Source organism: Netta rufina, assembly GCF_964035555.1.
Source record: "Netta rufina genome assembly, chromosome: 1".
In the NCBI taxonomy this organism is placed as follows: Eukaryota; Metazoa; Chordata; class Aves; order Anseriformes; family Anatidae; genus Netta; species Netta rufina.
This window is the reverse complement of record NC_140123.1, coordinates 124,311,439-124,383,527: the sequence shown is the minus strand read 5'-3', so window position 1 is coordinate 124,383,527 and position 72,089 is coordinate 124,311,439. Positions and strand designations below refer to the sequence as shown.

The 72,089-nt window shown below is 42.1% G+C and overlaps 3 protein-coding genes across 3 annotated transcripts; 1 reads left to right on the top strand and 2 right to left on the bottom strand.

The window, feature by feature from the left end:
• Positions 1 to 5,850: 5,850 nt before the first annotated feature.
• Positions 5,851 to 9,079, top strand: LOC311215073 (cystatin-B-like; the record flags this gene model as incomplete). The annotated part of the gene is made up of 3 exons (XM_084296066.1): positions 5,851 to 5,916; positions 6,491 to 6,592; positions 8,945 to 9,079. 3 exons carry the CDS (start codon positions 5,851 to 5,853, stop codon positions 9,077 to 9,079), a joined length of 303 nt encoding a protein of 100 aa, XP_084152192.1.
• Positions 9,080 to 22,543: 13,464 nt separating this feature from the next.
• Positions 22,544 to 26,567, bottom strand: LOC311221972 (cystatin-B-like). The gene is made up of 3 exons (XM_084306014.1): positions 26,418 to 26,567; positions 23,883 to 23,984; positions 22,544 to 23,247 (listed from the first exon to the last, which is right to left on the bottom strand). The coding sequence occupies exons 1-3, from the start codon at positions 26,481 to 26,483 to the stop codon at positions 23,119 to 23,121; spliced, it is 297 nt and encodes a 98-aa protein (XP_084162140.1). The 5' UTR covers positions 26,484 to 26,567; the 3' UTR covers positions 22,544 to 23,118.
• Positions 26,568 to 29,899: 3,332 nt separating this feature from the next.
• On the bottom strand, positions 29,900 to 66,431 carry CASR (calcium sensing receptor; the record flags this gene model as incomplete). Its single annotated transcript, XM_084297197.1, has 6 exons — positions 29,900 to 31,350; positions 34,353 to 34,476; positions 38,455 to 38,685; positions 52,985 to 53,866; positions 57,305 to 57,611; positions 66,247 to 66,431. 6 exons carry the CDS (start codon positions 66,429 to 66,431, stop codon positions 29,900 to 29,902), a joined length of 3,180 nt encoding a protein of 1,059 aa, XP_084153323.1.
• Between the last annotated feature and the right edge of the window lie 5,658 nt (positions 66,432 to 72,089).

Below are 72,089 nucleotides of genomic sequence, written 5' to 3'. Positions count from 1 at the left end.
TATTACACTTCTTCTTTGTACATGAATACATTTGCTATCCTGCCTGCATCCCAACTTGGGGAAAGTGAGCACGACTGCCACCACTCAGATGCTGGACCAAACTCTGGTGCTTTTCTGTACACAAGAGTGGATTCTGAATGTTAGGAAGCATGGTGGAGGGCAGATGTAAGCATTCCACTGCCTCTATCCTGTCCTGTGCTCCCAAACTCACCCTAGATGCTGTGCAGGTTTGTTTTCACAGGTCTCAAAATTGCCCCAGATCAGCACATTTTGTATTTCCTCCACAAAGCTCAGCACTAGGCTCGGTTGCTACCAACAGCTCAGAGTCACATGCAGCTGTAGCTTGTTGGGGGATCATGGCAATGACTCCCCACAGCGTATGACAAATGGACATCCTGACACAGTATGGAGAGCTGAGAGAGAAGTAATCCCTGAAAGACCTGATTTCAACCCACTCTGCTAATTCTTGATCAAGGTCCAGATCTGGGGGTCCCAGTGGGCAGTACACTAAGCATGAACCAGCAGCGTGCCCTGGTAGTAATGACGGCTAACAGCACACTGGGCTGCATCAGCAGGAGTCGAGGCAGAAGAGAGAGTAAAGTGATTATTGCCCTTTACTTGGCACTCGTCAGAGCACATTGAGAACTCTTTAAGATCTCCCCGGAGCCTTCTCTTCTCCAGGCTGAACAATCCCAATTCCTTCTGTCTGTCTTCATAGGAGAGGTGCTCCAGCCCCTTGATCATCTTTGTGGCCTAGAACATGGTTGGCTTTCTGGGCTGCAGGTGCACATGTGCTGTCTGTGCGGTGGGATGTTTTGTGATGGGATGTAAGTGGCACTGGTGTAGCTGTGGGCCATGCTAAACGAGTGCAGATAAAATGGTCTCTGTGTCTAGTGACCCCTTTCCATTCTGGGATCTTGCTTAGTCTGTGACTGAATGCTCTTTCAACTTTGCCATCAAGGTAGTCACAACATTACTGGGCCTCTTGATGTCACGTGTATCAAATACTGGAGCCAACAAATACCTGGATTTTATCCCTTTTCTGGTTGAAACTTTGTTTCTGCAAGTAAAAGCACTTTAACGAGAAGCTTAGCTGATATCCTTGCTGAGTCTTGATCTCGTGCAGGTAGTCATGTCTTATGACTCACTATGCAACCATCAGACCGACCCACTTCTTTAGATGTCCCAGTCACTTCTAGGGAGATGGTTTCATTTTTTGTTTGAAAATTACTCATAAATACCTTATCCTAGGGTTTGGATTCTTTTGTTGTTGTTGTTGTTACTGTACCGGTATTTTTATTGACTACAATTTCTGTTTACTACTTAAAATTGTTTACATCGGACCAGAGTAGAGACACAGTCAAGGTCGTCAATGTTCTGCAGGAGATTGTGGAGTAATTGCCTAAAGTGACTAGGAAGATTAAACTAATATTCACATTTCAAAGACAATGTCCAGCATTGAAGAAGCTTTCAGGGTGGAGTGTAGCTGCATTACCAAAGTGTTCCTTAGGCCTCTAACCTTAGATGTTGTTGCACTAGGGGAAGCTGGTGTGCTGCCTCTAAGAGGAACTGTACGGAGGGTGGAGTAGAGTGGAGTGGAGACATCACGGCCAGGCTCCGTGTTAAGATGGGAACTCAAAGGTACAAGGGAACTGATAAGCTGCATATTTGCTACCCTGGGCCAATGGCCTGCCATGTTTTTGACAAAATGCTGTCCTTTTGGTGAACTTTGCTCATTATAATATCATTATAACACCAAAACACACCTCCATCCCCAAAGCTACCCACCTCCAAGGTGCGACCACCCCTCACTGAGCATGTGCTCTGAATTTCTCGGAGCCTATAAATTAAACAAAAGCGAGAAAATTTAGCACCAATCATAAGGAAGGTGTGTATGACTAGAGTCACTCAATCTCCACCTAGAAGACAGAAAGTAATATAAATTGGATGAAGAGAGAGGGGATGTTAGGGAAGATAGCATCCTGACTTCTGGGACCAGTTGACGGGCTGAGCCCCTCTTCCCCCCTCCCACAGTTGGGACACCTTTGGGTGAGATTTGAACACTTGGTTATAGTGGGTGTCTCTGCAGAAACATAGAAATCTCTGTAGGGTCTTTGTACCTTTTTAACGCATGAATTGCCAGGCTGTGTATTTCATGCATGTTAGCTTGCTTTTGCAGACAGTAAATCATCGCTGGCAATCCAAAGAACCTGTGTACCTCTTGCTGTGATAAATTGCACTGAATTGCATTGTTCCTAGCTGTGACAGTTCTCACTGAATGTGACTGTTAAGGATGTGTTACATTGTTGGTGAATCCATGACCGTGATAATTCAGTGCTAAATCTGAGACTGTGATGGTTTGGTACCCTGAATCTGTCCGGGCCCATAATGGGTAATTGTCTACACGTGTTAACGCGACAGAGCTGTAATGAGGATGGCTGTTCTTTTCAAGGCAACATTCTAAATGCTGTTTAATTCCATCCAGAGCTTAATGGAGAGAGGTTTAGGCTGCCTTAGATAGCTCGTTGCCACTGATGAACAAATCTGTGAGTTGTCAGCATTTCAAAGCGACTTCATGAGCTGTGTGTGCAAGAGAGCACTGCACCCTGGTGTTAGATGTATCACTGCATTTTGAGACAGCTGTTAATACATCTGTTGAAAGACAATGGGCTAATATTCATGTGTAAACTTCAGTGTCAGCTGAACAGTTAAGGTTGGCTTCCCTTCCCTTCTGCACAACTCTGCGTTCTGGGGGAAGAAAAAGGTTCTTGTGCTTTGAAGACAAAACCCAACAAACCCAGAAGTGTGGAATGACTTCCACACATTATTAAAGTCTTTAGTTTCACTCCTACTGTCTACCTGAGATTATAACCTAACTTGCCTTTGTACTTAGTGCATTTCTCAGTAATCAGAAGCAAGCGTTCTCCAGAGGGGTTGTGTTGCTTTGGGAACCGAATCAGAATACCTTCCAAGGGCATTAGTGAGATCTGCATCCTGGTGAGTGGAGAAATTTCTAAACTGGCTTGGTTTAGCCCAGGTGCTGTGCTGTTATTGGATGTACTCTGTGACTTGTGGCCTTAGTTTGGTGAGCTGGCTCTCCCAGTTTGCTAGCTCATCTGTCTTGCTGTGTGAATGAGACACGTGGTAGGAATGTGGCAGAAGACGATCAGTGCTTGAGTGAATCAGCAATGTCTTGTACAGATGAAAGAGGTTGAACTCATTGGCTTGAATTGTCATTCCCTCCATGAACGGGGCTGTGAGGATCTCCTCATCTGGTGTGGTGAACTGAGAGAAAATGGAAAACTTCCAACACCTGCCACTCCCTTTATTCCCAAGAACTGTGAATGTTTTTCACTTTGTTCAGGAAGTGGTATTAGGACAGCAGTTTTTCCTCATCCGGCTTTCATCCAGTTACATAACACTGCTGCTCAAGCTTGGGGCATTCTGCAACATCCTGGTTTGTAACATGCTCTTATCTTGATCTGTATACCATTGAATTTAGACCCCAGTCAGCTCTAGTTCCTCAATCTCAAGTTCTATGTACCAAGAACAGTCTTGAAGTTAGATATGAAGCACGTTTTCAGTCTGTTGCATCACTCGTTATCTGTGAGGAAGTCAATAAGCAGGAAATTGGCCCTGGAGTTTCAAGAAAAACATGAATGTTCCTGCATATAAAATCTGTCTAGATTGTCTGAGTGCTTGGAAATGCTGAGTGAGGCTTTGCTGCACTTCCTGAATGTATGGACTGGTCACCTGCATGTGGGTGAAGAGGCAAGAGGCTTGTAGTTTGAGCCCTAACCAACTGTCTTAGGGTATGGATGGCTGGAGATGGTCATTTACCTTTCTTGCTGGCATGGAGCCATTATACACATAAGATTTTAAGGTGCTCCTTACATTTTCTATTAATATTACTAGTGCTTTATACGGCTTTTTGCTCCTGTTTTCACCATTTCTCTCCTCATCTCGTTCTGATTAAGATTACACCCCTCTTTTTACAGAGCTTGAAACCAAGGTAACCCTAATGCATTTCTTGCTGATGTTGCTTGTAACTCTACCTTGTTCGCTTTGTGCTTTGAATGACTCTTTGTGCATGGATCCCACTGTAAAGAGGGCTTTGTCTTCTGTACGTGATTTACCTGATGACTTCTTTCCTGCTGTAAAAGTATTACTGCAGCAATCAAAAACTGTTCTCGAGCCTTATTGGTCTAATGCAAGTTTGAATGCTCAATGTTATTACAGCCACCAACTTTGCAGATTTGATGCAAGATTTTTACCAAACCACCATCCCCTTACAAAAGGCTTCTGCCAGGTCACAGGACTTAGCACCTGCTGGCACAGACATTGCCCCAGAAGAAGCATTGGCTTGTTAACAGGATTATACAAAATACCTGGGTGCAACTTTAATCTAACTGGAAAATGTCTGTCTTTACAAACACTAGTATTGCTCATGAGGCACAACAGGAATTTCCTTTGAGGAACTGGAAATATTTATCCCCAGTTAAATTTGGCCCAAAGGTATTTCCTATTTTCCAGTGCAAACTGGGGTAAAGGTAAATAAGTATCCAGGTTTTGATATCTCCCATGAATCTCTGTGTGCGTAAACTTGAATGAAACTTGATGTGCGTAAAATGGTTCCGGCTGGGATCTTGTACAAACAGGAGTCAAAGCACCAAGTCTCTTTTTGCGGTACGGCTTACTCGTGGGAGCAGCAAGACCTTGTTTCCAAACAGATCCAAAGAGGACATGGACCACACAAGCCGACGTCAGGATGTCAGGCAAAAGGAGCGGAATCATTAATCAGAAGAACTTGGAACTGTTTAAGGGGGTTAAAACACTGGTTAAAATTGGTTAAAACATGGTATCAAGTTGTCACTGCTAAATGTAACTTCTCTTTTTCTCATCCTTACAAAGTAGCTGTGTAGAAAGGCACTACAGCGACCTGCAGGCTGACACTCTGTCCTTGTAGTAAGATACCAATTCCAAGATTAGCCATGGATGCTACATCCCAAAAGGGGGCCATTTCCTGTATCAGCGGTGGGTGGTCAACATCCCAATTTAGCAAGGAAAGGGCAATTCACAGAATCACAGAATCACAGAATATCCCGAGCTGGGTGGAACCCACAAGAATCATGGAGTCCAACTCCTGGCACCACACAGCTCTACCCCAAAATTCAGACCGTATGACTAAGAGCACAATCCAAGTGCTTCTTAAGCTCTGACTGGCTTGCTGCCATGACTGTGTCCCTGGGGAGCCTGTTCCTGTATGCGACCACCCTGTCCATGAAGAACCTCTTCCTGATGTCGAGCCTAAACCTCCCCTGTTGCAGCTGGACACCATTCCCTCGGGTCCGATTGCTGGTCACTAAAGAGAAGAGATCGGCACCTGCCCCTCTGCTCCCCCTCATGAGGAAGCTGTAGGCCGTGATGAAGTCTTCCCTCATTTGTTAAGGGTTAAACTGAAGGGCATACCTTGTGATTCCAGCTTTGCTTACCATAGACATTTTTCTACTCAGAAGTGGCATGTTAGTGTGTATGCAAAGAACATTCTTATGAATACAAGGATGTACTATGTTTCGTCACAATGTAATCCTACCCATGACAGGCTTATTCTCAGGAACCCCCTTGATTAGTCCTCTGTGCATTAAACACTTTTCCTGAAGCCTTTAAAGTTGCCAGCCAGGAGATATTCTGATTAAGATGAGAGTAGTGATTGGTTCTATATGTTAATAGTCATAGGATTCCATGGTACATAGAGATATATATATACAAGGTGCCTGTTGACTCTTCTCAGACTGCTCTGGACTTCCCTCCTCAGAACCACCCATCATTTCGGAGACATTACCTGCCACTATGGAGCCTGGGGGCTTATCTAAAACTCAGCCTGCTACTCCAGAAATCCAGCATATTGTTGACCAGGTGAGTTGCAACCTATCTAAAGATGAAGTCTGTGTGAAGGGTGAATGTTGTGCGAAGGCTGGGAGACCAGGTGGTGATACTGAGTGTTGAAAGTGAAGAAAATGCCCTTGCCAGGAAGTATTTTTCTCAGCGTTCTGCATGGGCACTGTGCAAGTAAGACAAACCCAAATCACTTCTGTGTTTCATCCTTGTCCATAGGCAGGCATAGTACTGGCTACCTTCACTTAATCTTTGAATACAATCAAAAGACCAACTCTACTGTTCTTGCACTGTGGTTGCTATATTTGAAAGGAGAAGATTGTACCTGATAAGTACCAATATGCAGCTTTTAGGAAAATATTGTTTAGGAAGCCTAACTCTAACGTGATGTTAAAGTATGCTGGAGGCAACACTTGAAATAGGAAAGAATGCTGGAGATGTGGTTGTAAATGGAATTATTTTGATGGTTCTGGGTTTATTTTCTTACAGGTACGTGTTTAGAAATATGTAAATTGGAGTGGTAGAAGGGAAGGAACAGCCTAAATAAGAACCTGCCAACTGTTTTTTTTTTTTTTTTTTCTTTTTCTTTTTACAGGTGAAGGCAGAATTTGAAAGAAGGGAAAACAGAACATTTGATATCTTTCAAGCCATAGTATATAGGGATCAGTTGGTTGCTGGAACAAACTACTTCATTAAGGTTTGTATGTTTTATAAGAGGGATTATTTTGTAGTCAAACAATATAGGTGACTTGCATAGTGGCTTATAGCAAGAAAGGGAAGCAAATGTAGACAACCTGATGGGACCAACAAGAATCAACACTATCTCTAGCTGCTTATAAAATTCCTCTGTCACTACTCTAGAATAGAAGTATAAAAACGTAAACAACTTTCACTGTGCTTGTTGAGATGTGAATGATAAGTTTTGTAAGATCATCTCACTTGAAGAGAGTGGATAGCCTTCTCAGCTCAAATTATCTAAACTAGCCGGAACTGTGCTGTCCTGTTGCCTTTGAAGGCAAAGCAGCAGATTTCATATTCCCTCTTGTGTCCTCCAGTAGTGTTTATGATGATTACTTTGAAGCCAGCCTGAGCATTTGATGGAGAGTTAGTCCATTTTTTAATTTAATGCGAGCATCCCAGATTCTTCTGACCGGTTTTGTATGCAAGCACGTGTGCTGATCCTTTGGTTCTGTGTCATCTGCTGCAGAGGTACAGCCTGCCTGTTCTTTCTTTAGTTAAAACAAACAAAGAAACAAACAGACTAACCACTTTGCAGACAAATGTAGTGCAATTCATCCTCTATTGGAAAGCCTTACGCATGGATTTCAGCAGTTTTCTGAGAAGTAACATATCAGAAATTGCAAGTCATATCTTGCAAGCAGAACTGAAGGCTTGAGAACATTGCTTAGAGGCAGGCTGGCTTTCTGTACATAGCACAAACCCTGCATGTGACTGCTCTAACATAACCTCACGTATGAGTGGATATAAGCCTGGGTAGGATGCGCTCTCTTGACAAGAGTCAGAGTTTGTTTTTTATGGAAGAGAACTGGCAGATAGGGTTTGGGGAACAGTGATTCTGCAGAGACGTAAAGAGCATTTGCTCTCAGATGCCCGTATTTAGTTGATCCCAGGAAGGACAGATAGTGCCAAACCTCCTTTCCTGAGCCCTTCCTTAACATAACTGTTACCAGTTATTTCTACATTCTGTGGGTACAAGGGAATAGTACTGACAGGCCACCTACTTGTATGGCCAGTTTGAGTCTTACTTAAACAAATGATGTTTATCCTTCCCCTGCTCCTGTGAGATGTGCCTTCATTTTGTGGTCGAGTTGGTGAGCAATGAAGAGTAACGACTCATAGGAAGGCTGCGGTAGAGCCAGAAGTCACGCCCAGTTAGATTTCTTCCCTTAGTGCTGATGGCTGACCTAGGCAATCACATGTGTAAAGTACTTGCGTGCTGTCCATGGTAAGCCTACCAAGTACTGAGTAGCCTACCTACTACTGAGGAGCCTGACCAAGCTACTCAGAAGTTAAGACTGATATGTAATCAAACTTAAAAAACGAATTTATAGCACTGGTGACTGGTGCTGTCTTGCCCAGTTTTGCAAGTGACCGGAAACACTTCTTCAATTTAGCGTTAACTGGAGTGAGCTCTTTTATACTTGGATATTTTCCACATCACTAATATTTTACCAACAAATTTACAGCTGAGATGTAATGCAGACAACGACAAACATAGTGCAACACTGCAGTCACCAGAAGGCATGTAAAGACCTCTTAAGAGCCTAAGGCATTAAACCTTCCTTTTATACCGTAGACCTCACACACTAAGAGTTGAGCACCTGTTGTATTTGGCTCTGTATGCAGGAGATTCTGTGCAACTGTGTAGGAAATCTTTGTGAGGGCTTTGTGGAGGGAAAGGCAAGTTTATTTTCAAAATGCTTTCAGCCGCTCATGCTCATCCCTGCAAGCACAAAGACATGTCATGTTGTGTGTCCAGACAGGAGCCTGTTTGCAGTAAGAAAGACAAGGGATCTTGGCTTTCAAGTTGTCATGGCATCTCTGGGGTTGTTCTTAAGACCATGTGAAGGTTTTGGATAGATCTCTTTGTATCGTCTAGGAGCTGATATGGTGTCTGCATCTTGTCCCTCCTCTGAGCCATTAGGACTTAGGCTTTTGTCTCCTGCTCTAAGTGTCCTGAGAAGTTTGAAGCTGATGGACAAGGATCTCGAAGAGCTAAATGGAAAGCCATCAAAAACTTTCTCCTTTTGTTTCTTCTGGTGCTTCTACCCCCAAGAAGTCCTGATTTTCCATTAACATCTGTCTGATGTTCTTTATGTGTTTTATTACAATCTGTGATACGTAGAGACAGAGCTCTCCATGTATTTCCTGCCACCTGTTACCATCCAGAGTTGGGCTAAGAGTCACTGAAGTAGAAGTGAAGATATGCCTAAACTTAAGCTTCTGAGAGAAGATCTCCTTCCAAGTATGTAAGAGCACCTTTTATTTTCACACATGATCCTCATTCTCCCACTGTTCTGGTTTCTAGGTCCAAATTTCTGACTCTTATACTGGCTACGCCCACTTAATGGTGTTCCAAGCCCTTCCTCAAGAGAAACAAGGTCCCAGACTTGAGAGTTATCAAACTGGCAAAACCAGAGATGATCCTCTTGACTACTTCTGAGCGATGGTGGGGAATGTTTCCCGACTTCTGCAAGTTGCACGGGGATTCTGCCTGTGTCAGTAAATGCGTGAGAATAAAATAAGTTTTGAAAGCTGTGTTCATCTCCTGCTTGTTGTGTCTGAGTCTGCCGCCTGTCTAAAGCTCGAGAGGGCTCTGAAATACTAGTCAGAGCTGTTTCTGCCACCTAAGGTGCTGTAGCTCTAAGACAGAGTACACTCCTTTTATCTCTTCTTTCCTAGTACTGTCAGTGTTCTTAGGTGTAACAGGCTACCTATTTCTTGGGTGTGCTCTTAGTGCATTAAATACATGCTACTGGCTGCTCTTCAGAAAGTGTGAGAGAAATTTCTAGGGGAGGAATTGAGGAGCAAAATGGTGTGCTCCTCTGTAACCTCTGTAAGGGCAGCTTGACTGGTTAGGGCTGGGTGAGGAAAGGCACGACCTACTCCAAGTAGCATGAAGAGGGACCTCCTGCTGCAGCAGGAAGAGCTCAGTCCCAGTACCCAGGCCCTGGAGCAAAGGGTGACCATCATGATTACAGAGCATGGTTTACTGGAGATGCATGCAGCTCATTCATTTTTTGTAGAATCAGAAACCTGCAATGAGATCAATTTTCAGTTAAGCTCTGAGGGAACAAAGGAAGAAAGCAACCCCAAACCATGACAACCATATTTTTGTGTTAGCAGCTGCTTCGGTAGGTACTCTTGAATTACACCCAGTGCAATCCAAGCCAATGAGTTTGGGCTCAGATGTGAGACATTAAATGTTTCAATGGGTCTCATGCCATGCCTTGCTTGTGTTCATATTTGGTGCTGTATTGAATAGGCATGCATTAAGTCGAGCATTATCAGTGCTAGCTGACCTCTCTCACAATACCATTTGGCAATATGTTTAGCTTTTCTGAACCATATAAAATACTTCAGGATGGAGAGTTTACCAGCAACAAAAAATACCATCTCCAGAAGCACCTTATTTTAGCAAAACAAGCAGTGCATAACAGCCCTGACGTATTCCACCAATGTTCTACATTGGGAGTGTGGGAGGACTCTTTGGGCTGATGTGAGCAAAAGAATATATGCAAAAAAGTAGTCTGAGCTCCCTGAAGCTCCCCTTAATAGTCAGGAAGCAGATCATGCTCTAAACCATTCTGGTTACATGCTCACAGAGCATTCCTGCCACAAGAGGCATAAGAATGTGCATGTGTAGTTTCTTCAGTGTGGAAGCAAGAATCTGCCCTGGTTCTTGCCTGGTGGGCTGTTTCTTCTCAGTTCAGGATGCAGCACCACCTCTCCCAAAGTAAAATATCAAAATTTCCAACACACACACACACACACCTGACCTCCAACCCCCATCCTCCCTCCCCAAAGCCTTTGTTGTTGCCTCACCCAATTAAAACAAAGTATTTCTAAGTAAAAGAAATATTAATAATGTAAACAAAGATGTGGTGCTTAGTGGCACGGTTTAACAATGGAATTGGCAGTGTTAGGTTAAGGGTTGGACTAGATGAACTTAGAGGTCTTTTTCAACTGAAGTGATTCTATTATTTAGTCATCTGGAATGTGAAAAAGGCTCATGGAAAAAAAACTGAACAAGATGGTAACTATTATTGAAAAAGTGGCAAAGAAAACATAGACATGCCAGTGAAATATACCATCTAAATTTGAGGGAAGTACTTACTCTTATTAGTGCAGAAATGCTTGTAAAGTTCGAATTCCTTTCTAGGACTTCTCCTTAGGATCCAGAAAAACATCAAATTTAAAAAAAAAAAAACAACAAACAAACTCATACACCCTCTACTGGACATTATATCCTACTGCTGCAAGAGAAAAAACATGATTACCAAGGGAATGTTTCTTTCCAAAGGCTACAGTACTCCTCTTTTTCCTTGCTCTCTGAATCTTTCTGTTCAAGTCCACCTTCCGGTATTTGCCAATAAAATACACTTGAATTTAAGTATACCTTAAATCTACAGATGTATTCACCGTTGCAAAACTGTACATAAAAAGATGCATGTTTTTCTCTTGCTGCTTGCTGCAAATCCACACGTGCTAGTGTCTCTCCCCTGCAACTTCCAGACCTGGGAAGTCCACAAACACGCCTCAGGCACAGTATTCTGGTTGAGGTGCACTGTAGCCAGTGCAGCTCCTTGAGTTTGCAGTAGCAAAAGATGAAAGGAGAGCTATGTGATTCCTTCAGATACTGTGCAGTAAGAGAATGGCATGAGAGAACTAGATTGTTTTTTCCAGATTTGTTAAAAAAAAAAAAAAAAAAGGTATTTTCTTGCTCTTTGTTGGAACAGGAATCAACCTTTTGCAGCCTAGGAGGAATTCCACTGCCCTGTGTCCTTTACCTTGATAAAATAGTTTGTTCCAGCAACCACCTGAGCCTTAAACTCCACTGCACTGAAGACATCAAAGGTTTTCCCTTCTTTTTCTTCTAGCTGAGGCTTCACCTTAAGGAAACATCAAGTGATTAAGACTGATGCAATACTCATGTATTTAGGACTGAAGGCTCACCTTATCAGTGTGCCTGATTACCCTGAAGGTCTTTTTTGTGTGTTGAAGCAAGGCCAGGAGTCTAGAGAGGCAGCACAACCAAGACAGTGATGTGGTTCCATCATCACAGACAGAGACCAAGTCTGGAGACAGCCTCTACCAAAGCACTGTGTTGTTATTCTAGAAGATTTATGTTGATGTTATTTCCACTGTTAACGTCTCAGCTTCTCTTCTGCCCTGTATATTTAACAACAAATGTAAAGTGGTTTCCTATGTACATCCACAAGACTTTAGGTCTTTTAAAAAGAGAAGATTTAAAACATATGTGATCTGTTCAAAAAGAAGAGGGCTGTCTTCAGTGTTAGCTCCCTCTTCAAATCACGTAACAGACAGGCCTGCAAAAAGCAAGCTTGGAAAGCAACACACCTCAGCTTGAGTCTTTACAACACTGGCTAGTTCTACCATCATTTAATAACTGCAATATGAAGTGTTTCAAACTGTAAATTCCCACCCCCCCCCAATAAATAAAATAAAATAAAATAAAATAAAATAAAATAAAATAAAATAAAATAAAATAAAATAAACAAGTTTTCTGAGTCATCATTCCCAATTTCTACAGTGTAAAGCCTGTGCTCAGGAAGTCAGAATAACTTGCCCAGTACATCTGATAGGGAATTGAGCTCTCGTATGTTGCTTGCACCTTTTCTGTCCCACACTTGTCTGCCGAGAATCTTATGGCTATACAGTAAGATTCTTGGGTAGGAAAGCAGATTATATTCTTTGTTCAAAAGGGCAATATGAAAGAGTCATGGAATCCCTGCTGCAAGCTTGGTGCTACCCAGAAGGCCTTCTTCATTGCACTGCATCATTATGAAGCCCTCACTCCACTCCTAGCACAACAGTAACAGCAGTGAATAGATTTTCTCTTTTCAGATATATTACACTTCTTCTTTGTACATGAATACATTTGCTATCCTGCCTGCATCCCAACTTGGGGAAAGTGAGCACGACTGCCACCACTCAGGTGCTGGACCAAACTCTGGTGCTTTTCTGTACACAAGAGTGGATTCCAAATGTTAGGAAGCATGGTGGAGGGCAGATGTAAGTATCCCACTGCCTCTATCCTGTCCTGTGCTCCCAAACTAACCCTAGATGCTGTGCAGGTTTGGTTTCACAGGTCTCAAAATTGCCCCAGATCAGCACATTTTGTATTTCCTCCACAAAGCTCAGCACTAGGCTCGGTTGCTACCAACAGCTCAGAGTCACATGCAGCTGTAGCTTGTTGGGGGATCATGGCAATGACTCACCACGGCGTATGACAAATGGACATCCTGACACAGTATGGAGAGCTGAGAGAGAAGTAATCCCTGAAAGACCTGATTTCAACCCATTCTGCTAATTCGTGATCAAGGTCCAGATCTGGGGGTCCCAGTGGGCAGTACACTAAGCATGAACCAGCAGCGTGCCCTGGTAGTAATGACGGCTAACAGCACACTGGGCTGCATCAGCAGGAGTCGAGGCAGAAGAGAGAGTAAAGTGATTATTGCCCTTTACTTGGCACTCGTCAGAGCACATTGAGAACTCTTTAAGATCTCCCCGGAGCCTTCTCTTCTCCAGGCTGAACAATCCCAATTCCTTCTGTCTGTCTTCATAGGAGAGGAGCTCCAGCCCCTTGATCATCTTTGTGGCCTAGGACATGGTTGGCTTTCTGGGCTGCAGGTGCACATGTGCTGTCTGTGCGGTGGGATGTTTTGTGATGGGATGTAAGTGGCACTGGTGTAGCTGTGGGCCATGCTAAACGAGTGCAGATAAAATGGTCTCTGTGTCTAGTGACCCCTTTCCATTCTGGGATCTTGCTTAGTCTGTGACTGAATGCTCTTTCAACTTTGCCATCAAGGCAGTCACAACATTACTGGGCCTCTTGATGTCACGTGTATCAAGTACTGGACCCAACAAATACCTGGATTTCATCCCTTTTCTGGTTGAAACTTTGTTTCTGCAGGTAAAAGCACTTTAACGAGAAGCTTAGCTGATATCCTTGCTGAGTCTTGATCTCGTGCAGGTAGTCATGTCTTATCATTCACTGTGCAACCTTCAGACTGACCCACTTCTTTAGATGTCCCAGTCACTTCTATGGAGATGGTTTCATTTCTTGTTTAAAAATTACTCATAAATACCTAATCCTAGGGTTTGGATTCTTTTTTTTATTGTTGTTGTTACTGTACCCGTATTTTTATTGACTACAATTTCTGTTTACTACTTAAAATTGTTTACATCGGACCAGAGTAGAGACACAGTCAAGGTCGTCAGTGTTCTGCAAGAGATTGTGGAGTAATTGCCTAAAGTGACTAGGAAGATTAAACTAATATTCACATTTTAAAGACAATGTCCAGCATTGAAGAAGCTTTCAGGGTGGAGTGTAGCTGCATTACCAAAGTGTTCCGTAGGCCTCTAACCTTAGATGTTGTTGCACTAGGGGAAGCTGGTGTGCTGCCTCTAAGAGGAACTGTACGGAGGGTGGAGTAGAGTGGAGTGGAGACATCACGGCCAGGCTCCGTGTTAAGATGGGAACTCAAAGGTACAAGGGAACTGATAAGCTGCATATTTGCTACCCTGGGCCAATGGCCTGCCATGTTTTTGACAAAATGCTGTCCTTTTGGTGAACTTTGCTCATTATAATATCATTATAACACCAAAACACACCTCCATCCCCAAAGCTACCCACCTCCAAGGTGCGACCACCCCTCACTGAGCATGTGCTCTGAATCTCTCAGAGCCTATAACTTTAAACAAAAGCGAGAAAATTTAGCACCAATCATAAGAAAGGTGTGTATGACTAGAGTCACTCAATCTCCACCTAGAAGACAGAAAGTAATATAAATTGGATGAAGAGAGAGGGGATGTTAGGGAAGATAGCATCCTGACTTCTGGGACCAGTTGACGGGCTGAGCCCCTCTTCCCCCCTCCCACAGTTGGGACACCTTTGGGTGAGATTTGAACACTTGGTTATAGTGGGTGTCTCTGCAGAAACATAGAAATCTCTGTAGGGTCTTTGTACCTTTTTAACGCATGAATTGCCAGGCTGTGTATTTCATGCATGTTAGCTTGCTTTTGCAGACAGTAAATCATCGCTGGCAATCCAAAGAACCTGTGTACCTCTTGCTGTAATAAATTGCACTGAATTGCATTGTTCCTAGCTGTGACAGTTCTCACTGAATGTGACTGTTAAGGATGTGTTACATTGTTGGTGAATCCATGACCGTGATAATTCAGTACTCTGAATCCAACCGGATTGACATCGGTTAATTCGTTATTGGTGAATCTGTGACTGTGATAGTTTGGTACCCTGAATCTGTCCGGACCCATAATGAGTAATTGTCTACACGTGTTAACGCGACAGAGCTGTAATGAGGATGGCTGTTCTTTTCAAGGCAACGTTCTAAATGTTGTTTAATTCCATCCAGAGCTTAATGGAGAGAGGTTTAGACTGCCTTAGATAGCCCGTTGCCACTGATGAACAAATCTGTGAGTTGTCAGCATTTCAAAGCGACTTCATGAGCTGTGTGTGCAAGAGAGCACTGCACCCTGGTGTTAGATGTATCACTGCATTTTGAGACAGCCGTTAATACATCTGTTAAAAGACAATGGGCTAATATTCGTGTGTAAACTTCAGTGCCAGCTGAACAGTCAAGGTTGGCTTCCCTTCCCTTCTGCACAACTCTGCGTTCTGGGGGAAGAAAAAGGTTCTTGTGCTTTGAAGACAAAACCCAACAAACCCAGAAGTGTGGAAAGACTTCCACACAATATTAATATCTTTAGTTTCACATCTACAGTCTTCCTGAGATTATAACCTAACTCTTCTGGTCTTTGTACTCAGTGCATTTCTTAGTAATCAGAAGCAAGCGTTCTCCAGAGGGGTTGTGTTGCTTTGGGAACCGAATCAAAATACCTTCCAAGGGCATTAGTGAGATCTGCATCCTGGTGAGTGGAGAAATTTCTAAACTGGCTTGGTTTAGCCCAGGTGCTGTGCTGTTATTGGATGTACTCTGTGACTTGTGGCCTCAGCGTGGTGAGCTGGCTCTCCCAGTTTGCTAGCTCATCTGTCTTGCTGTGTGAATGAGACACGTGGTAGGAATGTGGCAGAAGACGATCAGTGCTTGAGCGAATCAGCAATGTCTTGTACAGATGAAAGAGGTTGAACTCATTGGCTTGAATTGTCCTTCCCTCCATGAACGGGGCTGTGAGGATCTCCTCATCTGGTGTGGTGAACTGAGAGAAAATGGAAAACTTCCAACACCTGCCACTCCCTTTATTCCCAAGAACTGTGAATGTTTTTCACTTTGTTCAGGAAGTGGTATTAGGACAGCAGTTTTTCCTCATCCGGCTTTCATCCAGTTACATAACACTGCTGCTCAAGCTTGGGGCATTCTGCAACATCCTGGTTTGTAACATGCTCTTATCTTGATCTGTATACCATTGAATTTAGACCCCAGTCAGCTCTAGTTCCTCCATCTCAAGTTCTATGTACCAAGAACAGTCTTGAAGTTAGATATGAAGCACGTTTTCAGTCTGTTGCATCACTCGTTATCTGTGAGGAAGTCAATAAGCAGGAAATTGGCCCTGGAGTTTCAAGAAAAACATGAATGTTCCTGCATATAAAATCTGTCTAGATTGTCTGAGTGCTGGGAAATGCTGAGTGAGGCTTTGCTGCACTTCCTGAATGTATGGACTGGTCACCTGCATGTGGGTGAAGAGGCAAGAGGCTTGTAGTTTGAGCCCTAACCAACTGTCTTAGGGTATGGATGGCTGGAGACGGTCATTTACCTTTCTTGCTGGCATGGAGCCATTATACACATAAGATTTTAAGGTGCTCCTTACATTTTCTATTAATATTATTAGTGCTTTATATGGCTTTTTGCTCCTGTTTTCACCATTTCTCTCCTCATCTCGTTCTGATTAAGATTACACTCCTCTCTTTACAGAGCTTGAAACCAAGGTAACCCTAATGCATTTCTTGCTGATGTTGCTTGTAACTCTACCTTGTTCGCTTTGTGCTTTGAATGACTCTTTGTGCATGGATCCCACTGTAAAGAGGGCTTTGTCTTCTGTACATGATTTACCTGATGACTTCTTTCCTGATGTAAATGTATTATTGCAACAATCAGAAACTGCTCCCGAGCCTTATTAGTCTAATGCAAGTTTGAATGCTCAATGTTATTACAACCACCAACTTTGCAGATTTGATGCAAGATTTTTACCAAACCACCATCCCCTTACAAAAGGCTTCTGCCAGGTCACATGAAGTAGCACCTGCTGGCACAGACATTGCTCCAGAAGAAGCATTGGTTTCTAAGGAAGAAGCTGAAGATTTGGAATTAGATGAATTTTTTGAAGAACCAGTTTTAAAGATACAAAAAATGGAATCTAGGTTATTCTGTTCCTGTGGTAGCTCATTTGACAGTGTATAGTGAAATTCAGATGACATCACTTGGTAGAGGAAAACGATTATTGTGGTGGAATATTAATCGTCTCACCTGGGGAGAGTCTTCTATTGCGGACTATATTGCCGGGCTTCAGACTTGTCTGTCTAACCCTGAAAAATGTAGGGGAAAAGATGCCCCAACCATTGAAGCAAGCACTAGAGCAATTGGAGCATCACTGCAGTGCTCAGGGGCATCTGGACCAGCTAGAGGCCCTTTTCGATCTAGGTGACAGTGCTTGGCCCCTAGACAACAAAAGGTCAAAACCACGGCTGAATATGGAAGGCCCTGGTCCAAATCATGAGACAGACAGAGTTCACATGTGGGATCCCTGGGCCTGCATTCCGAACCATCTAGCTGACGATGCCCCCAGCCGGGAGACAATACTGACGGGATTCATCAACTCGTCTTGATAACAGGATTATACAAAATACCTGGGTGCAACTTTAATCTAACTGGAAAATACCTGTCTTTACAGAAACTAGTATTTCTCCAGAGGCACAGCAGGAATTCCCTTTGAGAAACTGGAAATATTTATCCCCAGTTTAATTTTGGCCCAAGGGTATTTCCTATTTTCCAGTGCAAGCTGGGGTTAAAGGTAAAAAAGAATCCAGGTTTTGAAATCTGCCATGAATCCCTGTGTGAACTTGTTCTCTGTAAAATGGTTCAGGCTGGGATCTTGTACAAACAGGAGTCAAAGCACCAAGTCTCTTTTTGCGGTACGGCTTACTCGTGGGAGCAGCAAGACCTTGTTTCCAAACAGATCCAAAGAGGACATGGACCACACAAGCCGACGTCAGGATGCCAGGCAAAAGGAGCGGAATCATTAATCAGAAAAACTTCGAACTGTTTAAGGGGGTTAAAACACTGGTTAAAATTGGTTAAAACATGGTATCAAGTTGTCACTGCTAAATGTAACTTCTCTTTTTCTCATCCTTACAAAGTAGCTGTGTAGAAAGGCACTACAGGGACCTGCAGGCTGACACTCTGTCCTTGTAATAAGATACCAATTCCAAGATTAGCCATGGATGCTACATCCCAAAAGGGGGCCATTTCCTGTATCAGCGGTGGGTGGTCAACATCCCAATTTAGCAAGGAAAGGGCAATTCATAGAATTCACCTGCCCCTCTGCTCCCCCTCATGAGGAAGCTATAGGCTGCGATGAGGTTTCCCCTCATTTGTTAATGGTTAAACTGAACCTTGTGATTCCAGCTTTGTTTGCCATAGACATTTTTCTACTCTGACGTGGCATGTTACAATGTATGCAAAGAGCATTCTTAGGAATACAAAGATGTACTATGTTCCATCACAATGTTATCCTATTTATTACAGGCTTATTCTCAGGAAACCCCTTGATTAGTCGTCTCTGCACTAAACACTTCTCCTGAAACCTTTAAAGTTGCCAGCCAGGCAATATTCTGATTAAGATTAGGGTAGTGATTGGTTCTATTTGTTAATAGTCATAGGACTCCATGGTACATAGAGGTATATATATACAAGGTGCCTGATGACTCTTCTTAAACTACTCTGGACTTCCCTCCTCAGAACCACCCATCATTTCCGAGACATTACCTGCCACTATGGAGCCTGGGGGCTTATCTGAAACTCAGCCTGCTACTCCAGAAATCCAGCATATTGTTGACCAGGTGAGTTGCAACCTATCTAAAGATGAAGTCTGTGTGAAGGGTGAATGTTGTGTGAAGGCTGGGAGACCAGGTGGTGATACTGAGTGTTGAAAGTGAAGAAAATGCCCTTGCCAGGAAGTATTTTTCTCAGCGTTCTGCGTGGGCACTGTGAAAGTAAGACAAACCCAAATCACTTCTGTGTTTCATCCTTGTCCATAGGCAGGCATAGTACTGGCTACCTTCACTTAATCTTTGAATACAATCAAAAGACCAACTCTACTGTTCTTGCACTGTGGTTGCTATATATGAAAGGAGAAGATCGTACCTGATAAGTACCAATATGCAGCTTTTAGGAAAATATTGTTTAGGAAGCCTAACTCTAACGTGATGTTAAAGAATGCTGGAGGCAACACTTGAAATAGGAAAGGAGGCTGGAGATGTGGTTGTAAATTGAATTACTTTGATGGTTCTGGGTTTATTTTCTTGCAGGTACGTGTTTAGAAATATGCAAATTGGAGTGGTAGAAGGGAAGGAACAGCCTAAATATGAACCTGCCAACTGTTTTTTTTTCATTTTTTTTTTTTTTTTTTTTTCTTTTTACAGGTGAAGGCAGAATTTGAAAGAAGGGAAAAGAGAACATTTGATATCTTTCAAGCCTTATTATATAGGGATCAGGTGGTTGCTGGAACAAACTATTTCATTAAGGTTTGTATGTTTTATAAGAGGGATTATTTTGTAGTCAAACAATATAGGTGACTTGCATAGTGGCTTATAGCAAGAAAGGGAAGCAAATGTAGACAACCTGATGGGACCAACAAGAATCAACACTATCTCTAGCTGCTTATAAAATTCCTCTGTCACTACTCTAGAATAGAAGTATAAAAACGTAAACAACTTTCACTGTGCTTGTTGAGATGTGAATGATAAGTTTTGTAAGATCATCTCACTTGAAGAGAGTGGATAGCCTTCTCAGCTCAAATTATCTAAACTAGCCGGAACTGTGCTGTCCTGTTGCCTTTGAAGGCAAAGCAGCAGATTTCATATTCCCTCTTGTGTCCTCCAGTAGTGTTTACTATAATTAATTTGATTTATTTTAACAAATTCAATCTTAATAAATGCATTTATAGTACTGGTGACTGATGATGTCTTTCCCAGTTTTGCAAGCGATAGGAAACAGTTCTTCAATTTTGCGTTAACTGGAACGAGCTGTTTTATACTTGGGAATTTTCCACATCACTAATATTTTACAAACAAATTTACAGCTGAGATGTAACGCAGACAACGACAAACATAGTGCAACACTGCAGTCACCAGAAGGCATGTAAAGACCTCTTAAGAGCCTAAGGCATTAAACCTTCCTTTAATACCATAGACCTCACACACTAAGAGTTGAGCACCTGTTGTATTTGGCTCTGTATGCAGGAAATTCTGTGCAACTGTGTAGGAAATCATTGTGAGGGCTTTGTGGAGGGGAAGGCAAGTTTATTTTAAAAATGATTTCAGTCGCTCATGCACATCCCTGCAAGCACAAAGACATGTCATGTTGTCTGTCCAGGCAGCAGCCTGTTTGCAGTAAGAAAGACAAGGGATCTTGGCTTTCAAGTTGTCATGGCATCTCTGGGGTTGTTCTTAAGAGCATGTGAAGGTTTTGGATAGATCTTTTTGTACCGTCTAGGAGCTGATATGGTGTCTGCATCTTATCCCGCCTCTGAGCCATTAGGACTTAGGCTTTTGTCTCCTGCTCTAAATGTCCCGAGAAGTTTGAAGCTGATGGACAAGGATCTCGAAGAGCTAAATGGAATGCCATCAAAAACTTTCTCCTTTTGTTTCTTCTGGTGCTTCTACCCCCAAGAAGTCCTGATTTTCCATTAACATCTGTCTGATGTTCTTTATGTGTTTTATTACAATCTGTGATACGTAGAGACAGAGTTCTCCATGTAGCTCCTGCCACGTGTTATCATCCAGAGTTGGGCTAAGAGTCACTGAAGTAGAAGTGAAGATATGCCTAAACTTAAGCTTCTGAGAGAAGATATCCCTACAAGTATGTAAGAGCACCTTTTAGTTTCAGACATGATCCTCATTCTCCCACTGTTCTGGTTTCTAGGTTCAAATTTCTGATACCAGCTACGCCCACTTAATGGTGTTCCTAGCCCTTCCCTATGAGAAAAAAGATCCCATCCTTATCAGACATGAGATTGGCAAAACCAGAGATGACCCTGTGACCCCCTTCTGAGCGATGGTGGGGAATGTTTCCCGACTTCTGCAAGTTGCACGGGGATTCTGCCTGTGTCAGTAAATGCATGAGAATAAAATAAGTTTTGAAAGCTGTGTTCATCTCCTGCTTGTTGTATCTGAGTCTGCTGCCTGTCTAAAGCTCGAGAGGGCTCTGAAATACTAGTCAGAGCTGTTTCTGCCACCTAAGATGCTGTAGCTCTAAGACAGAGTACACTCCTTTTATCTCTTCTTTCCTAGTACTGTCAGTGTTCTTAGGTGTAACAGGCTACCTATTTCTTGGGTTTGCTCTTAGTGCATTAAATACATGCTACTGGCTGCTCTTCAGAAAGTGTGAGAGAAATTTCTAGGGGAGGAATTGAGGAGCCAAACGGTGTGCCCCTCTGTAAGGGCAGCTTGACTGGTTAGGGTTGGGTGAGGAAAGGCACGACCTACTCCAAGTAGCATGAAGAGGGACCTTCTGCTGCAGCAGGAAGAGCTCAGTCCCAGCACCCAGACCCTGGAGCAAAGGGTGACCATCATGATTACAGAGCATGGTTTACTGGAGATGCATGCAGCTCATTCATTTTTTGTAGAATCAGAAACCTGCAATGAGATCAATTTTCAGTTAAGCTCTGAGGGAACAAAGGAAGAAAGCAACCCCAAACCATGACAACCATATTTTTGTGTTAGCAGCTGCTTCGGTAGGTACTCTTGAATTACACCCAGTGCTATCCAAGCCAATGAGTTTGGGCTCAGATGTGAGACATTAAATGTTTCAATGGGTCTCATGCCATGCCTTGCTTGTGTTCATATTTGGTGCTGTATTGAATAGGCATGCATTAAGTCGAGCATTATCTGTGCTAGCTGACCTCTCTCACAATACCATTTGGCAATATGTTTAGCTTTTCTGAACCATATAAAATACTTCAGGATGGAGAGTTTACCAGCAACAAAAAATACCATCTCCAGAAGCACCTTATTTTAGCAAAACAAGCAGTGCATAACAGCCCTGACGTATTCCACCAATGTTCTACATTGGGAGTGTGGGAGGACTCTTTGGGCTGATGTGAGCAAAAGAATATATGCAAAAAAGTAGTCTGAGCTCCCTGAAGCTCCCCTTAATAGTTAGGAAGCAGATCATGCTCTAAACTGTTCTAGTTACATGCTCACAGAGCATTCCTGCCACAAGAGGCATAATAATGTGCATGTGTAGTTTCTTCAGTGTGGAAGCAAGAATCTGCCCTGGTGTCATACACAGGTGGGCTGTTTCTTGTCATTTCAGAATCCAGCACCACCTTTCCCAAAGTAAAATATCAAAATTTTCAACACACACACACACATAGACCTGACCTCCAACCCCTATCCTTCTTCCCCAAAGCCTTTCTTGTTGCCTCACCCAATTAAAACAAATTATTTCTAATTAAAACAAATATTCATGTAAACACAGATGTGGTACTTAGTGGCACGGTTTAACAATGGAATTGGCAGTGTTAGGTTAAGGGTTGGTCCAGATGATCTTAGAGGTCTTTTTCAACTGAAAAGATTCTTATTTAGTCATTTGGAATGTGAAAAAGGCTCACGGAAAAAAAATGAAAAAGATAGCAACTATTATTGAAAAAGCAGTAAAGAAGACAGAGAAATGCCAGTGAAATATACCGTCTAAATTTGAGAGAAGTATTTATTGTTGTCAGTGCAGAAATGCTTGTACAGTTTGAATTCCTTTCTACGACTTCTCCTTAGGACTCAGAAAATAAGCAAGTTTTTTAAAAATCTCATACACCCTCTACTGGATATTACATCCTAGTGCTGCAAGAGAAAAAATTAAGGGAACGTTCTGAAGACTACAGCACTCCTGTTCCTCTTGCTTTCGAAGTCTTTTCTGTTCAAGTCTACCTTCCATGAGTGTTACTGTCACTCCCCTGCAACTTCCAGACTAGGGAAGTCCACAAACATGACTCAGGCACAGTATTCTGGTTGGGGTGCACTGTAGCCAGTGCATCTCCTTGGGTTTGCATTAGCAAAAGGTGAAAGGAGAGCTATGTGATTCATTTAGATATTGCACAGTAAGAAAATGGCAAAAAGAGAAATGGATTTTCTTTCCAGCTTTGTTAAAAAAAAAAAAAAAAAGATATTGTCTTGTTCTTTGTTGGAACAGGAATCAACATTTTGCAGCCTATAGAAAATATACATATGAAATCATTAGGAAGTCACACAGTCACATAAGTTTGCTAGAAATAAGTCAGTTCATCATGCTTCAACTTGCTGCTCTGGTATCCGTGGAGACTCAGTGGCTTATTCTCATGAGGAAGGCTTTTGAACACCCGCAGGTGCACGAACTCATCATTTCCAACATGGACCTGAAAGGCACAAAAAACAAGTGAATGCTATGGAGTAACAGTCACCTTCATCAGGAGGGATGATTTAGGTTGGTGTGTTTGAGGTTGGGGAAGCAGAGACACAGTAAGGGAAAACATCACCTCAGAAGGTGTGGCCTTGCTTGAGGCAGACTGGGAGTTGTGACTTTGTGGAAACACCACCTGATCTTTCTGTCTGTTAATCCTCCCTTTGCCTGAGACAGGGAATGTGTCTCAGAGTTGCTGAGAAGTGATTAAATACATGAAAAATACTCTAATCTTATCCGGAAGAACAAAGATTGAAATGCTTTGATCACGGTTGCTTATTTTTTTTTGTGTGCCATCACTATACGCAGAGTCAAAGCAGGTTTGATGCTTAACTGTATCCTTCCAAATTTGGACTTCACTTAATACAATACAGTGCTCAGCGTCATGGATGTGCAATTTTTAAAAAACAAGTTTCACTAAGTAAGACAGGCTGGGAGGTGGAGGTGATTTTTTTTTTTTAATTTAAATGCACAGATATATACTTATTAATGCCAAATCACAAGTGTTCCTGTGTAGGTAAAGGAAAAATAAAATACAAAAAATGACAAAAAAAAGGGGGGGGGGGGATTCCACTGCTCCATGTCCTTTACCTTGATAAAGTAGTTTGTTCCAGCAACCACCTGAGTCTTAAACTCCACTGCAGTGAAGACATCAAAGGTTTTCCCTTCTTTTTCTTCTAGCTGAGGCTTCACCTTAAGGAAACATCAAGTGATTCAGACTGATGCAATACTCATGTATTTAGGACTGAAGGTTCACGCTATCAGTGTGCCTGATTACCCTGAAGGTCTTTTTTGTGTGTTGAAGCAAGGCCAGGAGTCTAGAGAGGCAGCACAACCAAGACAGTGATGTGGTTCCATCACCACAGACAGAAACCAAGTCTGGAGACAGCCTCTACCAAAGCACCGTGTTGTGATTCTAGAAGATTTATTTTGATGTTATTTCCACTGTTAATGTCTCAGCTTCCCTTTCTGTCTTGTGTATTTAACAAATATAAAGTGGCTTACTATGTGCATGCACAAGACTTTAGGTCTTTTAAAATAGAATATTTAAAACATACAATTTGTACAAAAAGAAGAGGGCTGTCTTCAGCGTTAGCTCCCTCTTCAAATCACGTAACAGACAGGCCTCCAAAAAGCAAGCTTGGAAAGAAACACACGTCGGATTGAGGCTTTACAACACTTGACAGTTCTTCCAGCATTTAATATCTGCAATTATTAAGTGTTTCAAACTGTAAATATTTCCCTCCCCAAAATAACAAGCATTCTCAGTCATTGTTTCCAGTTTCCAGAGTGTAAAACCTGTGCTGAAGAAGTCAGAATAACTTGCCCAGTACCCCTGATAGGGACATGAGCTCTCATGAGTTGCATGCACCTTTTCTGTCCCACACTTGTCTGCCGAGAACATCATGGCTTCTTGGGTAGGAAAGCAGATTTTAGGCTTTGTTTACAAGAGCACTATAAATTAGTCTTAAAATCCCTGCTGCAAGCTTGGTGGTACCCAGAAGGCCTTCCCCAGCTGCAGTGCATCATTACGTAACCCTCACTCCATTCTCAGCGCAAGAGTAACAGCAGCGAATAGATTTTCTCTTTTCAGTTATATTACACTTCTTCTTTGTAAATTAATACATTTGCTGTCCTGCCTGCATCCCAACTTGGGGGAAAATGAGTGCCACTGCCACCACTCAGGTGCTGGACCAAACTCTGGTGCTTTTCTGTATACAACAGTGGATCAGTAGCCACCCCGTCCCTTGGAGCTGTGACCATACTCTACATCTTCCCTCTGAGGTCACAGCTCTATACTTCCTCCAGGCTATAAGCAGTACATCAAAAGTAAGATAATGATGTTTGGATGGTTGTGTACACATGCTTTTTGGCATATAGAAATCAAAGTGCACCCAATAATTTTGCATTTGCAAATGCATGGAGGGGTGAGTCCCAGAAAGCACAGTAATTCAGTCCTCCCTGCTTCTTCCCACTGAGTCAGAGGATGGAGCAAGTGGTTTCCTTTCTCATTCCTAGTAGAGCTACTGTTCCAAATTTTAGGAAGCACAGGGGAGGGCAGATGTAAGTGTACCACTGCCTCTATCCTGTCCTGTGCTCCCTAACTAAGCCTAGGTGCTGTGCAAGTTTGGTTTCACAGGCCTCAGAATTGCCCCAGATCAGCACATTTTTTATTTCCTCCACAAAGCTTGGCACTAGTCTTGGTGGCTACAAACAGCTCAGAGTCACATGCAGCTGTAGCTTGTTGGGGTATCATGGCAATGACTCACCACGGCGTATGACAAATGGACATCCTGACTCAGTACGGAGTAATGATGGCTAACAGCACACTGGGCTGCATCAGCACTCGTCAGAGCACATTTAGGATACTCTGTCCAGTTTTTGGCCCCCAAAACAAGAAAGAGAGATGTCAATAAACACAGTGAGCTCAGTGAAGGGCCACCATGAGCTAAGATGGCTGCAACACTTGCCCTTTGAGGAGAGAAAGATTTTTTTTTTTTGTATGAGGACAGTCCAACAGCACAACAGGTTACCTAAAGAAGCTGTGCAGTTTCCATCATAGAGTTTTTCAGGACCTGAGTGAACAAAGCCCCAAGCAGCCTGTGACTGCTGACCCTTCACTGGGCAGGAGGTGTAGCCCCTTCCCACCTGAACATCTGCAATTCAGTGACAGGGCTGAAATTATCACATCCTGGCAGCTCTTGGATGATCTGCACAGCCTGTTTGCGTACTCCCCAAACAGCTACGAGAAAGACGAAGGTTCAAAATCACCCTGACTAATCCTTGGCACAGCTTCCAGCGAGAAGCCAAAGACTGAGCAAACCCGGGAGGGAATCCTTGCTCTTACGAAATAACGCCGCGGAGCCGAGAGCTGGAAAAGCAGGAACAGGAAACGCACCCGCGTTAAGCACACCGGCAGGCTCTAGTACAAAGATTCAAGCAAAGAAGATCATTTGAGAAGCCTATCCTGATTTCACAGAGCATGTTTTTCTCGATATCTATCCCTGCAGGCAGCGACCCCAGCACCGTGGGGGCGCAGGGCAGCCCCCAGCAAGCCCACGCCGGGCTCAGGCCCTGCAGGAGACGCCCGGGCCCGCAGGGTCTCGCCGTGCCCGTCCCCCTCACCTCGTCGGCGATCTTCTGGGTCTCGCTGGTGGCAGGCTTGGTCGCCGAGGCGCCCCCACACAACATGACGGCGGCCTCTCCTCTTTCCCTCTCCTTTCCCGGCCTTTCCCTCTCCTCTCTCCGCCGAGCAGCAGCCTCCACGCTGGGGCCCGCCCCGGGGCCGGGCCTGCCGCCGGGGCGGGCCCAGGGCGCTGGGTTTGTGTTTATTTCTGGCTGCTCTGAGCAGGTTCCATAGAAAAACAACAGCAAACCCGCCTCCCCCTGCGCATCCCCAAGGCCCCTTTGTAAATTTGGTAAATATATCCCTGAATTTACCAGCGGTGGGTGTTGCATCCTGCAGGGATTTCCTGTGTGGGTAAGGGAGGACACACGTGAAACAGAATGGGGAAGGAGAAATTCTGTCCCCTTGCATCGTCCCTTTTCTGATGGTCCAGCAGATACCAACCAAGGGCACACACTTTGATGTAGATTTTTGAGCCGTGGGTGGTGGGAAGGGGCAGCCATTCACACGAGTGACTTCTGCTGGGGCATGCCAGTGGCAGTTCATGGGCTTGAGCTTTCCACAGAAGCACGTAACCTTCATCAGTGTTGTCTCGTGTTACAGGCAGCTGAGCAACCTTCTCCTGGATGCAGCAGGACGAGAAGATATACCCTCCATGAATGGAAAAAAAAGAGTTTGTTTGCAAATCACCTTCATGAAGAGGTTCCTTCTTTACCTATTTCCCTAGCCTCTAGTGCGTGCGTCACTCAAATAAGGCTGCAGCAGAAGTACGCACATAGCCTGTGTGGCTTGAGGCTTTCAGCGCAGGGTAAGTGTGCAGTGAAGGTGGATGGGGCTTCCCCAGGAAACTGAGCATTCAAATTTGTCACAAGGAAATTATGGCAGGCCATTGGAGCCTCATTGTGTGCCACGGTAGAACTTCCTTTTAAGTAGATGTAATGAATTAAGAACACCCAAGAAGCTTAGCAAACAATATCAACATTATCTACTGTGAGTGTAGCCAGTGAATATTGTCCTCCAAACAAAGCAGGCAGTGGTGACTTCATGTCTCACATTACATGTGTTTGTGCACAGTTTATATCTTGTGTTGTCCTCATTTGGTTAATTGAGAACTTCTATACTTTCAAGGCTGTCAGCTTCAGGGGCTACTTACTGGGTCTGGCCTGTAGGAGTGGTTCACTAGCCCTAAAGTTATTTGGCTACTGAACTTTTACTGAGAGTGAACTGTAATTAAAGTATTTTTTTTTAGCCCTTTTGCCATCTAATAGCTATCTGCATTCACATGTTTGCTTAGACCCAGGAATCCATGGGTTTCAATTAGCACCTTTAAATTAAGCCTGGGGGCTGCAGTCAGCAGCAGCCTGGGAAAGGGACCTGTGTTTTTTTCAGAAACAATGAGCAACTCCCACTTGGTCCAGTGTTTTCTGAAAGTGTGGCTGCAGTGACTTGTGTTTTCAAACTCTTTTTCTTTCCTTTAACCCGCAGTACCATAGCTTTAATCATATATTCTTATTTGCAGGCCAAACAGTTAAAGTTGGATTGGTTCTTACATTGTGTAATTAAAATTTGAGCCCACTCCAAGTAGAATATAGCAGAGCAACAGAAGGGTTAAAATAACTTGTCTCAATAGCACTCTTCATTGGGTTCTGGATTTCCACTGTGCCCCCGTAAAGCAAAACTCCTCAGCAGCCAGTGGAGGTTGCAAAACAAAGTTTTTATGCAGTAATGTCACCTGCAAGTTTTATTTTCCTGCCCTGGCGAAAGAACAAACAAGCAAAAACAGTAACAAGAGAATTGTATTTTCCCCAACACATTCACACAGTCCTTTCATCTCTGCTCACGCTAAGCTGCAGGCCCGTATGCCTTTCCACAGGGGTCTAGACTACCTTCATGTTTGATGAGTGAAGGTACTGACATCTTCACAGCAGATGCCTGTTCTTGTATATGGGATCTGTAAATAGGGAAGTAAATTCTGCAACATAGCCTCACCCTTCCTGCTGGGCTGCCTAGAGGCACTCTTACTTTCATCAGGCTGCAACAAAATTTTCTTCTAACAACTCTCTTACTTCAACCTTTCCAGCATGGATGGAGAGGAACCAGGCATACCCTGCATAACCAGGAGCACTTACGTCTGCTTTTGGGGGTGTAGAACAAGAGTCAAGAGTAATGAAGGTCAACTGTGCTGTCTTCTGAAGTCCTTACTCTTCTCCTCTAGGTACAGTGCACCCTTCCTCTTCTAAGTACCCTCTCTTCAAGATGGGCCAGGAGGGACATAACCAAGTAGAAGGCATATAGGAACCAAAACATACAAAATTTACTCATTTGTCTGTTGAAATATCTCAGAGCCCAGGTCTGTACATTTTCTTCACCCCATCATCTACCAGCATGCACACTTGCAATATTCATCTGAAATATTACCAAATTTGGGGGCTATTTCTCCATCCCTAACTCCTCCATTTCACCTTGTTTTACTGGCTTTGTATCAGGCCCACGAGTACTGTCATGACTAGCGTAATGCTATCTGTAGGTGTGAGGCAGATTAATATGGCAAAGCACAACACTGACTATGGTGTGAAAGGGTTAGCCATGTATGCCATGTGGAATATTACAACAGCAACACTTTGTTAAGCATACAACTACTAGCAACATAATCAATCATGAATACATGTCATTGTGCTCTCGCAACGTTCTCCAGGGGCATTTACAAGCTGTTCTCCCCCTCCACCAAAGCAGGCAGGTTGGAGGTTAAGCCACCTCAGCCGGAAGAAAACAGTAGGAAGCTAGTAGCTTGGTCTAGTGCAATGGAGTCTAGGAAGGGTATAGTCCAGTATTTCTTGCTGGGCGGAAAGGAGAAATTGGGACATTACTAAATATAAATAGCAAGGCGCTCTGTCACATTAAATACTTTACATGTTCACACCCTTGGCTGTACACAGCATGCAGGACGTTGGGGGCTTTTTTATTTCCCCCCTGACTGTGCTTTCCCCAAGTGAAACTGTCTATCTTGCTTTTGAAGAGCTGAGAGTCCTGATGCACATGGTTACAGATCACATATACTGGGTAAAGAGGGAATATTATACATAGTGGGGAAGAGGAATATTATACATAAATGTAAAAGCAGAGTATAGTGGAATTGCCCAGTGCCTCCCGTAGTCAGCTGAGTTGCAGTCTGGCAGGAAAAGCTTACAGAGGCAAGGCAGCATGCAAAGTTCTGCTTAAGCCCCACCAGAGGCAATCTTCACTTGTCCTTCCAAGATGTCCTGATTTCAATAAAGCAAATGCAAATTCAGTTCAAGGCTCCCCAGACACAGGCTTCTGACAGTCCTTCCTCTGGAGGCATGTGTGTTACCCTGCCGGCACTAACAATAACGTGTGGTGGGGCTGTGTCACAGATATGTATCTTTGTTGTCTTTCCCATTCAGAAGCAAGAGGTGAGCAAGTTCCTCTTGGGGACTGGTGTGCTTTTCATGATCTTCTTTTGTTAGGAATGTACCGTGTTCTCTGTGACAGAGCCACCTCCAGTGCCTATAAAATTTCGAGAATTAGCTGATGGCAGGGAAGGCTCTGCCTCAGGGCTTGGTACCTCTTCTTTGGTGTCTCCCACCACTGATTCCTGCGAGCTGGATTCTGGGCTGGAAGCTGCCTGGAAGCCAGGCTCAGCACCGAGGGACTCACTGTTCTGCAGGGGAAGCAGGGCCCGGTGCCGCATCAGGCTGTCGTCACTGTTCTGGGCCTCCAAGGAGTTCCTGCGCTTGGTGTTCCTGTTGGCCATGGCGTTCTTCTGCGGTTCCTCGAAGCTCAGGGACAGGGTAACCGTGCCGCTCCCGAAGCTGACCTTTTGCTTGCACCCACGCTGCTGCTGGCGCTGCCGCTCAGCCGAGGCTGGTAGAGGAAAAGGGTCTTCATGGTTGCTTTTGCTGCTGATGGAGGAGGAAGGGGTGGAGCCGGTGGAGCCCCCGAGGCTGTTGGAGCGCTTGCGTGACACGTTGCTCCGTCTCAACGTGGCCCTGGCAGCCACCTTGAAAGCATGGGCAGCTGTGCTGCAGCGCACTTCCTCGATTGTGTTGCGGGATGGCTTGAAGAGAATAATGTAGACTTTGTTGAAGAAGATGCAGGCCAGGAGCCCAAAGCTGGCAGCCAGTATCGCAATCACCTCCACAGCAGAGACAAACTTGCCATATGTGCTGGCATAAGCAGGGATGAAGGAGATCCAGACAATGAAAAAGATCAGCATGCTGAAGGTGATGAACTTGGCCTCGTTGAAGTTCTCAGGGAGTTTTCGAGACTTGAAGGCGAAGAAGAAGCAAATGGCTGCCAGAAGGCAGGTGTAGCCAATGAGGAAGCCAAGGGCCATCAGGGAGCCCTCATGGCAAGTGATGAAAATAATCTCGTCCTCCAGTTCATGGTTTCGATAACTGGATGGTGGGGCTGTGTAGAGCCAAATCACGCAGATGACAATCTGTACAAATGTGCACAAGAAGACCAGGAGGAACTGGAGGTTGAGGCCCCACCACTTTCGGTGGAGGCTTGTGGGGATCTTTGCCTCAAAGACAAGCAGGACGCGGTTGGTTTTCACCAGAATGCAGGAGATGCAGAGCACGAAGCTGATGCCAAAAGCTGGCTGCCGCAGACGACAAGTCCAGTTCTGGGGCTCACCAATGAAGAACAGTGAGCTGGAGAAGCAGCAGAGCAAGGAGAAGAGGAGGAGGTAGGACAGCTCCCGATTTGTGGCCTTGACAATGGGAGTGTTGCGAAATTTTGTGAAGACTCCCAGGACAAAAGAAGTCAGGAAAATTCCCAGCACAGCAAAGAGAGTCAGGGCAATCCCAAAGGGCTCTGTCCAGGACAGAAACTCTATTTGCTTGGGGATGCAGGATGTGTGGTTCTCATTGGACCAGTAATCCTCTGGGCATTTGTCACAAGCGCTTGCGTCTGAAAAAGAAGTGACAGGGAGAGGGAAGGTTTGTCAGAATAAGAGACTGAAATGGGAGACAAAGTGCATGGCAGCTACACCCTGTTCTTCACCTTAAATACAGGGAGTGTTCCCTTCAGATGCCTGCAGGTTCACAATATCATTTATTACTGTCTCAGAGTGTTCTACAGTGAAACAAGAAGCCTGCCAACTTAAAACAAAACAAAACAAAACAAACAAACAAAAAATGAAAACAAAACAAAAAACAACAACACAATAACAACAAAAAAAATCATGCCCATGCACTCTGCTTTTTGGATCCATTTCTTGGTAAAACTTTGCAAAGCTTGTTTGATTACTTTTAGCTGTTACACAAGCTGTGTCCCCCTCTGTTTCTTCGTTTTTATCATCTGCTTCTCTCTGTCTTCATACCTCTCGCACTCTTATCATCATGTGAAACATCCTGCCTGTCTCTACTAGAGAGAAAATGAAAAACGTGCTTGCCTCCTTAAGTGCTTGAGAGCTTATTTCTTATTCCTTGGAAGTGAGTCTTAGAACTGTTTAAATTGCTCATCTCTGAAGGCAGGAAATGCCCTTGACTCCCAGCACACTCTCATTTCATGCTGGAACATCATGGGAAGATGTGTCCTAAGGATACCACTCAGACAAGCGTCCCACTGATAGTTGCAGAGGGAGAATTCATGCCTCTGTCTCCTTCCTCTGCATAAAAATAATTAGAACCTATTGGGATGGCAACATCTGTCTCCAATGGCTGCCATAATCAAAAGGGAAGAGCCTGCTGCTCCTGCTTTTCAACCCAGACAGGTCTTGTGCTCCATTGGTGAGGGTCATGACTCCTTTGATAGCAGTGGAAAGGGGTTGAGAGCAACGAGTTGGAGGTTACATCCTGCCTCTTCCTTTGGGATCCCATCAGGATAGCAGTGGGCTGCAGTGAGTGCTGGGAACAAACACTCAAAAAACCCCTTTCAAAGGGGAACCCCTTTCTAAGCTCCCCTTGAGCTTTGCACCTGTGTGTGGACAGAAGCCCTGAGAATAACTCCCTGAGAAGCTCCTTGGTGCTAATGAAGAAGTCGGGAATGCAGAGCTAATGAGTGCAAAGTATTTCAAGCTCTCTCTTCTGGAGGGGTGACTGTGGGGAGCATCCACTGCTTGATATGATTCTGCTCTCCTAATGACTGCTTGTCTCTCTCACCTAAGTTGTTCACCTGAAAAACTTGCGCTGGATGTAAAAGCACACTCAGAAGCTCCCATCACCATGTCATTTCATTTACTTTTGTTCAGCCAATCTTTTTTTTTTTTTGGTGTGTCTTTTACCCGGAAGCCTATTGCAAACTGCATGCATGGCAAAGCTAACTTCACATGCCAGGGAATTCAGCCACCTCCACCTGATACAGAGGCAACTATTTATCACTGCATCCTAAAGAAGTGCTTTCACTTTTGTCTTGAGCTGACCTAGAGACTACGCTGCCACATAAGGGAGCAAAACAGATCTCCCTCCTCCCCCAGGGCTGCTCATTCCTTCCCCTCTTTGTGTTAGCACGAGAATTCATGCAGCTTCTTGTTCCAGTTGGAAATGCAATCTGCCAAAAAATGAGATTGTTTTCAGGAAGACCACAGACCTAATCCAATTTGCTCTGTGGTTGCACAAGTACTAGACAATGGATGAAAGCAAACAGCTTGGGGAGGAGACGAGAGATTGTCTCTTTCAGTAGTATCACTATGTCAGTTTGATGAGACTGGTTGTGAAACTGTTCTCTGTGCCTATAAAACTGGTAAGTACAGGAAGTAAAGAGCATTGCTGTCAGCTGAAATTGCAGCAGAAAACTGAGGAGTCAGAAAGCAGTCATTCCCTCAGCCTCACAAATTTCACAAATGTACCAGGGCCAGCTCCCAAAATCTTGTGAAAAACACCAAATGACACCTATTAAAAATGACCAGGATTGCTTCTATTTAATTAAAATATGTTACATGTAAGCAACTTGTAATATATGTTTATGTACCTATAGTGCTTTAAAGTGCTATGTGTTTACTATGTGTTCTTGTAAAAGTATTACAATTCCTGTCTGATAGGATGCAGATTAGATTCTCTCCCAAAGGAGAATACTTCTTAAGTTTTGCATGCAGCCTACTGGTTTTCATCTCAAGTAAGGTCTGCAGTATGCACTGGGGCTGGTGCTGCTGGAGAGGGTCCTGAGCACTCTGCAGTATGTGGGGGACTGCTGCTTGGAAAGGATTTACTTGCCTTTGTTAGCCTGGGCATGTCCAACACCGAGGAAGTTGTTGGTGTTGGAGGTTGGTGAAGGAAGAAGATGGTGTTGGATGTTCAGAAAATTTCAAGCAACTCTAAAACTGGAGTTAACTTTTCCCTTCACTGCAGAACCTGTGTGGCTTGATCCAAACTCCCACCTCAACCAACAAAAAGAATGCTGTGGCTGTGGGTGTTTGATAGGACCCAAGAGATTCTGCTGTCTTGCAGCACCAATGGTTGTGGTTGGTGACCCCATAAAGGGAAATGTTCCTCTTTGCTTTTGAAGTCGGGAATGGAATGGTCTTTATTTCTCTGTAAAGCATGAAATAAGAAGCTGATAACAAGAGGAAAGATGGAGGCAGACAGATAATTACAGTACTTAGGACTAGGGTAGAGAGTGTCTCTTTCCTCCAGGTTTTTGGAGAAGCAAAAGCTATTGCTACAATGCAGTGGAGTTTGCCTGTGGCCTGAGAGGCTTCCTATGTGCAAGTCCTTTTCAATTTCTCTGCCTTAATTTTCCTAATTCAGAGCAGGAGTGACAAGCAGCTTAGCAGAACACAAGACCTGAGGACCACAGGACTCAATTCCCATAAGCTTCTCATGAGAATGTCCTTCCAGGCTTTCTGTGAAAGCCCCTGGCAAAGCAGTCTCCAGCTCAGCACTGCAGGTAAGTGACTTTAACAGAACTGTAGGTGATGCACAGAAGGCTCATATGGTCCACTGCAAACCCCAGAGCAACCCTGTGGGTATTACCTGTTTCATCACTGTACTCCCCGTCAGGGCAGTCCACACACTCGAAGCAGCAGGTGGGCTCTCCCTCAATAATACCTTTTCTGGTGCCTGGGAGGCAGTCCCTGCTGCAGTTAGAGAAAGGTACCTGTAAGAAAAGAGACCAAAGAAGGTTAATGGTAATAGTGCCCCATGTACAGACTTCCCACAGCAGGACCTTGGGATTACTCCAAGGGTGTTGCTGCTTGGTTAAATGTTGGAGAGCCTCAGACAGTCCCCTCTTCTTTCCACAGAAGAGACACATCTTGCATAATAGTCTTCCCTTAAGCCTCTGCAGTGATACCTGTTTGAAGGATTGCATCAAGGAATGGTGGGGAAGATCAGCAAGAGCTCTGTAATCTCTACTGTGTTGTGTGCACTGTGAACTGGTTTGTGACCCATGAGACATATGCTAAAAAACAGTCAGTAGGTGATTAAAAGAAAAGACAATCCGTGTCTACTGGCAGGAATTTGAGTCAGCGTTGGAGATGATGACCTCTGACTACTGATCCCCAATCCCATAGACTGCATATCGACTACTAATAATTTATGGGACTTAAAATGGTTGCCTGAAACCCACTTCCTCCCAATGTCCTGAAGACCCTCTCTGGCCTAGAAACAAAAAGTAACATAACTATGCAAGAGGAGCCTTCATATTAAAGAGAGAAAGGCCCCATTTTAACAACACTGAGCATCTACAGATGCAGATCAGCAGCTATATGGCAGATACAGAAAAGGGGATGTCCACAAGAAGTACACCTTAAGTTTTCCATGTTGAAGTCCATAGAGGAGACTTGTAAACCCCCCATCTCACTTTCATCAGAACTTTCAGCAGAAAGGTTACTTGGGTTTCCAGGCTTTTGCTGCTGAAAATGACCAGAAGTGTCACCTTCTGACTGCACATTTACCCTATGCATGAACCCACCAGGGCATGGTCATACCCTGTCAGTAAATGGTCAGATGAGCATGCATGGGCATGTAAAAATGTTAGTTAAACCCACATTTTCCACTGCCAGCAGAGTGCCCTGACCTGTATGTAGCTAAGGGCTGCTCTGGTTGAAAGCCTCCACCCATGTTTTTTTGCAGGTTTTCTGCTATGTGGAAAGGAATGAGCCTACCTCCCCTTCTCCATTCCTTGCCGTAGGATCTAAAACCTACCTGAATCCTTTAACTTCCTCGCTTTTCCTATTGCCTGGCCCAAGTGCTGCTAACCTTCTCATCTCCAGAAAGCTCCTCTGTGGATATGCTTAGGCAGCGACCCTGGGTTTTAGTCTAGAAATTGCCTGTGTGCAGGCATAAACCTCAGCCACAGGGTAAGCAAGTCATGGGTAATGGCAACTCCTTTGTGGAGATGCCCACCTTTTGGCTCAGGTATTCACATGCAGCTGAGAGTGGTTGCTGCTGCCTGTTGCTCTGAAAAACAGTTGCAGCACAGTTTGGGAACCTGGTTCTAAGCTGTTAATCAGGATTGCAAAATCAACTGGTCAGTTGCATATCCAGGGCAAATTCCATCAGCTCCCCACCTGAAGCACTCTCTGCAGTGAATTGTTAATACCTATTCCCTGGGTCAGTTTTTCTGCACACTGTGCATCCACCAAGAGGATTTGATCACTCTAGACTGTCCTTCCCTAGGCTGCCAGTGATGAGCTTGAACAGGGCTGAATCAAAACCCCAACTGAAGTTGTGTGCTGCTTCTCCATTATCTACTAAGCCGATTGTGCTGCCAAAGAGGAAAATTAAATACATTTGACATGATTTCATCTTGACAAATCCAGGTTGCCTTTTTCTTATCAGTTTACTATCCTCTAAGTGTTTATAAATTGTTTAATATATTTTTTATCAAGTTTTTGGGGTTACTGAAGCTCAGCTCAATTGTGTGTAATTCCCTTGGCTCTCCAATATCTGCTTTTAGAAGCAGGTATTATGATTACCCTCCCCTAATCCTTTGAGACATCACTCGTCCTCCACATTTCTCAATGACAAATTTCTAGTACTTTTGAGATTGCTTTGGCTGTCTTCTTCAGTATTCTGTGGGAAATTTCATCAAGTTCTGCCAGAATGAATCTATCTTACCTACTCTTTAACTTGTTCTTTTGCAAATCTGGCCAATACTGCTGTTCCCATGTTAAAATTAATTATGTTTAATCTTTTTTTTTTTTGAGGAAGATTGAAGGCCAGAAGTCTTCAATGAGTAGTGTACTGGATAGTCTTTTGAGCAGAGCCTTTTATCTTGAAGAAATTCAAATTTTATAAACTGAAAAAAAATACCTACAGTAGACCTAAAGATCATGATCCCTTCCTGGTGGCACACAATTTACCTGTCCTGGCATGAAAGTCATCAATATCCAGCTGCATAGGACAGTGAATAGAGATAAATGTTACACTGTTGGAGGAATGCAGACCAAAAAAAACCATAATTACTCAGTTTAAGTGGAAAAAAGGAAAGGAAAGGAAAGGAAAGGAAAGGAAAGGAAAGGAAAGGAAAGGAAAGGAAAGGAAAGGAAAGGAAAGGAAAGGAAAGGAAAGGAAAGGAAAGGAAAGGAAAGGAAAGGAAAGGAAAGGAAAGGAAAGGAAAGGAAAGGAAAGGAAAGGAAAGGAAAGGAAAGGAAAGGGAAAAGAGAAGAGAAGAGAAGAGAAGAGAAGAGAAGAGAAGAGAAGAGAAGAGAAGAGAAGAGAAGAGAAGAGAAGAGAAGAGAAGAGAAGAGAAGAAAAGAAAAGAAAAGAAAAGAAAAGAAAAGAAAAGAAAAGAAAAGAAAAGAAAAGAAAAGAAAAGAAAAGAAAAGAAAAGAAAAGAAAAGAAAAGAAAAGGAGTGTCCTGAGTGTTGGAAAAGGTGCCAGTGACATTTGTAACAATCAGAAGAAGGGATCAGAGTATCGGGGTTTTTAACTCCACTTGCAGTTTAGGCTCAGTCTCTAGCTGCACTTAGAAAAGCCAGGGCTTGGTATTTCTGCAGTGGTGAGCTCTGCCTGATTAGCAGATCCTGATTAGGCAGAGAGCACTTAATTTAATCCGTAAGTGAAACTGGTGTAGCTGGAGTAAAGGTAATGCTTAACTGATGATGTAAAGGTGTAAGGCAAATATAGTTGTTCAGACAGAGTTACTCAGTCTGCCAGCCAAAGCAAATAATCACCTGGAAGCGAATTGCCTTATTCATTCATCAGGTGCCAATTTAACACATCTAAATGTTGCAGCAGTGCCCTATGGCAACATTTTTAAACTAACACGCCCTGTGTCACCTCCCAGGCCACAAGCTCAGTAGCTGCTCCAGGAGCCAAGCTGTCTGTTCTGTCCAGTCTGTACACTTAGCTCTTGTCTGGAGATCTCTGCACTATCATGTTCCCATCATGTGAGGAGACAGCCCTGGAGGTTAGAGAAATACAATCATGATAAAAAGGTCTTACACCTACAACTAAGCAGAAAAGGACCTAGGCCTAATGAAAGTCAGTGGTTACATCAAGTACTTTTGAGACATATACCTGTACATACACCTTCTGGTAAATTAAAAAAAGGTATCAGGTGCTGGTGTGTTCCACCATTTGAGAACCAAGTCCAAGTTAACCTAGGACAACAAACAGGAGTTGTGCTGTTTGTTTTGCAAGGCAAAGGCATGAGGAAGGCTCTGGGACATGGAGGGTAAAGACAGCAGAAACAGCTTAACTTGGAACAGGAAGAGACAATTCTTGTTTCAGAGATACTGGGAGCAGAAGAGATGTCTGTTTTCAGTGATGAAACTACTGTGCTCAAGAAACCTTGACCTAGTCAACAGCCAGGCTTGGGCAATGAATTTCTAATCTTTGTAGAAACAGCATTACGAAAACCTAAGCTAACTATTTGGGCCAGAGAAAAGGCATTATTTAAAGCATTCGTACATAGGCTTATCAAATGTATAGGAAGGGAGAAGCAGCTCATTATTTCCAGAAGTGTGTACTGAGGGCGTGAAGGACTGGGGCAGAGAATATGTATACAATAAGATGAATGGGTGTTTTAATGAGGCATGGAGCAATAATACGAGGAGTATGCAAGGTTGGTTCAAATTACATCTTGAAGCAACTTGTTAAATACTGCTGTGAGGATTTAAGCACTTACCTCCTTTGAGAATCCACTCCACAGGATTTTGTTTTCGTTGATAAAGAGCCTCTCCCCTTTCTTGGCGTAGACGTTGTAGTGCCCAACCTCCTCAAAGACGACTGAGCCATCCTCCGGAGAGAGATGCCAATTTATTATTGAGTAATTCCCTACTAGGTCTCCAAACTCATCAAAGTCCACTTGCTCCCCCATATTATTGGTGAAATTTAAGTGGCGTAGGTGCTTCAGAACCTGGAGAGAGATATAGAGACACTGTGAACACCTGTGTCACAACCCTAACACAGGACATGTCTGCTATTGGGACAAAACTGGAAATAATCACTTTACTACAGTGTGTAATCTCTTAAAAATCACTACATTACAGCAGTAGCTGACTTTTTTCATGAACATCACATGGAAACAGAAACTCTGTACAAACCTTGTAGACATCACAAAGTATTGTGGCCCATTGGATGGATGGCAGCCACCTGCAACTTTGCTTACTAGTTGCTGCCCCTCTCAGCTTTTTGGTACCCCTCTTCAGTCCCTTCCCACAACCTCTCCAACAGCTCTTCTTTAGGGGCAGAAAAGTGACAGCAGCCACTGAAGTGTTTTGGTCACCCAGGCATCCCACTCACCCTGCTCTTGCAAAATTTGTGCTCTACATAAAAGCAATCTTAGAATCATAGAATATCCCAAGTTGGATGAGACCCACAAGCATCACCTGGTTCAACTCCTGGATTCCCAAAAGACCACACAAAAAATTAGACCATGTGTCTCAGAGCACTATCCAAATGCTTCTTGAACTCTGGCAGGCTCAGTGCTGTGACTGCTTCCCTAGGGAACCTGTTCCAGTGCCTGACCACCTTCTTGGTGAAGAATCTTTTCCTGATATCCAGCCTGAACTACCCTTGTCGCAGCTTCAAGCCACTTCCTCAGGTCCAGTTGGCATCATTCATCTCTGAATGATTAATCACTCAGAAACATAAATGCTTGCGAAGCAATTCAAATTTGTCCTTTGATTTAAAAACTCCAAGTCCAATGTACTTGAGTAAAATCCAGCAAATCAGACTTGTTCACCACATGGCAGGCCTGGGCAGTTCACAGCACTTTTTTGGACTCCTGTCTCCTCGTCACATGGTTTCAGGTAATCACATTCTGCCTGTCCCCACGTGTTGATTCCTGTAATTTTCATGCCTTAAGCTGTCACATGCTGTGAACAAGAGCAGTTTAAACCAGGAACAACTGCAGTTGCAAAATTCATGATCCTGATAGCTGGACAAATAGAGAAAAGGAGCAGCAGCATAGAAGAAAACCTGTACAAATGACTGTGAGACAATTCTTTTACATAGTAGGTACTTTTCTAATCTTCAAGAATAAATTGCTGTCTTACGCATTTATCATTTTTTTTTTTTTTCTGATTTAAATTGAGATTCTTGTAGAAGTCATGTATGGATTCCAGCTGTTGTGACTCTAACGGCAGCTGGATGTCAGCTGTCCCTAGACCACTGCTGCTCTGGTTCTAGCACCTACAACAGCTTGAGGCCAGTTCTCCCTCTTTTATCTATGGGTGCCCAACCATACAATCCTGGATGGCAAAATGTAAAACAAAATGAACAAGCAAACAAAAACCCAAACTAAATCAATCTGTGGGCAGGCAGAGACCTCCTCACCCCATAGACATAGAACAGATAAAAATGTTTCGCTGAAGCCTTTTCACTTGGAAACATAGGGACAGAGGAGCAGAATCACTTCATTAATTCCTGTCAGTTTTGCTAAATTGTCTCATTTTTCTCTGTTTCCCCTTAGGATCCTTCTATCACAAAATAAAATCCCAAGAGCTCCAGAGATACCCTTGTCTCTTCTCACACTTATATTAATGCCAACCTGAGAGAGTCTGGAACAATCAGAGTAGTACTACACAGGACATGACTGGCTATACTATACTACTTAATCTTTGTGTAATGTTGATGGAAGTACATTGAAATATTAACACACTATTTAGTCTTTGAATGTTGAGTTAGATGGTGGAGGGAAGAGTTTTTTCTGTCTTTCTCATCCCACTGTCCCTCTTCTGGAGGGACTCCTCCATACTGCATTATCTCACTTTGGCCTTTTTTTTTTACAGTAGGGCTGCAATCCTGGATGTGTTAGCAGGAACCTTGCCCATAAGGACAGTACCCAAGCACCTGATGATGCAGGAAACCTGCATTCCTCTTCAAGTTCTAGCACCTACCCCAGGGTAACACCTCCAGTATTGACATCCAGACCAGAGTTCAGTTATGATGAGCTGCGTTTCATCCTTCTCCTCACTCCAACAAAATCATAGAATCAAATGTTACACTCTCATGCAGTACTGCAGCACTGCTGAACTACACTAGCCCTGAGTGGGTATCACTGCTGGGTTGAACTTTATCTGTACAGGCAGGAGGTGCAGAACACACATTTCTTTTGATTAAAGTTACTACACACATTAAGGGACAATCTTGCAAGAGCTGTATTTAAGATGCTTCAGTTTAAGTCCTGCCTCTCCTGCTCAGCTGCAGAGGCAGGAGGCTGGCTGTTCTTACTGTCAGTGAGACAAATGATAGAGAAACTTCTGGATCCCCTGGATATTTTTTTAAAATCTATCTTCATAGCATTCATCTCAGTCACTCTGTTCCTTAAAATTCACAGCGGAGGTGCATCAGGACAACGGGAGTAACAAAATAGGTTTCCCCTCTCAGCAAATACCAAAGTTTGCCTTCAAGTGTGAATTTATGAGGGGCACCTTGTGAACCAGTAACTGAGTGACTGCTAGGACATGTTCTTGTTTTAGATGGTAATAAAATCCAAGGATGTCACCTGTATATCACACAACCAGTTTTAATGTCTATGGGATGAAAATACAGTTTAAACAGCCAAGAAATATATAAGCACTAAACTTCAGAAGAGGAAGTTGTAGACTCTACGCTTGCCTAGAATTACTGCTGCACTCTTATAGGCAGCAGTCTGTTAATGATTAGCTAAAGGCTTTACAGTTAAAAACATGTCACTATATTTTGTAACTAAACATAGAAACATAAATACCCAGGACTCAATTCATGAAGACTTAAAAGACCCTGCTTCAGTGAGGGCAACGGCATGTGTCACAGGTGTATGTATAGCATTCTGGAACCAAGAGTTTACAGAAAAAAGTGTTGACCTCATAGCTTGAGTACACCTTCAGCAGCTGGTGGAAGCCTGTGGGGAGCCTGTTCCACAAGCTGCTGACTTCAGATGTTTCTTTCTGTAATTTCTCCCCCTTTTCTTCTGTCTGAATTACAATGCCTTTTAATTAAAACACCTGTTATCAGAAAGGACTTGTAAGGTGCCTTCTAGTCCACCTTCCTAGGCCACTCCTAGCCAGGTAAGGCCATTCCCATGGTAAAGCCATTCCCAGCCATGTTGCCTCCCATGCTTTATCCAGACTGGATATTCTGAGTAATGTTATTTCCACTGCAAGGAGCATAAAAACATAACAGTTGTAGTAGGTCAGACTAGCAGCCCATCTCCCCAGGACCTGTTTCTGACAGTAGCCAAACAGCAAATGCCTAGGCAAGAGTCAAAGGGGACATGATACTTCCCCAGAATACTCACACATTTTGCAGCTCAGTGATTTCCTGGGCCCAAGCTATTTGTACTTTATAACCCATAGTGGATTATTTTTCCATGATGCATATCTGTGTTCTGCACCTGTGCAAGCTTTTCACATCCACAACTTCCTAGCAAAGAGATCTACATTTTATGACAAAAACTACTTGTTGGAACAGAGCAGATGCTAATGTCTTTTGATACACTTTGTGTTTATGTTGGAAGAGACAAAGAATCATGATTTGCAAATCACCTTTTCCATACATCTCAGGATTTTACAAGCCTTTGTCAGATCTCTCTTCAGCTATTTCGTTCCAAGGCTGATGAGTCCTATCTGACTTTGCTGCTTCTAATACAGAAGCTGCTCCATTGACTCTTCTCTAAATTTTCCCAGTCTACCTCATCCATTCAGAGACCTGCATATTTTTGAAGTGAGATGCACCAAGGCTTAATAAGATGGCTCCAGCACAGTTTTCCTCTCCGCCCCCTTTCCAGTATGACCATTCTTAACACTCCATTTGCTTCTTTGATTATTGCTCAGCCAGAACTGAGCAGTCCACCTGAGGACCTGTTCAGTCTTGAAGATATCATTTGTGATTAGTCAGAACCAACCATTTATTTTTTTCCTTTGCTCATTGTCTTTCAAACAACAGTTTATCCATGAAAGGAATGAATTTGGTGGCAAACGTACGAAGCCACCTAGAAGCCTGAGCTGTCACTACAAACAGGATCTCCCTTATCCACATGCAGCCTGATGCCTTCAAACAACTTCAGGAGGTTTGTAAAATAGGACTTCTTTTCACAAAAGTCATGCTAACTCCTCAGTATATTCTGTTTTGCCTCCATGCTTTATTATTATTATCATTATTATTGTTGTTGTTATTATTATTATTATTAAAGTACTATTTCTAATAATGGGCTCAGTCAGTCTTTGCTAGTTGCTTGGATCTCCTCCAGAGCTTTTAAAAAATGATTTTCACACCTGCTATCTTTGTAGGCCTCGGGGCCCAACACAGTTTTAAACAAGAGTTTGGGCACCATAGCCAGGACTTTATCTACTTCATCTATGAGTTCTGGCAGAGCTCTTGGGATAATGTTATTCACTTGCACGTAGTTATTAAGTTTTGAATGTTCCTGTGTCCCCTAGCTTCTTCTACATGCACTGCAATATCAGACAGATCCTCTAGAAGTCCCCTATAAATGAACAAACTCAAGAACCTTCTCAAGTTCTCTCAAGTTCTTCCATAGTGAACACACATTTTTTTTTTTCTCTTTCCTGCTATGGCCTTACCTTTTCTTTTGCAGTGATTATCTATGGTCAGATTATCTATGATTATCTGCAGTCACTCCTACTCTTGAAGTGTTTAAAGAAAGATTTCATAGAATCATAGAAAGGTTTGGTTGGAAGGGAGCTTAAAGGTCATCTAGTTCCAACCCCCCTGCCATGGGCAGGAACACCTTCCTCTAGACCAGGTTGCCCAAATCCCCATCCAACCTGGCCTTAAACACTTCCAGGGATGGGGCATCCACAGCCTCTCTGAAAAACCTGTTCCAGTGCCTTCAGAATAAAGAATTTTCTCCTTATATCTAATATAGACCAGGATATGGCTGGCTTTCTGGGCTGTAAGACTATTGTATTAGCCCAGTGGTCATGGCATACAGCATTTGATTTCCAATTGGCAAGTACCAGGAAGAAATGTGTGCATGGCACTTCTGAAAGAACAACTCATAAAATGCCATAAAGGCAATGTTCCCTGCAGCAATAGGGTTTTTTATTTCCTCCATTCCTTCCCTTCTATGTATCTATCTTTATCCTCATGCTTGCAAAGCTCTAATTTTTATTGTGTATCCCAATGTATAACTCCTGCTGCTTTCTCTATTTTGGACCATCTTGTTCTTGCTGGGTTTTATGCAGGACCAATTGGTCATTCTGTTGGAAAAGATCCTGGGATGTCTTTCTGTAACGCATTTTCAGCCCCATGCACAAGGTCTGTAGGTGGGTTACTGGGCACCTCATGCTAGAATAATGAAGACTGGTCATTGCCTACTGTACAAGGACTAGGCTATGCTTCAGGATGGAAAGTGTCAGGTTGCCAGCACTGCAGATTAACAAAAGGAGTTTATCTCTGGGCAAAAGGCTGGTGCCAGAGTAGAAGGGAGGGAATACTGATAGTCAGAGACTCACTGACAATACTGCAAAGCAATTCAGGCAAGCTAGGGTGGACAAAGCTCTGGTAAAATGCTAAATCTACCAGAGGCTCAAAAAAACATGAAAGAAAGCATTCAGTTCAAGATTCAGGACTAGCTGTACAAAGGCTGAGAATAACTCAAAATCATTCAAAGTTGTTATGCTTCGATAAGAGCTGAATGACATCCTCATAAAGCTAGGTAGGTCAGCAGACAATGTGACTGAATACTAAATGTATATGAAAAATGCAATGTGCCATATATTAAAGTAAGAATTTAAGCTATTCGTGATCCTTACTGGAAGCTAAATTAATTGTAACCACTTAAGACAAAGACCCATTTGTTACTGTAGGCAGCACAGTAAAAAGCTTTGTCTTATGTAGTTGAAAAAGCAAACAAAATATTAGAATAGACTGAGAAAGAATAATGCTGAGAATATGGTGTCAATATGTACCTCAATAATACAGTTTTCCCTGGAAAATGCGTTTAGTTCTAGTTGCTTCATCAGAAAAAAAGAATAAAATTAAAAGAAGATTAGAGCAGTCCAGAGGTGGTGATGATAACTCTTAGACAGCCAGTTTGACTTCCATTTGATGAGAAATTAAAAAGTGCAGAATTATTTAACTTGAGGGAGGAGGCAGAGGAAGTTTATGACACATGTAGTGATTTGTAGGAAAGAGGTGATTTACATTCATACAGAAGCAGAGACTGCTGCAAAGCCAGCTGACTTTATTCAGGGATTTAGACAAGTGTAGGACATCAGACTGTTGTGAAATTGGAAGATAGAGCAGCTTAGATGGAATGCATTGGAAACACCTCACTTACTGCTCAGTGGAAGGTTCTTGGTGTTCTCTGTATCTTGTGCTATGCTTTGAGCGCTCAGTCTGCTTGGAAACTGAGGAAGCCTAGAGTTTCTTACAACAAGGACTGTTTGTAAGTCTGTTTGACTGTAACTGGGCTTGATGGGTTAGTTTACGTGTTTTTGTAGCTAACAATCAAAGGACGCTGCTTTGCTGATTCGAAGCTGTAGCAGCTTTGATGGTTTATTGATAGTGAGAGGGGACAGAAGTAACAGCAGTGGAACAGGTCACTTAGACCAAACATGTTAAAGGCATATGTTTCAAAATGAGAAATGATATAAAATAGGGCCAATCTGATTTAGGGTCAAATTTACTAAGGTACTATGTTTACAAGGATGACCAGAAAAAAACTCAAAAGCAGAAGCCTAAAAGGGGTTGGAAGTGGATGGTCTTTAAGGTCCCTTCCAACCCAAACCATTCTATGACTCTGTGATTCTATGCTTCAGAAAGAACTATCTGCCCAGTCATAGAAGTTCCCAAAGGAATCAAGAAATGATCACACAGTATGATCTTACAGCCACTGTGTGGCTGTTTTTTCAGATAATATAACTATCAGTTAGGAGGGCACAGGACATAGTAAACATGGGACCAAGATATTTTGTTTCCTGAAGGTCCTCAAAAATTAATGCTGGCCATGTGCAGAACAGCTGTAAAGTACATTGTGTTTGAGCATTTGTGAAATTGTTTTTTCCATTCTATGAGCACTTTTAATGCAAAGCTGGTAGTGAATAACACATCATTTAAGGATGCTATGATAAAGGATGATGATTTTGCTCAAAAGTGTAGCAGGAAAATTTTCATTTGCTTAGCTTTGATTGAATGTATGTAATACAAGAGCAAATAAACAGAGTGGCAACATCCTCTGCATTACATCTCAACCACGGAGTTTTCAAAGATTTATGTAGGAAAACAGCATGTGAAATCCAGTCAATTGAAATTCAGTGCAATGTATTTTTTAAAGTCAGACTTAAAGATGTGACCTTCAAATCACAGTTCTATTTTTAATTGTAATTACTTTTTAATGGGAAAAAGACTCACTTCATTTTGAGTCTTTCAAAATGTTTATTTGGATAATGTTGTTGCAACTAACTTGGATTTAACTGAAGCTAGTGAATTTGATTAACTCTAGGGGAGAATGGAGATGACAATAGCAATAAGTTTTAACACTATTTCAGAATAATCTTAGGTTAATTCTAAGGTAAGAGTTTTAACTCTGACGTTTTTCCCTCTTTCTGATTTAAATGAAAATCCAGCTGTATGATGGTAACTCAAGATATTTGTATAGCCCACAGCATGAAATTGTATGATTAGTTCTGTATAGTCCAAAAGAGTCCTTCCTCCGAGTAACTTCAGCAGCAAAGGCATCTGAGGTAGCCTTGGTCCCAGTTCAGTGCCATCCCAAGAAGACTTCATCTGATCCACCAATGAAGAGGAGTGCCTGTAGGATTTAAATATGCATCTGGAAGTCTGTGATCCTATACTTCTGGAGAAAAATGCCTGTAATGACAGCATCTTTCCCCTCCTTACAAATACAGTGGGAATTAATGTAGTTGCTATTACTTAGGACAAAAATCATGTCAGCAAAAGGAAGAAATCATGTCTATGGGGAATCCCTAGGCCTGGAATATAAGGATACAAAAAATCAAACAGTTTTCTGACTAGTCACCTGACTCAGTAATGTACAAGTGTAGGCCAGTCATAATGGAGGTCTCTGTATCCAACAGAACAGAGAAAATCCACTGAAAATCTAGAGGAAATGATGGAACAACTGTGCCTGATCTGCATACATGATAAACCCAGTATCAGTTCAGAGGTTTTGTCTGTGTTCATTAAAACAAAAGCTCATTAATTAGGTGATAATGATATGTCACTGACTTCAACATACAAATAAATCTCAAAGAGCACTGTTTATTGTGGTGTGCTCTGAGTGTTGCTTCAACAGAGATCATTCAAACAAGACTCTGAAACACAAGTATTATACTAATGGAAAGTAGAACACATATACAAACTCCTGGAGAACAAATAGGAAAAAATCATTCGGTGTATTAAGAAACGTCTTGAATGTATTAAAATGAAGAGGGTGTCACGTATGCCAGACCCTCATGACGTAAGATTGAAAGAGACAGATAAAGAGGATGGTGAAGGAGCAGGAAAGCAGAATGAGTGATGTGTTATTGCACTCACTATCAGAAAGAAAAACACACAGGATGTTCTTATCCCAAGGGCACTTGCTTTGAAGCCATAATATGACATTAATGGAAGTGGAAGGTCCTTAAAAAGAGATTAGAGAACAGCCTGAGCAATTTAAATTGGATCTAAAAGACTGACAGAAGCAGACAGTTCTTCACAGCATTCTACTAGCAATAAGAAGAGTGCTAATACAGCTGGATTACAATATACACATAAAAATGCCACTGGCCTTGAATGACAAAGTCAGTATGCTACCTAATATTATTCCACAGCAATCAAAACCCACATTTCTAGTATACATTCAAGTGTAATGCATAGCCAGGAGCATGTCTGAAGTTTTCCTCTGTATCAGCCCATGTAGGACATGCATCACTGCTCAAAGGGACACTCTAGAGTCAGCCTCTGATGGGCTTGCAACAGGGGCCAAAGGAAGACAATAAAAGGCAGAGGTATGTCCTCTGTAATCAGACTGGTTAACCTGACCTCAATCCCAAGAAAAACAATGGGAAAACAAGAGTTAGGGGTTGAGGATGAATTAATACAAAATTACAGGACAGACACATAATTGCTACCAGTCAGTAAGGCTTTGAGAAATAAGGGTCTTGTTAATACAAGTTTGGTTGTCAAACACAACCCTTTGGAATTGAAATACCAAGGCTTTACATTTAATGTAAAGCATCCTCCTAAAGGTTTACCAGCAGATTTCTAAAAGCAAACCATCCATTCACAGAGAATTCCTCAAGGCTCAGTAAACAACTCAGCTATCCAATATGTCCTTCAGTACTCTGGCAGCAAACACAGAAGTGCTGCTGGGAGAACTTGCAGAAAACAAATGGATTAATGTAAGGGTAAATAACAACAAAGACAAATCATTCCCCCTAGGTTGCTCTCTCACATCTGGGTTTAATGTGGTAAAATTCAGACTTACGTGTTAAGGCATAAGAAATTCCTGCCACAGGCACAGAAAGGGTATCACATCCTGTAAAGCATTACAGGCAATTCACTGCAGCCTTTCCACCATGGTAAGGAAGGCTAATGTGACTTGTTCATGTATAAATGAAGAAGTAATAAGTGTATGTAAATGTGGGACTTTTTTTCCACTGTCTGGTTGAGGCTGAAAATGTGTCAAAAAGGATGAGTAACTGGACAAGATACAGAAATAAACCAGATAAAGTATCTTAGGAACTAAATTTACTCTGTTTAAATTACCAAGATAAGACTGAGGAATAATTTATCAATGTGCATAAACACCTCACTGAGAGATATGATGGACTTTAAAATCTAATAGAACAAGGCCAAATAGAGACCAGTGGAACTAAAGGCTAGTTAAAAATTCAAACTAGAAATAAGAGACGATCTGTGACAGGAGCTGTGACCTGCCATAGACTGTACTAATAAAGAAAAAGCTCTGCTAGGTAGCACATCTGCTGGGGATAATAAATCTTGTTCAACACAAGTATGCTGGCAAGCACAGCCCTTCAGAAGTGAAATATCCAGGCTTTACATCTAATGTAAAGCATGCCTTAGATGAATCAAGATTACTCTCCTGAATGTGATATACATTTACATGGTTTATTATACAAAGGATTGTAAACTGCACAATCATTTAGCAAGTGGCTCTATTTTAACATTTTTGAGGTTCATATTAAGGTTTTGTCTCTATACAGACAAAAGCAGCAGCACATGTACAGGGAGAGCTCATTGTCAGTGCTATTGGACGGTGCTCTCTAGTGTACTCTATATGCTTCTATCTGTAGCTAGAGCCACCATATGAAAGGACCAGTGTGGACACCTAGTCTATACCCAATGCCATAGTTGCTTTGTTTTCCACTTTTAACAAACACAATATGAACTAATCCATTGCACACATGGGCCCAGGGAACTGTGTTTACTAATGTTGAAGAATCTATCGTCAGAAATCCTGACTGAGTAAACGATGCTTTAATACTCTTGGGATGTCAACATACCACACAATAACTGTTATGGCAAAATATCTAAGAGCCTAAAATAGGGTTCTTTTTATTAATTTAAGTCTAAATTTAGTTCTAAGTGGTATATTGTGAATTGTCCAATTATTAAAGCTATTAGTAGAGCCAGTAGTTATCCTACAAGCTCAGTGTTTTTAGGCACCATAATCCACATCTGATTGAAATGTCTCTTCTGGGAGGTGTTTAATGCCATCTTTACCCATCTGTGCAGAGATCTAATCAATATATGAGGCTCTCTGCACCCATTTGCTGTCACTTTCCAGTAACAACTCTTTATAGTCAGTCTATTCAAAGTCCCAACAGGATCTGAAACTGCCTTCAGCAATTCTTCCTGAACGACTAAGTTTCATACCAGCCTAAGTTAATACCTGTTTTGAAATTATCTTGCTCTCTATTTCACAACGCAGTTGTTTTCAGTACACCATTTTAATTGTCCAACCGGCCTATATAGTTCAACAGACACAAAATTGATTAGATAAGCGCTTAGGTTCAAAAGTCTGGAGAGATGTATGTCATCTAAGGAAACACTCCCTTCTTTAAGGCCTCACAGAATCCAATAAGTTGAAGCCAATTCATATTTGATTTTTTCTAATTATTTAATTATTTTCTTAAATTTTGGTTGAACAGCATAAGGCAGTTTTTCACAAAGTCTGAGGTCAATCAGATTTCTAGGCATTCTTTACCAGGCATAATTTACTTGAGTGTGTCCTTTATCTGCTAACCATTTGGGCAGAACATTTTTCAGCATGTACATCTTTGCCTCAGTGACTAGAAGAGCTATCTCATTTTTTACTCATGAGCCTGCCAAAGTTTACAGCTTCCAGTATAATCACAACTTGAAAATAGTCCATCTAAGGATGCTCTGCTCCATGACCCTGTGACTGCAAACTTTTGCCTTCTCAAGAGCCTTCTCAAAACCCTACTGAATCACAACAATTTTATTCTGAGACAGAAAGAGAAGCCCATCAGCTGTTTGTTCAAAAATGTGGATTTGTTCTATCAAAGAAGATGTTAAGAAAAGAGGGGCTGTAACAGCAGACTATTGGAGCTGTTACTGATAAACTGGAGAAAGAGGTAGGGAAGAAGCTTCAGTGCAGGAGGCCTGAGCTCATGCTGTACCCTTGCCATACTGTTCTATAGCTTATGGGAGAGCCTGTGTCTGGGGAAAGCAAGTCCATGAACCAGCGAAACAAACAGAATTAGCTCTACTCAATACACGCTTCTAAAAAAATCACAGTCCACCAGTGAATGAGAATGCATATCTAGCTGGCTCACGGTTCTGTGCCAGGCCTTATGCTATCCAGTTCAGATGAAATGATCACTGAGATAAAAATGTTATTTCTATACAGAAATCCACACAAACACCCTGAATAAAATATATATAACAGTTCCTCTAAAAGGTTTGTATTCTAAGTACATAATATACTAGCAGACAATAAAAAAAAAAATAACTCTTATGAGTTAGTGGGATAATATCACTGAAAAGAAACAAATTCAAATTATATGAAATTATAAAGCAGAACACACTATTTATCCTCACCAGCCACTGACCCTGCTGGCAAAGACAACCATGGAAAGGAATTCAGGATAATGGAGCCACAAGTTCACAGGGATTGCATTGTCTGTCACACACACCACCTGGTCAGTGATTTCAGACACTTAGTGGCTGCTGCCTCCAGTGTCTGGCAGGGAGGCTTCCTAACACCTTTCTCACTCCTGCTGATTGCTTTCTACTAAGAAACCATTGAAGTGATTGTATGAAAAGTGAGCAGCCACAGAACTGCTGTGTTCCAGGAAGTTAATTTCTGCAGTAAGGTTTTCTTCAGTCTTAGATTCTGGTTGTTCAGAAAAGTGTTCTCTGGAGATGCTGGAGGATGGAGGTTTGTGAGGTAAACTCATTACTCCTGTGGCTAAGGAAAGCTTACTGAATGTAATGAGCTACAAGGGGCTACAATGAGCTACAATGTGAAGTAGATGTGCTCACAGATTTGGCATTTACCTCCTATTCATAAGTTTGATGTTGAAATGAAGTGAAAAAATGCACAAATATCAAATATGCTTGACAGCCAACACCACATAATGATGGTCATATCAAATATGCACTGCTCCCTTGTAGCACCTGCTATTCCTATCCAGTCCTGTTCTTCCCCCCAACTCTTTCTTGGTGCTATAAGCCAGGAAGCCTGGATCCGTGTGCTTTACATTTTGATATAGCTATCCTTCAGTACCAGACAAGAAAATAATAAAAAAAAAAAAAGACATTCTTCCCTATTTTGGAATCCTCAACAAACACATTACTGCAATATATTGTGAATATCCCATTCTTTTTTCTTTCCAAGGTGACAAAGCATGAGGGAATAAATTTAAAAATATATTTATTCTGAAACACTTTTAGCAATACAAATTAAAGCTAAATCTGTCTATGACTTGCCCAATTCTGCCAGTATGCTTCTGAAAAGCAAAATAGCATTGAAAGACAGAAACCTCAGAGCCAGCAATTGCAGAATATCCTCTACACTAGGGTCGAAACCTGCACTCAATAACTCCAAGTAAAATGTCTTTGGCAGACCCAAATTAGGTACCTAGAGCTAAAGAGTGCAGTTTTCAAAACTGCCAAGAAGAATCTTTTACTTTGTTTTGACTGATGTTTATGCATTTACCGAGAACAGACAGAAACCAAACTGCAGTTCACACATGTGAATGCTGACCCAATATCTGCAAAGTCTGTGTCAAGGGCAGCCTCTAGTTTGGTTAGTCTATCCCAGACAGAGGGAATTACACAAACAAACATGCTTGTGATCCTCTTTTCATTCATTAGTGTTCTTCTGATTTCAGAATCTTTCAGATTTCAGTTTGGGATCCAAGTTTTATGTCATGACCAGAAATGGGCAACTAATTTGCTGCATATTTGGCATATTTTCATTTGTTAACCTTCAATCTAATCCTTCTATTTGAGAATGTACTGGATAGTCTAAACACACAATGAATAGTGCATTAGATAGCACAGTCAAATGCACGACAGAATATAGAGTATTAATAAAGGATCAGAAGACCAGAATGCCAGAATATTATCCATAAACCAGTGAGCAGAATTTATCAACTGAATTAGTGAATGTGTTGTTAGTATCATTTTATCAGTTCACAAATACCATTGCCATCTATTATTTATCTATTATTTGCCCAACGGCCACACATTATTTTTCTTCATTATTCAATCTGCTTTAGTTTGATCCTATATAAGCTGAAAACTGTGGAAAAAAAATATGGCCTGTATGGAAAATTGCTGTGGGATTGCAAAACCTGTAGAGCTTGCCAAAGACAATGAACTCTAAAAACTGTTTTCCTTGTTTATGTGTTCTCTCCAGACCCTCTTGTTTATGTAAGGGCTTAATATATGATCAAATTACCTTGTGTCAGCCAAGCTGTGGTAATTGTGTGTGTGTGCACTTTTGGCCTGTAGCGAATACAAGAAAATTTAACTTAGTTTAAACCCCTTCCACTGCAGGCAAACCTTACACAAATTACTTTCACTGCAAGGTGGACCTAAATTGCCTGCAGTGATATGCTAAATCCTAGGAGCCTGACTGTTTGTCCAAGACCCAGGATTGTGAAAGGCACCCCTCCCCAGGCAGCCTGGAGGCGCTCCAGGACAGCTTTTCTTTTTTTCTATGAGTATCTTGCACAGGTATGCCTTAACAGCAACAAAGAACTTACCTGCCATGCCTCAACCTTCTTAATATCTGCACAGGATCCGTTAGTGAAGAGCCCTTTCCCAGGGGTACAGGTATATATATCCTGCAAAGCGTGGGCAATAGAATATACTGCCAAATACACGTTATAGGATATCCGCAAGTGTGTGTAGTCCATGTATGGTGTCTCCACACTGGTGATGTTCTCATCCCCTGTGCATGGAGGTCGAAAAGCAGTTGTACTGTTTCCAATGCCCAAGCCCTCTTCATGGGCCTTGTGGAAGGAAGCTGAAGCTGGAGAATTTTTGGACCCATCGGGGAGATAGCAGTTAAATGTCTCCTCCCAAAATTCCTTGGCAAAGCCATTGTTGGTGGATTTCTTGGGATGCACCTTTTGCAGGAACTCACGAAAGCCTGGGATCTGTCCTGCCTTCAGTGCAAACCCAATGGTGCTGCCAATGACACGGAAGAACTCTGGCATGGCTATCAGGGAAGAGCTGGCCCAGGCCTCACTTGCCAGCCAGATCTTGCCAGTGATGTTTCGCCTGACGATCTCTTTGATGAGTGGTTCCAGGTCCGGGCCACTGGAGAAAACAACAATCACTCTTGCTGTGGAGTTCTGGATGACCTCCACCACCTGCTGGATCTCTTCTTCGTCCGAATACTGGGAGATGAGCTCACTAAAATCGATGCAGATGTCTCTCTCCTCCGCCTCCTCCCGAAACTTTTCAATCCCTGGCCGTCCATAGTCATCATCAGCTGCAATTGTCCCCACCCAGTTCCAGCGGAAGTACTCGATGATGTCTGCCATCGCGGTGGCCTGATGCTCGTCATTGGGGATTGTGCGGAGGAAGGACTTAAACTGGTTCTTATTGCTCAAAAGACGACTGGATGAGGCATAGCTGACCTGCAAGAGCACAGCAGACAAGTAAAAGAGACCATGAAGTGAACTGCCTGGGAATAAAATGCCAACATTTGCGTAGATTAACTGTCAACCTGTACAACCTCAGATGGGATGAACGGAAGACTGGCACCACATGGTCAGCCATGTTCTCTTGGCCTGTGGTTGCACACGATCTAAGAGACTATGTACCTCTGGATGTCCTACAGAGACACACAGGGAGAAGCAGCTGCTCAGACCTCAGTGGATGGAGCAAGTGTGTGCCCTCCTGTAAGGCCAAGGGTCAGAGGGAGCATGACTCTGACACCATCCTGGGAGAATGATGAGGAGGTGAGCCATGGGTGGCACTGATTCTCCTGTCACCTCTGTCCCCATCCTTAAACAGGCTCCATCAGGAACCATAGGCATATTTACATAGGCCATATTTACAACCCCTGCCAGCTGGAGTAAGGATGTGATATGCATCAGTGGCCTTGACCCTGAGGAGTGTTGAGGTAATGCTAGTCATTACCTTAGCATGATTTCCCGATTGCCGGACATAATCAGCAAAGAAGCCAGTAGACATTCCTCACTCTATGAGCCACCATGTTTTGCCATCAAAATGGGATTTTATTTCCTTTACTAAAACTATCAAGAAATGTTTTCTTTTTTGTATGCAGAACAAGTGCCATATGCTTTTAAGATATAATTTGGATGTTCTGTAAGTAGGGAAACAATAAAACCCAAAAGAGAATAGTTTAAAGATATGAAGAAGTTTTAAATCTCACTTATCTTTGCATTTTGAGATTGGTATCTGAACTCTTTAGGACTGCCTCTCACTTTGAAAAGTCTTCTATAAACAGTTCATTTTGTACAAAGTGGAAATTTACATAAAACCTTATCTCTTCCTTAAAATCTGTCATTTAGTGCTTCTGCAAGAAGAAAGAAAAGAAGGAGGTTTCCTAGTGCAGTTTCAAGGGCCACAGGAACATATTGTCCTTTCACAGAGCTGTGCTCTCCCCTGGACAGGCTCCTACCCAGAACTACCCTCATCTCCTGCAACCTCATGCCAGAAGGTACAAGCAAAGTACCCCAATCCCGCAGGTGCTGTAAGAGGTGAATTTCCTCTCCAGGGTTATTTGTGTTCCAGAGCAAGGCCTGGATTCTCCAAGGGAGGTGACCTTAGACGAGGTCACAGTGGCTTCCCTGTTTAGACCTTAGCAGTGCCCATTGGTTTGGGAACTTCAGCAAATGTCCTGGCATCTCTTTTAAATGTGAAAAAGTCTATCTTTAATGAGTCCCCTTATTCTTAACCACTAGCAATTTAATAGGGTACACTGAAGTAAGATACTAAGAAACAGAACAGAAGCCGTAACATTTTCAGTTTCTATGTCAACAGGATGAGTAATGAGCCTTAGATTAACTGTAAAATATACTTCCATCTTATACTGAAATGTAGGGTTTATTAAACATGGATTTGCTAATGGCTTGCAGTAAATGGCAGTGATAATGCATATTCTAATGCTCCCCAACAACTCCCAGTTTAAAACCCTGCTTTCTGTTGTCAGACTCCAGCCACCTGTCTGAAATTTCATTCCACATTGCGAACTGAACCTACTGACCTCTACCCATTTCTGTAACCACTAGATAAAGGCTACTTCCTTATAGCATAAACATCATTCCCTGTTCAAAGAAAAACTCCGAGAACTGCAAACATCTATTAGGTACAGTCAAACCCACCGACCCTTCTCAGTAGCCCTTGTTAACCTGGTAACATGTTGTGTAAATTAACAGTATGACTTAAAATGCCACCACAGTGTTTATTACACGCCACCTTCCAATGCTGCTCTGGGCAATATCTAGATGGCAGATGTTGGTTGTAGCTTAAACCATTCTTTCCTGCTCAGACACCCAATGTCCATTTCTTCAGATTCCTGCAAGGGAATCAGGCTAATAAGAACATTAAGTAGACAAGATATATTACGGTGCACCAGGCAGGCAAAAATTCTTCCTTCTTCATTTGTGGTATAGATCGGAATTAGAACCCTGGCTGAAATAATGATATATCCTTTCAGGGCAGAGTAAGAGAACAGTGTGATGCAATCTTGTCACAAGGCCTTCTGTAAGCTCTGGCACCAACACTCATTTTAGAATGGGAACAAGAAATGTTAGGCTATACAAGGCAACACCTAAATGCATAAAGCCAAGCACTTTTCAGAAGTTGTCTTCAGTGTGGAAACCTAAAATCAACAACAGTAACATTAGGCTATAATATGCCAGCCTCTAATTTTGCTTAGGGTCTTGGCAGAGCAACAGCTTTGTCAAACAAAAGCGTGGGACTGTGGTTACTGTCCCTGGTCCCAACAGAGTCAGCAAACTGCATGAAGGATGCTATGGCACAGCAGCTGGCACAACTACACTGCCATGCAGATGACCCAGGAACAAGTTGGGACATACGCACATACTCTCACAAACCATGTTTTGGAGTCCCTAGGTCAAAGAAAGGCAGGCCAGCCCAGAACAACCCTTCACAGCACCTGATCAGCAGAAACAACAACTTTACAGATCACCTACTTGAATAATCAGAGATACTGACAGAGGTAAGTGTGTCTGGCAATGAATGAGGTCTGCCTTACCAAGCTCCGTGCAAGGTGGGCATAACTAGAAAGTGACCACAGTGAAACAACATCACAACTAAGCTGTCATAGTTGGCACCTGACAATGACTTGTCTAAATTACCAGTGGTCACAGGCTAAACTGCTCATCCTCTACCCTTCTAAATCTCTACTTTCCTCCTAGGCTACAATATTGCTGTTGGCTGGATGTCATTACTGGCTGCCTGGCAATCTTTTTTTGGGGGAATTACAAATTTCTAGCAAGAAATAGTTCTCCCATAAGAAAACAATCACATATTTTGTATTGACCTTCTCCTTGAGGGTCTATGTGAAGTGGCAAAGATCTAACTAGCCATGGAGGTTGAACTTTGCTTGAGCCCTTCTGGTGGGTGGCAGAGAGTGGAACGGAGGACCTGGCACAGCCTCTGAATATGCCTGTACTGGTCCAAATATGTATCTGACACATCTGAGACCAAAGGCTCGTATCTGTTACTAATAAAAGTATTCATTTTGATGTGACACAGTATATTTGGAGGTAAATAAGGCTGTTTTCTGTTATATAAACCATTGTCCCACTCTGAAAGACAGTGCTTCCCATCATTGCCTTGCCCCTTAACCCTCCTAGGATGTATTCAGTTACTGTATACAGTTAGGGCCTCTCCATTTCCAAACCTTCTTATGTTTGAAACAGAGACAGAGCACATAAGCAGCAGTGTGGTTCTCCATCCTTGTTCTGTAATGTACCCCTCTCCAAACAGCAATATCCCCAGCTGCGCCATACACCTGGCAGCACTGCAGAGCAGAGAGGCAGGCCACACCTGTAATCTAAGCAAGACAAGTGAAAGCATACCTGAGGTATGTAAAAGAGTCCCAGCAGATTGGCCACGGCGGTGGAGACCCCAGAGCCGGTTGCCCCCACGACTGCAATGGTGGAAGGGATATGTTCTGAGCAGTTGCAGAATTCATCCAGGTTCAAGGAGTCTATCTTGTTCTGAGCCACAAAACTCAGAGTGGCCTCAAGGGCTTTAGAGACTGTATTGCAAGTGTCAAATATCCTGTATCCCAAGGTCATGTTGGGAAGGAGATTTGGGCTACTGTTTATTTCTTCTATGGCAAAGATCATAGCCTGGAGCCAGCGGAAGCCTCGGAAATTATACCTGGGAGAGTGAAACAAAAATAACACAGAGTGAGAAGGAGGGAAACAGAGGAGATGAGACCAGGGCTGAGACAAGGGAAAAATGAAAGATTCTCGACACAGAAGGCAAAAGCAGCTTACACTATTCATCTCAGTCTCGCGTCCGGCTGAATTCAGAAACTTTTGCTTTTGTCTGTTCAGTGGTTATAAGAAAGGTTTGTATATGCGAAAAGATTTTGTTCTGCTTTTCAACACATCATTTTGGGAGCTCAGTTAAGAGGTCGTGAGGATAAGATGACCTTTTCTAAGTTCCTTAAATTCTGGGAAAGTCAAAAGAGAACATGCCTGGAGGGTTGGTTCTCCTGAGGACACTGGGCCTGGATCTCATGATTCTTCAGAAAATGCTCTAACACAGAGCTTCTCCTGCCAGATTTCCTTCCAGCCTGCCTCCTCTGACACATTTCTGAATGCAGATGGCAGTGTCTGCTAAGCCTGACCACGATGCTGTCAGGAACTTGGGCTCAGGGATACCTAATGTGCCAGTGCCTGGTGGCTTTAGGCAGGCAATGTGAGATAAGCCACAGCACAGGCATGCTGCTGGATGCTCTGCTCAGGAAAATTTAGTCATCTGTAACACTGGGCCTCATATCACCACTTCACACTGTGAGAGAGGGCACAGCCAACCTGTTTATATCAGCAAACAGAGATATGTTATAAGCATAAATCCTAGTGTAACTTGTTAACTTGCTAATTAGGTACTTCATTGTTCTCATTGAAACAGTAATATTCTCTTTATTATGGTGTTTTCATACATCTGCTTTAGACACAAGCTCAGAAGTTGCCACCAGAGCTGGCCTGTAAAACTGAAACACTGTTTTTTGAAGCTTTCTCTGTTCTCTGAAGTGGAGAAGCTGTGTTTTCTGACATGGAATAGGAGCTGATGTTGGTTGAGTGACTAACCCAAAACAGAGAGAGGCTTCTTCATGGAAAGCAGCAGGAAGAAAGTAACTTTGTCATGTGCTATTCTCTTACAGTAAAAGCTGTAAAACTCTGAAAGCAACCAGTAGTGTGTCTATTAAGCTGCTACATTTTAGGATAACTCAGCTGGAATGGTTAACTCATCTATGAACTGACACTTGCCTTTCCTTGTAATGCACTATAGATCAGGTTAGCAGCTGGCTTACAGTTTAGTGTTGAGTTGCAGTTGGAAACAGGAAGGTTTCAAAGCTGTTATGCTTGAGATTAATTGGAAAAACTGATGGGATCCAGAACAGGATGAGCCTGGGGAAATGGCTGACCCTAGAATAGATTCTATATAAAAAGGTAGATTTTGGGTTTCAAGTAAGTGCTATTTTGAAATGCTTTTCCATACCAAGGTGAAGGTTTCTAAAAACGAGGTTCATAAAATCATGGCCTTTCAATTTCTGAGATATATGACATTTTTTAATTACTGGATTAAATGAATTGCTTCCAAAATTTATGTTTCCCATGACTGATTTCTTCCAAGCTGAATGAACATACCAAAATTACTGCTTTTCTAAGAGTTTTATCTGACTTATCTGGACTCAGAAATTCTAAAGATATCACATCTAAGGTTCATCTTTAGGTCCTAAAAAACTTAATTTATCCAACTTCATTTCACCAGAAATCTTTGGATAATTTCCAAAAGATGTTCTGCTCTGACGCTGTACCTCAAACAACAGACAGCATGGTTTCAGCACAAATCTCTTGAGCAACTTCAGGTCAGAAAGGTTGAGGCCAATAAAAATCCTTAGTTATAATGTATGACCAAAGGGACAGCTAGCTTTACTAAGATCACCCTTTAGAAAATGGACACCATTTAGAGCATGGGAATGTGGGTTACATTTAGAAGTTGGTCATTTAGATTTTTTTGTTCTCTAGTTCCAAACCATTAAGGAGTGAAAGGCAATGGGAGAGCTCTGAAATAAAAGGGCAAGTCTCAGAGTGAACGAGGCAGTCAAAGTACAAAAACCAAATGTGCTGGGCATACCAAGCTGCCTCACACTGTCTCTAATGAACTCTGGGAATCATAATGGCAGCAAGAAGGGGTTTTATGGTACTTCTTTTTAAAAATCTAAATCTGTGCACAGATATTTTTAACTAAAATGAAAATAGGATTTGAAACAAGGAACAATATTCAGGCTTCTGGTGTAAAACAGAAAAAAATAAAACATTTTTATATATTTAAAGGGAAAACTGTCGAGAAGTTGGGAAGTACAACTATAAGGATTTTCACATACTCTAGTATGTGTAAACATAAGTATAAGCGAGTTCACATTAAATTATAGAAGTGGATAAAAAAAGTTAGATTGAGTTTTCTGTCCCTTTGACAGCAATTCGTTTTAAATTATTAAAATGCTGCAATATTTCAGGTGGTATTGTCAAAAGCAGTAAGAATTGAACTGTCTTCTTCTTGATTTCAAAGAATGCTTGTTATTCCATATGGCATGTGCATCACTCAGATGCAGAGTGACTAGATTTTAGATTTCAAACGAGTGCCATTTTAAAATACTTTAAGATATGTTTCCATTACCAAGGTGAAGATTTCTAAAGATAAGCTTCATGAGATTGTGAACTTTCAATCTCTGAGTTACGTGACTGAGATATAACAGACCCATGATACACAACTGCTTTTCTTTTCCTTTCTGACATACATGTATGTTCCTGATGAATATTTATTTATAGCATTAGGCCTGCACTTCATTTGCTTGAGATTGGGTTGGCTTTCTTTTGGAGGGGAAAGGAAGGGAAGGAAGCCTTGTCTAGGAGCTATATTCCAAATGTGTTTGAAATACTTTTGATAATTTAGCTCATACTAACATGGACAACAGGCATGCAGTTCTTTCCAGTTGCACCTCTAGTAATAGCAGCATCAGCAGATTAGCAGAAGAGGATCAGATGGGATGGAGACAAACACATCTCACTCCATCTTTTCTAATACCTCTTAGATCTTCAGACAAGGTCTCATTTGTTAACTGAGAGTATTCTATCAGTACTATAGAGCTAACACTGATACAGTCAGATGAACGCAGTGACACTAAACTTGTCTTACTGAAGCAAGATTTCAGGATTCCTTCAATCTCCATGAATGGAAATTGTGTGGATAAATACTTTTCCATTGTACTGTAAGAATCCAACAAAAGGTTGCAAATAGGTTACTTCTGGCTTGGTGTGTATGTGAATTATGGGTAAAAATGGCCTTTGAACTTGGCAGCAGGTTACACAGATCCAGCTGACCTCTTGTTGACCTGCTGTGACTAATATTACTAGTCACTGTTATATTCTTTCAACCATGCAGAAATTTGACTGGTAATTTCCACAAAGAAAATACAACATGCAAAGCATTTACTAATAAAAGCAGACCTTTCATTAGACTTCTAGAATCTTTAAATAGATACTGGTATTGTTTTAGTGGGAAATAAGCAGACTCCAAAACTTATTTTCTGACATGTTATTTTTACAGGAGCATTGACTTAGTCTTGTACTTTAGCATTTCTGAGATGTGCAGCTATGAAAAATGGGCATCAAGCTCTAAATGGAAGTTTACTGTAAATAATTCAGTGCCCAAAGGTATAGAATTGAATTTTTATGTACACTCAGTTCTTTAAATGCTTCCGCTATCATGACCATTCTCCCACCTTTCCCTCAGACCCAGAGCAATCCACTGTTCTTTCAGTTCCCAGGCAGGAACACAAAAAAGGAAAAAGATATCAGGAAAAAAATCTTCCACAAATCTTAATCTTAATCTTCACATCCCCAGAGGAAAGATTATTTTTGCAGCAGTCCATGTTGCTAGACAAGATTGCAAACAAGATTTTTTGCTAGACTAGATTGCTAGATGATATTGCAAACAACATCCTACTAATTCCCATAGGTTTCTTTCTAGTTGGTATAAATGTGTCTGTCCAGGGATGCTCAGGATGCACATGCTCCTCCTGTCATGGGTTTATGATGGGACCCTGCTCAAGCTGTTCTCTAAGTTTCTCCATTTGTAAGATGAAGCCAAAGCTAATAAATGCACAGGGGAATGTCAGAAAGGATGAAGGATTGCAGAGCCTAATGACTGCAAGAAACCCTGAAGAGAAACCTGAAATAGTGATTGTTTGTCTGGTTCTTGATAGAACAGCTCACATTATCTGGATCCAGCAGGAAAAGGGAGATGTGCTAGTTTCCATGAAGGAAAGACAGCTTCATGTGAATTCATGACCTTCATTTATCAAAACCTGCAAGGCATGTAACTGAGACCTATACAATATGAAGGAAAAGGAGAAAGCAATGTGAAACATTGCTAAACAGCTAAAAACTTCCACTTACTCTCCCATATCTGACATAGTTTTTGTTCAAGAATGGTGGCAAAGGCTGCATATGCCTCTTCACTCATACCAGTACTCCTCTTGCTGTAGTGGTTGTACACACATACTAATTTCTCTGTCCTCTCTAGATTTCCAGTACATTAATTACATGTTATTGCTGCTACTACCACTGCTATTACTAAGATATGCGAAGGGGAGACCTTCAGTCATTTGTCAGATTCCTGCAGTCAGGAGGTATAACGAGTTGCTTACCACCCTTAAAAGTTAGAACTTTGGTGAAGGGAATTAATTGTGCAAGCCAAAGCTCAGGAGGCTGAGAAGGAGGATAGAAGAGAAAGAAGAAAAGGAAGTAACTTGCTATTGGAGGGGAAAGAGAAGATCTAAATAGCATAGTAAGCGTACAGTTCTGCATTTGGATTATCAAACACATCCACAAGAGAGAGTGCATCGGGGTAGCATTAAAACTGTTCTCTCAGACATGCTGACCCAGTGAGCTCAAGTGTCCTGGAGACCTGCAGTATGAAGCCATACACTATGACACCAGGACGATGTCTCACCATGCAGTGTTTCACAGCTCAAAGGCTGTCACAGTGTGGGACCTTGTCTAGATCTCTGATCAGAATAAAGGAAATATTCACAAAAAATCACAACCTTGTTACACCATATTGGCTATGCTGTATCTCAACACAGTGAAGGTATGTGCACATTGCAAACAGTCCATTACAGTGAGAAAAATCCACGGGTCTGACCAATCTGTGCCCAATGTATGACCAATATATAAAATATATTGTTATACTATCAATAACATTGCTAACAATAACACTAACAACACTACCACCACTAAAACTGCTGATCTACCTGGCATCAAGAAAGGACAGAGAAATCAGGTTATGAACAGGCCTCTGTTGGTGCTGATAGGGAACAGGGGTCAGGGATCGCTTGTGCTGCAATCAGACTCTGTCTCCAACCGTACACATCAGATATGCATCAGCAAATGTTATAAGGAAAGTTGCTGTGACAGCACCTGAGGTACACAAAGACAGAAGGTGTATTTATATCAAATGCGGGACACTTGATTGTTTAAACAATAAACCCTGTAACTAATTCTGAAGCACAGGAAACACATTGCTCTCACTCCTCTATGACATTTGGTGTGGCAAAATCATGAGAAAGTTTACAGTTTGGATTCTATAACCCCTTGCTCAAAATGCAAAGATGCATTTTCAGTATCAGCATGAATCAGCATGAAAGGAACTATGAACAGGTCATTACTGTTCCCTTTTCCTTTCACTGCTGGGTTATGGGAACAGTTTATCAAATAGTCATGTGCAAGGTACGCACAGTAGGTTTGTATGCTGAGATGGGGATATAAGCACAGTACTGCAACAGTATGAAGATTGTGAAAATCGAAAGAGTGGAGGGAAAACTGTGCTACCCATTTTGAGAGGCCCTGTTCAGGAGTATAGGTATGGCACTGAACAGAGTTACATGCGTGGAAAAAAGTCCAAACAGCACAGATCAGGTTAAATGGTTCTCAGATGAAAGGAAAGCCACATTTTCATAAATCATTTGATACTGAACTCCAGAAGACACAGAGGACAAACCACCTGTAGAGTTTCAGTGGGACCCTTATTTTTTTTCCTGGACTTGAGGCAAGGAGCCTGTCATGGTCTGATGACTTGTTGCTGTTATTGCCTAATGGTGGAGAGAATTATGAAAGAGAGAGGAGAGAGGATGCCCACAGACTACTCTACTGACCTGGGTCTAATTTTCCTAATGGATATGTGACATATTTTGCTATTCAATAAAGAGATTAAAGGCCATCTAAAAAAGGGATGGATATAAAATGAATTAGCCTCAGCTTTGAAAAGATACAGTACCACTGAAGAAAGCTCAGAGAAGTGTGAAAAGGGCAGCCAAAGTATCAAACAGATTCTGCACTGTTGGTTTTACCAGATGTTGCCGTGCTTATGCTACTTTAGTGGATTTGCCATCCTACAAAAGGCTCTACAAGACTGGGGAGATTTGACTTTGGGAAGAAACTGAAGCCTATAATTTTATTGTCCAGAAAGTATGAGTTTTGTTTTTCTGGACTAACCAACTGCCCAGAACTGAGGAAACTGAATTGTGATATGAAAGACTCTAGCTCATGACTTGGAGAATGTATTGAGTCTGCACGCACAACCCTGCCCCAGGTTACTACCTAATAATAGGGCCCAAAACCAAAAAGGACCACCTTTTGGTTGTGGTCCTGTCTTGTGAGATCTCTGTGCAATTCCAGACAGAGGAATCTTCTGCTTGAGATAGCAAATCATTTCAGGAAAAATATCTGCTTTCAATTTAATATGCACTAATAACAAAAACCTCACCACAGCACATAAACTGTCTCATGGATTAAATATCTTCATTAAAATCTGATGACCAGTCTCAAAAGGTCTGCCCAACCTAACCATTTTTGAATTAAACCTTTCCTGGAAATAGGCATTTATTGGTGAAGATGTACAATGAAAGAGCTTTGAGCTACGTCTAGACAAATTGCTCCTGTTGTAGTTGCTACTACCTCTTCAGCTAGATTTTTGTCTTCCATTAAGTATTCTTTTGCATTATGCTACCAACTCATAACTTGTCCAATTCCTTGAAGAAATATGGAAAATGGCATAAGTGCCTCTTCAGTCAACTCCTTCATTTTGTGCCTGCAGCTTCTTGGTGCAGAGGTAAGGGGAACATAGATTTTACCCATGGAAATTTCATGTGGAGTATGCCTCTTGGCAGATCAAATGCCACCTATAAGGAGCTCCCATTGTGTCCGTAAAACAGCTGGTCTACTTTTTCAGGATATGCTTGTTGTTGGCAGTGCTGCCTAGTTAACAAATCTTTTGGCAACCCACATTTGCAGTACTTCTGAGGGAACATTCTCCTGTGATGCATTCTAATAATATGTCCTTGTCAAGACTGTCACTGAGGCTGACCCAGTGCTAGCAGAAATGAATGCTATGTTCAGTTTGCAAATACTGCCATGTGCTGCCTGTCACATGGAGCAGGTAAAGAAGACAATGAGTTGAAATATTCCATCACTTCTCAGCATTCCAGTTTTAAATTGCTGCATCCAGGAAAGAAAGAATACTAATACAAGCTACATCTTGCTCCATGAAGTAGACATTCTACACATATTTAGTTTTTGATTTTTGTGTACACGGACTTAAGAAGGCAAAAGAACCCCTATTTAATTACTCTCCTTTCTGTGTGCTCCCTATGAGAACATCTGGGTATGCTCTCATAACCTGGATGGATACATTCTGCTGAATATTTCAGTAGGAGACTGCACCTGGAATCTGTGAGCATCGCAGGAATGTTGTCAGTTATTCTTCATTACCATTGCAACAGAACTGAACTAGGATGAGAAGTCCAAATAATTCTAGATATATAATTTATTACATATGATTCCAAAAGAGGTCCTATGACACTGAAGTGCTTTCCCATGCAAGGTCATGACAAAATTCCCTATCAACTGTTTTTTTGGCTGTATGTATGTATTTCAATTGCAATCAGTTTCTGTCAGTTCCCAATTGTTATGTGTATTATGTGCAGAGCTGTAAAGTGTCTCGTGTTTCATCATAAAAATGCCTACACTTCAATAAGAGAAGCTGTTTTTATGTGCATTTCTCCCTCCAGGGTTAACCGACAAAGATTTAGACAAAATCTATATGTACTGTTTACACAGAAGAAGACTGAGTGAGGAAAAGCTGAGTAAAGAGTTCAAGTCTGGGCTTAGTAAATGTCCTAAGGGGACAGCTATGTGTTCAGTGGGATTTTTTCAAAAGCAGTGGCCTATGCCGCTCTCACCTATTCACTTGTTTAGGAAACCAAACAGTTTGTAAAGATGAGAGGCAGACTGTAAATGAAACTCCAAATCTGATATCTGAGCTATTTTATCATGTATGACTGTAATCAAATGAACTCAAAGGTACTACATGTGATTTTCTGTCTGTCTGCTAGGAAAACTAGTTTTTGGATACTATTCAAACATCCACTGTGAATGGCCAGATAGATCAGTATATTCCTGGTTTGGCAATGTTGAGTAATGCAGGGATTGCCCTCTTTTACTATCCAAATATTACTTGTGATACTCTTTTAAAATACACACTTCAGTCTTCACATTTTTTTTTCCTATTATTTACACCATATCTTTCCATTACCTTGTACAGCAGGTCTCTACAAGCACTGGATTACAGACTGTATGTATACAGTTTATAGCATATCACTTGCAGTTAGCTGTAGTACTCCCCCACCAAAACTTTTTTGTTTTCTCTTCTTGTGGCTTACCTTATACACTCTACTGATTCAGGTCTTGACTTTAGATCCTGGTCTTTAGCAGCCACTCCAAAATGGATGGGGAACAATCCACCAAGAATAATGTCTCCCTTCTTCTGTGCCCGTTGGTTTGGCCCATAGGCAGCAGTGTTCCACATAAATAGCAAAAGAATCAAACAGCAGCTATATAAAGTCATTGTTCCTATTTTCACCAGGGGTTATAGGATGTGAAATTGGAAAATATGACGTACAAAAGCAGATGTTGCAACGTCCAAGCTTTTCTTTTCCTTAATACAGCACAAGGAGGATTTGGGACACATGACTGCAGGGAAGTAAGCAACAAGGTGGAAGCCACAGTGCTGGTATTTCTCCTTCTCTCTTCTCCATTGCAAAACAGCAATTCAGCAGTCCTTGTTTCTTCATGGCCAAAGCATTACAGAGGGCCCATCTCTGAGAACTGCAAAAGAAAGAAATGAGAAGTGATCCCAGCTACACACCAGGGCCCTGTGATTCCAGGGTGCTTCTACTTTGACAAAGAAACCTCTCAGTATGCCACCCTCCAAGGCTGTCCCCACTCAGCAACCTGCCCAGGACACATACCAACTTTGAAAGAGGTTCAGGCACCACAGGGATCCCAGCCATGTCTCCTCAAACAAGTGTCAGGGATTCTCTCAGATGCCCTAACTCTCTATCACACCTGTGAAGTGTATTACTAAACCTACCCACGATTCTACATGACTATGGCCACAGAAGACCCTGCAGAACTTGCAATCAGACCTCAATGTACAGAGCACATTGTAGGAGATGCTTGGATGGGAAAGCTGGAAATATGGAAAAACCAAATGTGTATTAGGAACCAAAACCTTCTCTTAAGCAAATAACTAGGATAAAGTTTTGGTGTATTTCCATCCTATCCTTTCCATTGATCACTCTTTACTTTCTGTTTTGAACTTATTCTTGCTAAAAATGAAACAAGGTCAGAAGAAAGACATCTAAAGCAAGAATAACTTCCAGGGAAGCATCTGAAGTCAAGATACTTCTCCATAATTAATTGGGAAGGCTTGAAAGGTTCAGTCAGCATGTCACTCCAGGTTTACCTGAAGTGGTTTGAAGCTTGTGTCCTACTAGGACAAGAAATACTGCAGCTTCTCTGTGCTCAATACATTTTCCCTTCAGCACATCTACAGGCCTGCCAAAAGAAGAGCTAACTTAATTATGGCATACAAAAATGGCAGTGGCTTTAAGGGAGGAGGGGACAAGAAAATTCATCATAAATGGCTCTTCTGCCTATTGGGTACAGGTGCAAAAACTAGCAGTAAAACTCTGAAGTTGGCCAGTTTTCAGTCTACCCTGCTAATCCTGAAGATGATTTAAATTTCTGAAGCAAATCATCAAGACTTTTCAAGTGCTGAGAATATTTTTATGAGGATGGTTTATAATGCAGTAGATATACCTAGAGGATTTGACCTCTACCCAGGTCAAAAGAGGAGCTATTGCAGGGAAACACTATTATCACAGGGGTTCTTCTACTACTCAGCCCTAATGATTGTGCATGCTTTATAACCACCAAGCACATGCAAATATTTCACACATTTTGGTTAAAATGAAGGTCCAGAAGCAGCAGTCAACAAAAGAAGAGAGACAAAGCTCACATCATTCTCATGCCTCTGCAGTCAGCACACTTGGAGGGCTGGGTATATGCTGCTCTTATCTGTTCTAAACTATGCTTTGGTCCTGGCTTAAACAAACACATTTTTATTGGCAAGGAGAATCAAACCTTTGGCTAGAGATCAAAATACAGCTAGGCAAAAGATTTTCTACCAGGAAATGTGGAGTCACATTGAAACATCTTGTAGGAACATACTGGGTTTTGTATGAAAAAAGACATATTTCATGTTCACAGAATCAAAGGGACTCAGTCCAGAGTCTGAAACTCCCATTTTTGGCAAACCTGACAGCTAGATCTCTATTGCTGAGTGGGCATTTCATCTCCATCCCCCAAATCTGAAACATGTGTATGAAATGTCCAGCTGCTGCTGACACTGTCAGCTAGAAAACACTTTGGGACATTATTCTGGCAAGCAACTGGAGTTATGTCACACTGCTCTATTCAGGGTGCAATATATCTTCCCACCTGGCTGAGGCTAAGTCTGCCAGCTCCTATGGGACATGTTACTGAAAGGCAAGCAATCACTGCAGTCAGCTGCAGACTCGTTTCATTCTGCTCTGGTTCACAAAGGCCTCCTGCTGTCTGATGCCCCATGGAAGTATTTACAATCATCTACAGAATGGATATCTGGTCTCATGGCAGGAGAAAAGGTATTTTGTCTGCCTGCTACAGAACAGAGCTATATGCAATGACCTTGGCACATTGCCAGCCTTCCTGTGCATACAGTCAAGCACCTAACAAATGTTCAGCAAGCTCTGTGCTTAAGGAGCACATCAAATACACTGCAGATGGGGAGGGATGTCAGGTATACTATGCACACTCTCTACTGCCCATCGCCACTCCCTGCCCAATTGAAAGAACAGCTTAGGAAAGTTCACACCTGCATGGAGAACTGTGGCCAGAACATCCTTATCACTACTCCGTTTGTCCTTTTTCCCAAGCACCCCTCAGATCAGGCAGCAGGGAGGCACAAATTCAAATGAACTGGAAAACTGGGACCTCTTCTGAACACTTCAGTAAGAAATTCTGTAATTCTGTTCCAAAAGAAACAGCAGCCAAAAGGTATGCAAAATGGTCTTCTGGGGAGCACAGCAAGATTTAAAATTGAGAAGTAACATAACAGTATTATTGAAGTCAACTTAAATATGCTTGCAGATAGTGTTGATTCAGATACACATGTCACAATGTAGAATATAGAATATATAAAAGCAGCCCCCCCAAAAAAAAAACACAGTGAAAAAGTTGTGTGTCCAGGAGAGATTTCATGGTTAGAAAATCTGGTACTGTTTAAATTAAAAAAGGACATGAAGGAAAGAGGAGAACAGAAAAGATGTGAAATTACAGGCAGTATATGGAACCTAAGTTAATAATCAAGAACTCCTGACGTTTGTGGACATAGGAAAGAGGGGCAAGCTGGAGCTTTGGCAAGAGGCTACTTTCTGTAGGGAGCATTCTGCCAGCATCTCTTAGAGAGCACGGACTAGAGGAGCCAGCATCACTGGCACAGCAGTCATGCTATTGTTGAACACTCTTGCTTAAATACCACCAGTTTTGAGGTGGAACAGAACATCACTCATCACCTCCAGTATGGACAAAACATGCTGTACCCAGACTAAGGGTAGGCTGCGGAATCACTCCTGTGTTGAGGGAGATGAGGAGTTACTCCAGCCAGCAAGGCAGCTTCACAGGAGAACAGGGAGGAGTCCTCAGAAAGGGAAGCAGGAGGAAGAGTTATCTGAATTTTTATTTCTTTTATACTTAAAAAAAAGGAAAAAAGCTGATACAGCATACTGAGGAGAGGTTCAGCACCAGCAAGGCTGAATTTAGAGTACAGTACTTAAAAATGAGGTGTCTGAAGTAGGGAGCAATAATTTCTTCAGGTGGTTGCAAAGAGATGGGATGGTCTTACTGTTTAGCCAAGGGCATCCTTCCCTCTTTACTCCCTTCCGACTGGCAGAGAGCTGGAGGTATGCATGCTTCTTCAGGGGGCACTGTGTGTGGGTCTCAGCCAAGGTGGGAAGGGATCTATGACTTCCACATCTTCTGTGGGAAGAGGGTGAGCTTAAGACCACATCTTTCTGATTTAATAATCTGCTTTTCCCAGTTTTCTGTTTTCTCTTTAATACGGCTTTCTTTTACCTTTAGGGTTCTTTGCTTATGAAAGAGGAAAGAGTTTTCATCATGAACAGACAGACAATGTAATTTAGTTCGCTGGGATGCTATGAAGGGGTTTGAGCTGATGCTACTAAATATTTAGGAACCTCTTTTTGTCACCCAACTGTACATGCCTGAAGTATTAAATGCAGGAAAAGTGAATTCACATTCTTTATCTTTCCGTGCAGCAGACAAAGTTGAAAGGTAACAGATTTGGACTGATAAAAAAAGGTTAATTTTTAAACAGTATTTACAGAACTCAGTACTCCAAGATGTCATTCAAGAGCATGACAAGGCATTAGACAATGAGAACAAAGTTACTCATTCATGGTATAAGGTGATAATTAGCATCTCACTGAATAATTTGGAACTATCTGTTCACAGGATTGGGACTCAGAACTGAAATAATATCACAGGTCCTCTCTGTAATAGGCTGTGGATGTATAAGTCACATCCCTGTGGCAGCAAACTGAGGCACAGATGTACAAAGATGTACTGACAAAAAAGATGCAGATGTCCTGTAAGATATCCAGAAAACAAACAAACAAACAAACAAACAAAAAACAAAACAAACAAACAGACAAACAAAAAAACAAACCAAAACAACAACAAAAAAAAACAACAGACAAAAACTAAGTGTATGTCCAGCTCCTTGTAAATCTCAGTCTATGGCTGTCTGTAAATAAATACCTCCTACAGCTCAGACATTAGGTATCTTCAACTCATTTAATATGACAAAAGTCTCCCAGCTGCTTTCAAGTGCTGTCTGTGCCTGAGGTTGAAAAAAAAATTAAGATACTGATTTTGCGATGAGCAGCTATTTGCTCAGTGCCAGTAACAAGAGCTAATATCCTTTAGCATCATCTTTCATTGCAGCAAATTTTCCTTCAGGTCTCTTTTCTATAATTGTATTAAGATTATGGGCCTCTTCCTTATTAAAGGAGAGTGTTATGCAGCCAAACATTGAATTACCTGCTAATGCATGCCTGAAGACATAAGAATTTAGCAAAATACAGGTGGAAATTGTACCACTAATAGAACAAATTACTGTGCTCCTGCAGTTTTCTGCTAACAAATTAAAAAGATTAAATTAACAAACAACTAAATTTAGAAAGAAGCTTTGTTACTATTTTCTTTTCTTTGCAAATAGTTTTACATTTAAAACATTTAGTATTAGCATGTAAACATTGATTATATGCTCTCCAGTGCAGAAGACTGTAAAATATTTTTTAACTCCTTTTTTTCTTCTGTTTTGTCAGACCTTTTGATTTTAAACTCTTTTGGAAGTGGAAGTAAAATAGCAGCTATCTCACTTAAACTTCAGTTGAGGAACTTGAAGGGGCTCCAGGCACAGGAGGAGACAATGGGACACTACTGTCATGGCAGAAACACTACCTGAGGGAGAAGAGGAGGTATCCTTGGGCAGGCACATGTATTTGAGAGATTTGCAGCAGTTGGCACTGTTTTGCTAGTTGAATCTGGCTGTCAGGAATCATGCAGAAAATTCAGAAATGTTCAGTTTGTTCTTTGTGTGAAAAGAATATGAATGGCACTTACATAGTACGTATTACTTCTTAGTCGGACAGGAATGAACCACAACTTTAAATAGCAGCTTCTCAAAAATAACAGAGTAGGAAAGGATCTCAAGGGGTTATGTAGCCTGTCCCTTAGCCAAGGATGGGCACAGCAATGTTTGTACTAGTCCCAGCATATGTTGTCTAAAGCCTTACAAGGAAGGAGATGTGTCGGACTGCCAGAGCAACCTATTCCAATGCTTCCTCTACATCTAACTTGAATGTTTTTTGTTGCAGCTTAAGCCTATCTTCTTTTGCTATTATATATTAGCACTTTCTTCATTATAATCACCTATTTGAAATTGAATTCCCTTCCTCTTATTATATCCCCTTATTTTAGACCAAACAAACTATATCATTTTTTTTTCCTTTTTCAAAAACAATATTTTCCTGAACTCAGATTATTCTTGTTTCGTTCCTCTGAACTCTCTCTGGTGTGTCTCCATTAGTGTAGACTA

Coding starts and splice junctions, on each gene's coding strand:
- LOC311221972 (XM_084306014.1), bottom strand. CDS start 26,483: ATGTTGTGTGGGGGCGCCTCGGCGACCAAGCCTGCCACCAGCGAGACC. Junction 23,985..26,417: donor CCCAGAAGATCGCCGACGAG/GTGAGGGGGACG, acceptor TGTTTCCTTAAG/GTGAAGCCTCAGCTAGAAGA. Junction 23,248..23,882: donor GAACAAACTACTTTATCAAG/GTAAAGGACATG, acceptor TGTGCCTTTCAG/GTCCATGTTGGAAATGATGA.